The sequence below is a fragment of the Magnolia sinica genome, chromosome 14, assembly GCF_029962835.1.
Source record: "Magnolia sinica isolate HGM2019 chromosome 14, MsV1, whole genome shotgun sequence".
NCBI lineage: Eukaryota > Viridiplantae > Streptophyta > Magnoliopsida > Magnoliales > Magnoliaceae > Magnolia > Magnolia sinica.
This window is the reverse complement of record NC_080586.1, coordinates 56,114,711-56,175,658: the sequence shown is the minus strand read 5'-3', so window position 1 is coordinate 56,175,658 and position 60,948 is coordinate 56,114,711. Positions and strand designations below refer to the sequence as shown.

At 41.5% G+C, this 60,948-nt stretch overlaps 1 protein-coding gene and 1 long non-coding RNA gene across 2 annotated transcripts; both read left to right on the top strand.

Moving 5' to 3' along the window:
• Positions 1-14,429: 14,429 nt before the first annotated feature.
• LOC131224980 (monocopper oxidase-like protein SKU5) lies at positions 14,430-35,873 on the top strand. The gene is made up of 10 exons (XM_058220415.1): positions 14,430-14,576; positions 14,691-14,800; positions 15,084-15,354; positions 16,554-16,680; positions 33,225-33,585; positions 34,503-34,871; positions 35,160-35,238; positions 35,354-35,535; positions 35,619-35,674; positions 35,803-35,873. Exons 1-10 carry the CDS (start codon positions 14,430-14,432, stop codon positions 35,871-35,873), a joined length of 1,773 nt encoding a protein of 590 aa, XP_058076398.1.
• Positions 35,874-50,423: 14,550 nt separating this feature from the next.
• Positions 50,424-51,564, top strand: LOC131225809 (uncharacterized). Its single transcript, XR_009161560.1, has 2 exons — positions 50,424-51,110; positions 51,229-51,564. It is a non-coding gene; the product is annotated as an uncharacterized LOC131225809 (long non-coding RNA).
• Positions 51,565-60,948: the final 9,384 nt, after the last annotated feature.

Below are 60,948 nucleotides of genomic sequence, written 5' to 3'. Positions count from 1 at the left end.
GAGTTTTGTTCATCATCATTGTATTTCCCTTTATGCTCATTGTACTTGTAAAGTTTTTGATCATAGTGAAAATGTGATGGAGTTTTTGGTTGTTGTTTGTCGGTTATGCCTTTAGTTATGCTTATTATGAATCAAATTGATGTTGAAAATCCTCCTTGTAGCATCCTAGGATCAGAACCTAGCGAATGGGCGCTGGGAGCCGAGAATGGGGTTCTACGGAGGCTGTCGGCGCAGGATTCAGAAATTAAAAATTTTGTGAGCCCGGTTTTCGAGTTTGGGGCGTGACACTAGGCCTGCACTGATAAGGTGACGAACCCTTTGCAATGACCTAGAACTGTATCATCGTATGAGATTTACTAGGACTGACGACCCTAGAATGGATCATTGTTTGGGAATGATATAAGGGAGGTACCTTAGCTTCCCAATCCTGCTGTATGAAAAGGACTAGTAATAACTCGATAATCACGCTCATGTCACGCACTGCATGTGCCCCGGGTTGAAGAGCACAGAGGGAAGAAAGCATGCCGTGACCGTAAGATGGTGTCGCACGAGGGAGTATAGGCGAGGGCATGCATCATGCTTACATTTCATCCTTGCATTAATCAGAGTACTTAGGGATGTTTGATTGTATTGCTTTATCATTACTGCTTGACTGAATTGAGAACATGTTAACCTTTGATTTATTGTTCCACTGAGTTGATCACTCACTCCCACGTTCTGGGACGGTGTTCTGAATACCCACCAGACTCTGTCTTAGTTGCAGATGATGATGCGACTCAGGAGGCGGAGCCCGATTACTATAATGATCAGGATGAGTTCTCATATATGCAGTTCTCTGGGGGTTTCGCTTAGGCCATCCGGATCGACGGGGCTATAGGGTTTATTTTTGTAATTAAACTATTTTGAACTATTACATGTATATGATGACTCAGTGACGTATTCATACTCTGGAGATCGATCGTGATCTTTTTGGTTCATACACGTTTATATACATTTTCCAGTCTTCCGCTTGCATTATATGAATTGATTTAGAGTATGAATTACTGTTTTGGTATAATCTCACCCATGATTAATGCACTAACACAGACAACATTTAATCATCATTATTTATGTTGCATACGTGATGCGTTGGAACTCGTGGATTGAGTTTATGCTCGACCCCCGATTTTCAGGGCGTTACATTTCTAGTTCTAACATAGGGTTTTGCTTTTAGATTTTAATCATATGAAGTTTAATTCTAGTTAGGGTTGTTATAGATTTTTTATTTTTATTTTTTTGAAACTAACATCATTTGTTTAGTTTTTGTTTTGTAGCTTCATTAATCATTTGTTTAGTTTTTCTAAATTGGTAACTTTGTTCCTTCATCTTTTTACTTTTTAGTTGATTCTAATTGTTGTAAGATTTTATTTTCTAGGTTTAGATTTAGAACTCAGTTCCGGTGCTTAGTTCATGCCCAAGTGGGTAGGGGACCATACACAGTGACTTCTAAGTGAAGGAGGTCTAGTCGATGGGCTTTCCATCCATCGACGAGTTAGAAAATATCTAAGTACACCTGAATCATCTCAAACCATGGCTATAAATGCTCCAAATATGCATGAGTACGAGCCATATTTTGAGGAGAATATGATAGAAATTGGACAAATTTTCAATGAGATTCTTGTGCAAAATGCGACATCGGCTCAGGCGGTGCATGACGAGAATGAAGCACATTACATTACCCCAGTTAGAACTTTAAGAGATTACCTACGATCGGCAAGAACTGTAAGACCCGTATCCTAATTCGTATTGCTCCGTCGACTGCCGCGGTCCTTCCCGTCAAATTTCGGCAACCTGCGACGTATAATCGATGTTTGCGCACGACCCTAAGTCGTATCCTGTAGATTTGAGTCGGCTTAATCCGAGACTTGTACCATTACGACCACATCATCGCCGCGTCTTCCATACCGATCCAATACCTATGTCCGAAGATGTGGGCCCACGTTTATTTTAAAGAAAACGCCACGCGTTTGCAATCTCAAGAGAATCTCTACATCATGTCCCATCAATCAATCAATCAATTAATCACCTCATGTCAAGTACACCCACCCATGCTTTCTTTCTCCACAAGTCAAGCAACCACCAGGTCAACTCTCAAGTCAAGTACACCATCACCTCACCCATCACTCACCTCACATCCATCACTCTCTCTCCTTACAACCCTCTCTCTCTCTCTCATTTCTTATCACATTTCCCAAGCAAGCAAAAACATCACATGTCCAAGCTCTTCCATGAGAGAAAAGTGCATATGTGTGGCCCACTTTCCATCCCAAAAATCCATCATACTAGCCCTTCATTTCTCATCCTCTCCATCAAAGTGAAGCACAAGGAGACCGACGTTCCAACGGACCGAGAAGATCGAACGGTGGGTGCTTATTAGGTTAGATTTTTCATGTTTTAATGATGGGCCAATTGAGGCCTACCGATTGATGGTATGGATCTCACTTTGGACCCTTGATGTGGCCGGTGGACCACCTTGATCCTCTTGATCATTCCATGATGGGGCCATTCTCCATGGCCCCCATCATGATGTTTATTTTCCTTGTATGGATATGGTCATCTAGACCTTACATTTGGTAGAGAAAGGATTTCCACCATTGATTTTTGGTTTGATGGGCCCACGTGTAATGGGACCCACTAAATGTATGATTGCTTGCAAGGGAGGGCTCATAGTGGCGGAGCCCTCCATCACACGTGTCCCACTCTCTTTTTCTCTCTCTCTCTCCCTCTCTTTTTCGTTTGTTTTGGTGTGTGAAGATGTTATTGTGTGGCCCACTTAATAAGCTATGAGATGTCCAAAGCATTCATCAAATGGACCTCACCTTGATGTGTGACTTATGCACACCATCCAACCATTTGGTAGCCCACCCTAGTAGCATGTCTATGGGTGGGGCCCACCTTAAATGTGTTATATGCAACCGTCCAGCATCCCTGGATGCTGGACGGGCTACACAGTGAAGAGTGAGCCGACAGTGGGTGTGCTAACGACAGCAGAGGAAAAAAAAAGGGTTTTTAGGATGGGTTGTCCATGTAGGCCCCACCTCGATGTATAAATTCAATCCACGCCATCCATCTTTTTCCCCATACCAGTTTAGGCGTTGAGCCGAAAAATGGGGCCAAACCGACTCTCAGGCGGGCCCTAGCATAGCAAACAGTGTGTTTACCATTGAAATCCACCATGTTCTTTTGATGCGCCAAAATATAGCGAATATTGGGCTCATTTGGTCTGTCTTGAGCAGTAACGACCAATGGGTGGGGTGGATTTTGTTGATGTGGGCCCTACAACAGAAAAACCTCAAAAATAATAGATTTCAAAAAAAAAAAACACGCAGCTGCGTGTGTTGGAGGCAGGGACCCACCGTGGTGTGTGTTCTGTCCACACCGTCCACACCTGGACGATGGGACCTACCGTGATGTACGTGTTCTAACCATGCCATCCAACCATTGATCAGGTGGCCCACGTCACAGGAAGCAGTGGTGATTGAACCGTCTGCCATTGAACCCTTTTGGGTATCACAGTAGTTTTGGGTCAATATAAATTTGTTTTTCCTTTCATCCAGGTCAACATAACCTTGTCAATAGGTTGGACGGCACATAAACATTGTGGTGGGCCCCACGTGGGATCCTAAGATGTATGTGTTCTATCCACACTGTCCACAACAGTGGATGGTGGAACCCACTATGATGTATGTGGTTTAGTCACACCTTCCACAGCAGTGGACGGTGGGAACCACCATGATTTATGTGTTTTATCCACACCGTCCACACTTGGACGGTGGGACCCACCATGATGCATGTGTTGCATCCAAGCCGTTCAACCATTTTGAAAGCTCGTCTTAAGGTTTGAGAATAAAATAAGTTAGGTCTAAAGTTCAAGTGAACCCCACCATTTAAAGTAGTGGACAATGACGTCCACCGTTCAAAATTTCTAGGGGCCACAATAGTTCCCTATTAAACTGATATTTGTTTCCACTTAATTTATCACTATGTTAACCTATGAACAGGTTGGATGGGAAATAATACATTATGATGGGCCTTAGGAATTTAATGGTGGAAATCATTACCACCACTGATATTTGGGTGTGGCCCATTTGATATACAAGAGGCCCATGTGATTAGGCCCATTTTGATGTATTTTAAGGGCTCATGGGTCGAGACCCATTGTGATGTATAAGGGCCCGTGGGTTGAGGCCCATTGTGTTGTATTTGGAGCCCATGGGTTAAGGCCCATTGTGATGTATTAGGGCCCATGGGTTAAGGCCCATTGTGATATATTAGGGCCCATGGGTTGAGGCCCATTTGAGGTATTTGAGGTCCATGGGTCGAGGCCCAATGGGATATACATAAGGCCCATTGAATGTGATTCCACCGTGTTTTAAGTATTTACCTTTATGGCGGGCTATGCCTTGGGAGCAATGATGGTTTGACGCTCACATTGTAAGTACAATGTTGGTTAAATGTCCGCATTGTAACTCTCCTTAGGGCCCATTGGTAGGCCCATACTTATTGATAGTTCATCACTGTATAACATGCTTAGTATAATTTCATGACTCATGCCATACGCATCATATATATGTTTGACATGAGGAATGTTTGATCATAGCATAAGCTGTTGGGCCGAGACATTTACCGGACTCCTTATGAGACGGAGTGCCCCACATGATCGCGTGGTACACGCGAGATTGCTGCATGACTGACGGTGTGACTCATGCATTTCGCATTGTGTGACTTGATCATTATACGCACTAACGACATCAGGGCTGTGGCCTCCATAGGTACATCATGAAGGGCTAAATGGGACACCGAAAATACTTAGTTCTAGCACTGTGGGCACTTAGGATGTCCTTGGGTGAAAATCTCAGAATCTCCGAGGCCAAGAGGTGCCCCAACGTCTAGACCGAGTGGAACATAAGCGCCCGAGTGCCAAATACTAGTAGGCCGCGTCTCCCACTATGTCATGGTCGGTTGGGAGGGGGTGTAGCCTTATCCGCCCGAGTGAAGGAGCTTAAGCTAGGCTGAGTATGACCAGCTCGTAAATGAGTCCGCTATCGACAAGCCGGGTAGGTATTGATAGACTACTGGTCAGGCGGATAGTGAGGTCTATTCCGCTCACTAGGCTATGCAGCTAGGGAGGAGGCAGTCGGTATCGAGTGTAATAGACCCCGGTGATTTTCCCAGAGAACAACCGTACTGATATGTGGACTTATTGAGCAGGAATTGCATATCCATTCATTCATTCATTCACTATCCACTTGGGCTGGTGGTGCGTAACTATTTGTTACGTGTACCATCACATGGCCAGGATTTCGGTTGGGCGCGCGACTAACCTAAGATCAGGAGTTTACCACATTGTGTCTGACTATCCAAATTTAGGTATGAGACTGGTTTGGATAGAAGTCCCTTGTGATGGACCCCATAGCCTGTGATACTTCGTACTATCATCCCGACTTCACATTCCAGCATAGTCATTTCATTCACACCGCATATTACATTGCATCTGCAGTACTTAGCATTTTGAGTTATTATGTTTTTGCACTTATATGGCCTAGACGGACTTAGTAGGATTTTCATATTGCATTGTATCATCGGCATATGATATTTGGCTTCTACATTTGCATAATCGATCCGCATTGCGTATTCTGTTATTAAATGATTCATGGACTTAACAGTATATTTCCGCTTACTTTGATATCATATGATTCCTGATTTTGTTAGTATTTCTGCTTATCCCAATGATGTATGACTTATGGGCTTTATTGTATACTTAGCACTTACCTTACACACACTTTCACCACTCTCTAAGCTTTCTATAAGCTTATATACAATAGATGCGCGTAGGTGGCGTTAGGTTGCAGCAGCGTTGAGCTTGGAGCGTGCAGCTATCTTCTGGAGCTTTGATATATGTATTTTCCTTTCAGCATTGTATTCAATTGATTATATTAGTGGATATGTGATGATGATATTGCCTTTGTGAATTGGGTATACTTGTGGTTATGCTCTATGACAAAAAAAAAATTCATTCTGAAAATCCTCCTTGTAGGATCCCAGGATCGGAATCTGGTGTGTGCTGTGCTTAGAGCCAAGAATGGGGTACTACGGAGGTTGTCGACACCGGATTCGGTAATCGAAAATTTTGTGAGCTTGGTTTCTGAGTTTGGGGCGTGACAAGAACAACCACACCATCTTGTATAATTTTTTCAGTCAGTGTAGGCAACCTATATTTCAAACTGGGAGTGATCCAACTTCTTCCTAAATTTTACGGACTTAACTCAGAAAGATTGTATCAACATTTCAAGGAATTCAATGAAATTGTAGCAACTTTGCATTATAACAATGTCTCTCAAGACATCATTAGACTTAAGTTATTTCCATTCTCTCTAAAGGAGAGGGACAAGTCGTGACTCCATTAATTGAGACCGTCTTTAATATGCAAGTGGGCTGAGATGACCCAGGAATTCCTTAAAAAGTTCTTCCCGGTTCACAAAACCAACACCTTAAGGCGCGCCATCATGAATTTCTCCCAAAAGGAAGATGAAACATTCTTCCAATATTAGGAGATCTTCATGTACCTGTTACTTGCATGCCAATATCATGGTTATGAAATTTGGCGAGTAATCAGTTTCTTCTATGCTGGATTAAATTCAAATATGCACCAATTTGTTGAAATGATGTGCAATGGCAAGTTCATGACAAACGACTTAGAGGAGGCATGGGACTACCTTGATAGGGTGGCTGAAAATGCATAATCATGTGACACCACCAATAAATCAAGTAATCCAAAGCCAAAAGCTAAGAAAAAAGAGGAAATATACATCCTCAAGGAGGATGATGATGTGAATGCAAAAATTGCGGGCCTCACTTGAAAAGTTGAGGCCATGGAACTAAGGAAGGTGAAAGTGATCTAACCCACTAATATGGTTGTGGAAAGCTTATGTGGCATGTGTGAGAGTGATGCACACCTTACAAAGGATTGTCCTATAATCCCAGCTTTTCAGGATGTGTTACAAGCTCAAGTGAACACCATGAATACTTACCAACGCCCATTCAGTGCGCTGAATTCTAACACGTAGAGTCCTAACTGGCAGAATCATCCTAACTTCAATTAGAGAAATGGGTCAACTACTAATGCAAGCACTCGACAAGGACCTCCACCTGTACCTCAAAGTGCACCACAAGTGCAACCACTATAACTGATCTTAACACGTCGGTTTCGAGAATTGAATCACACTTGACTGTTAGGGAGAAATGGACCTTTTTGGCCCAACATCAGCATAATCTAAAAGGACAATAAGAAGCAAATGATTCAAATCTTCCTAACCCACATGTGGAATAAGCCAAGTCCATCACCACTCTTATAAATGGTAAGGAAATAGACAACACGATATCAATGAAGGCTAACATACCTAAGGATTCAGATAAATTTGATGGTGATGATGGACCAAGCCATACTCCACATGACAATGAGTTGATGCATGCACACATGCCCATGGCTCCGTTTCCCCAGCGACTAGTCTCATCAAAATGCCTATTAGAGAGTTAGGACATCTTGGAGATCTTCCAATAAGTCAACATCAACATTTTCTTGTTGGATGCGATTAAGCAAATTCTCTTTTATGCTAAGTTTTATAAGGACATTTTCATGGTCAAACACAATTTAAATATACAAAAGAAGATTTTTTTTTTTTAATGAAATAAGTGAGCATTATTATCAAGCAAAATGCTTCCCCAAAATATAAAGACCCGAGTAGTCCTATGATTTCATGTATCATAGGGAGATTCTACATTGAACAAGCCTTACTAGACTTGGAGACAAGCGTTAACCTCATACCCTACTTATTGTATGAATAATTGAAGCTTAGTGAATTAAAACCCACCAAGACCACCCTACAACTTGCTGATCGATCTATTCATATACCGAGAGGGGTAGTTGAGGATATGTTAGTCCAAACTAATAAGTTTTACTACCCAGTAGACTTTATCATATTAGACACACAACTGGTTATAAACATTAGCATTCAGATTACAATCATCCTAGGATGCCCATTCTTGTCCACTTCAAATGTAATCATCAATTGCCAGAATAGAGTGATGAAACTTTCCTTTAGGAGCATGACATTAGAGGTGAATGTGTTCACTCTCTGGAAACAACCTGAGGATGTAGATGAGGTCCATGAGGTAAACATGATTGACACATTCGTGGAGGAGGAACTCATATTGACTACAATCTCCGACCACTTAAAAGCCTATATAGATTATGACAATCACATGATATTAGAGATAGTGAGCACTTTATTATATTTTGAGCTTGTGCTTAAAACTAGTTGGTGGTGGCCAAGCTTTGAAAAATTGCCCCTTATAGACTTAAAGCCTCTCTACCATGTACCATCAAGCCACCGAAGGTTGACATAAAAACATTGTCATTTGAGCTCAAGTATATTTACTTAGGTCAAGGAGACACATATCTAGTGATGATTTCTTTCCACTAGGAAAATGAGCAAGAGAGCAAACTGATTGTCTTAAAAGCCACGAGAGTGCCTGTAACACCCCGAACTTTTCAATACCCGAGTATTGAAAGTTCTAGAGTGTTACCATGAAATTTAACTTATTATGTACATGTGTACGATACCAATCTAGCTATCCTAACCTTACATCCATTCTCTAACACGAATCTGACCGTTGGGAATAATCTCCATTCATAGATCAAGTCATATGACCGTTTATTTTGAGATAGGATCATCATATACCCAAGTATTCTCACTTGTCCATCATAATCAACCGTTTAGTCAACTATTTACCTCTAGGTAAAGATATTTGACCGTCCACTTTGAGTTTGGACCACTTGATCATAGTAAACTAGCTACTTAATCTCAGCATCTACTCATACACATATCAAATTGAGATTCTGATCCATTCATCTTGTTCACCACCTATGAATATGCTTAATCCATTATCAAAACTATAATCTGAGAAACTTAAATATGTGAACAAGTCACTTGAATCTAACGATATACATGTTCTACCTCTTGATCACTCCAAAAACTCACTTGTAATCATCCGTTTATAAAACTTACCATACACCCACTTACATACATGATAAGATTACTAACCATCAAGTTTTTCTATTTTTAACATGTCATCTGACCATCCATTATGTTAGTTGATATACGTACATTCCCTTAATTAGTTTGGTGAATAATTCCTTATTCATAATAATTTAGATATAAGTTCTTTTGTAAGAATTACTTAGAAACGTTCCTTCAACCATATAGAACCATTAAAATTTTCAAAACTCTCATATCAATAATAATTACGAAAATGCCATTAACCTAGATCACTAAATTCTAGATCACATGGTTCCCACAATCCGTTTGATGTGAAATTTTATACCATGCCTGTTTATTATAAATTAAATATACATGTCAAATTTCGGCCCTTAGATCATTGGAAAAGTGATCTAATTGACAAAATAACCCCTTAACTGTTAATTTTGGTGTCCATCGAGGGAAAAAACCTCATGGGTAGTCATAGTAAGATATTTCCCTTCATATGAATGACTTGTATTGTCCATCATATAAATCAACTATGAAATATGAAGACCCCACTTTGGTAAGCTTTTCCTTATGCGTTAAGTTATTTTGTCAAGGCTTACCAACTCCTTATAAATCTGGATCTTTCGATTTAACCACTTCATTCCATCTATCGTAACTCAAATTTGGACCACACTCTAGTCTCATATGACTATGATGTTATATAAAATTTAGGCTCTGATTTATGATCTTACACCGCTGAAGGTCGAAGCCAGTTCCTTTTTTTTATATACAAAAGGTGAAATTTTAGATTTAGGCTTTTTCACCATCGATCAACCACCAAATTTTGTCCAACCGTTTGCTTATCCTGACTACACATTTTTTCCCAAAATTGGGCTGGGATCATTAAGTGTGGATCGTTAATTGAGATCAAGTTCGTTTTAGCATCCGTTGGGAGAATTTTCAAGATAGGCCAATCTAAATTTCGGATCACTAAGAAAATTATACACCCCATCTCTATACGACAACCATGACACAATGAACGAATTAGATTTAAAGAAAGATCGTTAGAAAAGGAAAAATTGGAGAAACTTAATCCAAGTGGGATGTGAAACACACCCTTCTCACACGCCCACTCCTTTTAAAAAGGGGTGTACGTTTTCCTATCCGCTCACATGCCCAATCTCCCAATGCCCAAGGAGAGAGAGAGAAGCCTAAACACCCTCTTCCTTCTCCATATATATGGTGTCTCCCTCTTGCTCAAGTGATGTCGTGATTCATATGAAAATTTTTCATATAGAAGATTTCCTACATAGATATCTACATAGGATTTAGATCTAAGGCTAAAGTAAGGGATTCCTTTAAACTTACACTAATTTGAGTTGATATGATTTATCTTGTTTTTGCATATTTTCATATTACTGTGATCTTCCATACAATTGATTGATTTACCACTATCAATTATTTATCTTTTTGAAAATTATGGTTAATGTATGATTTTAATTATGCGTGATTTTTATGAATTTATGTGGGGTGATGGATACAAGCCTTACCCTTTGCCAATTTTGAGAGCGATGTGTGCTTCCACTCTATATTGAGTTGATGTTTTGCTCATCTTCCCTTATTTTTGTTGAGTTAGCTTATTGCTACTCTTCTCCTTTCTTAGGTCAGCCTTATGCTACCTCCCTTTATGGCTTTGGCATTTGTATTGGAATTTCAAAACCCTCAAGGTTCGACTTATTTCTCTATTGATGCAAGTGATGTGTTATAGGCTTCATATATAGTGGTTCATATATATTATCGTAGACGTAATGCATTTCGGGTAGCGGACCTCTTAGTCGACACGTAATCCCGTGGGTTGGTGAGTGGTGCACAATCGATGTAAGTAAATCATCAGGCATGTTACATCACTTTTCGGAATTGGATGTTGCAAATAGTCGCTCCATAAGCACATCGTGTCACATAAATCTCTCAATCACATTATTGTGTCGTCTTGAGATGTTCACATAAATCCATGTTAACGTCACGTCGATGAATCTCCGTAGTATGAGATGTGGGGCGAGTCAGGTTTTCTATGAACTATATTCCACATTGTGATGATCACTATGTATGATGGACTATACACACTATGCTAGGCATGCATTCATATAGATTGGTTGTGCATACTGATACTACTCGTAGTGGTGTAGTACGAGACGTATCAGAACCCTTACATTATTCTTATGAATCTCTTGAATTATTGTTAATATTAAAGGATAACCATCACTATGAGTAGAGCATTGACTCTCTCCAACCATACAAATATTGCAGGTGAATTACATATTGATGATATGACCGATAATCATTCTACGGAAGATTCTTTCGAAAAGAAAAGAAGAAGGATAACTTCACGAATTATTTTATTTATTTTCTACTGTAAACTTTGATAATGTAATAAACTTCCATTGAGAGGGCATTAAAGAATTATTTATAAACTTTTTTACTCTAATAGAAAATAAATACAGTCGATTTTATTTTTGCGAATGGTTACCTTCGTAAATGTAACTGGATGTGATTTATCTATAATTTAAAAAAAAAAAAAAAAAACAAGGTGCGATTTTGAAGCATCCGATTTTTACATTATTAACAGCCAAAAATGTCGGGCATGAGTATGTACTTGGGCCATGAAAATTCGGGATGTTACAGTGTCATAGGATGGACTATTGTAGATTTCAACAAAATTGACCCATTGATTTGCACTCACCAAATATAACTAGAGGAGAATGCTAAATTATCAGGGCAACCACAACGCCAATTAAATCCTAACACGAGGGATGTAGTTAAGATAGGGGTGTTGAAACTATTAGATGTAGGTATCATCTACCCTATATTTAATAGTCAATGGGTGAGTCTAACTCAAGTGGTACCTAAGAAGTCCAGAATTACCATCGTAGCCAATGCCAACAATGAGCTCGTGCCTACTAAAGTTACCACTAGTTGGAGAATGTACATTGACTACAGAAAGTTGAATACCATCACGAGGAAATATCACTTTCCCTTACCTTTTGTTGATCAAATTTTAGAAAGGTTGGCCAGTCATTCATATTATTGCTTCCTAGATGGGTATTTGGGCTACAATCAGATTGAGATAGCCCCTGAAGATAAGGAGAAGACCACCTTTACGTGCTCCTCCAATACATTTGCATATTGAAGGATACCATTCGAGCTATATAATGCTCCTATGACATTCCAAAAATGTATGCTTAGCATCTTTTCAAACATGGTTGGGCATTTTCTGGAATTGTTCATGGACAAGTTCTCTATTTTCAGAAGTACATTTGATGAGTGCAATGTTCGCCATATAGTGCCACTATAACCACACTGCCCACGCCCATGCCCGTGCTTGAACCCGAGTGTGCACATGCAAACTGAGTGTCTCATCCTCCATTTCTCCAAGTAAGAATACTACCCACTCAATCACTTATAAATAACAACTTTTCTCTCACTCTATCCAATGTGGGACTAAAAAACACACTTTTTTCAATTTTTCAAAAATTATTTTGGAGGGAAAAATGAAATTTTCAATTTTGTATTTATTTTTAAACCAAAATTTCAACAGATTGGGTGGTGACCCGAACACCTTTGATATCTCTTAATGTTGGATTCTGTAGGGCCACCATAATGTATGTATTTTATCCACTCTGTCCATTTGTTTTGTCAACTCATTTTAATGCATAGACCTAAAACTGAAGCATATCCAAACCTCAACTGGACCACACCCCAGGAAACAATGGGATAATGACTTCCCTTGTTAAAAGCTTCCAAGGGCTACACGTTTATTTGTCGTCTACATCAAGTAGACATGGATTAAAAGGAAAAAGACAAAAACAAAAACATAGCTTGATCCACCCGTTCTTGGCCCTTAATAAGTTTTCAATGATAGGAATTCTCTATAGTGTTACAGAATATATTACCTAAGCATTATTTGTTGCCGCTCTAATACCAAATCAAATCACCTATTGCTCTAAAAGCCCCGGCTGTTAGATGATGGCATATTAATGTATATCAAGGGACATTAACACTCAAACAATTGGACCACTCATTATTTAACTTTTAACCATCCAATTTAGTTGCCATTAATTGAATGTTTAAGATTGCTTGCTTGTTAAGTGTGATTTTAGAGATATGCTCCAATCACAATGGGACCACAATTTGGACAGTCTAGGTAGCTGACAGCAGCGCCAAATGTGAGGAGGACGAGGCACCACCACTTTTTTAATGGGTCCAAAGTGTGAGAGGAGTCTATCCGCCCATACTCGTCTTATCCCTCTCATTTGTCAACTTTCAACAACACATTAGCAGAGAAACTATTCTTAGGCCGGATCGGAGTCAACGAGGCCCTGAAACGAAAACAAGAATTACAAACAAAGGCAGGTTTTCTTTTATCAATCGCCGGCATGCTTTACCAAAAACGGGTTGGCATGAGAAATGACAAATTCCTGGTGCATCAGACATGAATAGTGTCCTTATACGCCATTATGTACAAATGGGGCAGATGGTTGTCATCCAGACCGTTGATATCATCACCCATATTGCTAATGAGGGATTTCGATAAATAAATAAATAAATTCCAGATTTGAGGTTTGTAAACCTGCTGTCTGTATGTAACCAACAGACAGTTAAGAAAAATGTACATCAGGTGTCTGGGATTGAATGGTTAGGATCGTCCGATCTGGAAGATTTTTGTGTCATCCTCCATTGGCGCTGGATCCCATGAGATCAACGGCCTGGATCAATAGATCATGGGATGCATTGTGTGAAATGGACGATCTAGTTCCTAGCTAGTTTGGCATTCACTGTTTGGAGCTTGGCTAAGAGCACGCGTGTAGTAATGCTCATGTACACCCCACACATGTGCCATGGTGCGAGATCCAATCCATCCATCATGTTGTTCCGACCTTCTACATGTTTGCCCAAGAAATAAATCATGCCCACTCAGATTGTGGGCCCAATATTGGAAACAAGTGGATGGTTTAGAAAACTTAGCCAAGCTTTTCAGAGCCCCACAATTGTTTTGCAAACTGTTGCTCACATGACCAATGGATGAACCTGATTCTTGGAATCGGCCATCAATATATATAGTAGTGCCTTTCTAATGCATGGATTGGATCTAGGTCCAATCGTGCCATGCCAGAACGTGTGTGGCGTGTACATGAGCTTTATTACACACGTGTGGGCTTAGGAAAGGCTGTAAGAGTTGAAAAGAAGGAACGGAAGCTGTCTTTGCCTGGGATTTTCCACCACCTCTCTCCCTATAAATATACTCATTTCAATTCCCTTCCTTTGAGTAACACAGGCAAGAGGTCGAGACAACCGTTCATTTCTCCCATGGAATCCTCTGTGGGCCACAGATTTCTCATCTTACATGTCGCAACAATCGTGCTATTCGTTTCTGGGGCCAGTGCCATCGACATTTATCATGAATGGAACGTCTCTTTCGATTGGACCATCACACCTGTTAATGACCTGCAACCGGTATGGTCCCAAACCGATGCAACTGATATCCGCATTGCTGTTTGATTCTTCAATTATATTTGTTTGTATGTGTGTGTGTTTTCTTTCCAAGTTTTTAACATGAACGGTTATCAGGTGATCACGATCAATGGAATGTTCCCCGGACCACTCATCAATGCCACAACCAACGATGTCGTCCATGTTAACATCTTCAATAACCTCGACGAGCCCCTCCTCATGACATGGTATGCAATCTCAAGCAAGTAGTAAATTATGATAAATCATGTCCCGATGCATCATGACACGTACTGTCAGCATGCCATACAAGTGAGCCCAATGGAATACATCCAAAGATCCTAACTGATATTCTAGCCTGGGGTGTGGGCTTTTGGTCTCGTGTCAGTTTTTTTTCTTTTTTCTTTACTGATATAGGTTCAATACTATTAAGGAATAGAAAAAAGAAAAAGTATATCATTATTTTAAAATTAATAAAGGCTAACAACATATACAATATCCTGACGAGTACAGGAATGGGATACAACAGAGGCTAAACTCATGGCAAGATGGAGTGTCGGGGACCAACTGTCCGATAAAACCGGGGACGAATTGGACGTATGAATTCCAGACCAAGGACCAAATAGGCAGCTTCTTCTACTTCCCCACCACAGCATTCCACAAGGTTGCTGGAGGGTACGGCCCTCTCCGAGTCAATAACCGCAATGTCATCCTCATCCCTTTTCCAAAACCTGAAGCTGAGTTCGACGTCCTTGTTGGAGATTGGTATTTCTACCCTTTGGAGGTATTTCCTTTGTTTTATGATGATGATGATGATGATGAATGAGAGTGTCTTTCCCATCCTCCCTTCCCATCAGTGACATACAAGTCGTTCATCTAGTGGGCCTCATCATTATTGTACTGAGGCTCGAGGATCGGGCCATTTCCTGCAACAGTTAGGGCATACATGCACGTCTGAAATTTTCCACTAATGGGCCTAGGCCAATGCACATGAGCCCACCTGATGAACAGCATGCCAAAATGGCACATGTGGAGGGACGCCGACTGCATATTGACACTGTGGGCCCCACAGTAATGTATGTGTTTTATCCACGCGGTCCATCCAAATCTCAGGTGCACGGCACCACAGGAAACAGTGGTGATTAGACGCCCACCGTTAAAAACTTACTAGGGCCCACTGTAATGTTCATTTTCCATCCAACCTGTTGATTAGGTCAAAAAGATCTGGATGAGGGAAAAACAGGATGTGGGAAAAACATAAATATCAGCTTGATCTAAGAATTTTTTAATGGTGGGCATTAAATCACCAGTGTTTCCTGTGGTATGGTCCACCTGAGATTTTGATCTGCCTCATTTTTGGGCTCATGTGCCAAAATGAACTGGCAGAATGGATGGACGGTATGGATAAAACACACACATCATGGAGGGGCACAGAGAGCAGTGTCAGTAGGCCCTCTGCGTCCCATGTGGAGGAAGTAGAGCCCTTCTCTAGAGACAATATATAGGGCAGATGCACTAAGCAATGGAAAACATCAAAATATTTGTCTGCATGTGAGTGAAAAGAGTCCTAACCCATCGCTGCTACTGCTCTTCTCCTCCAGTCTCCCATCCAAGTGCAAGTTTCCACCAAGACTAAGATTCTACAAAAAAGAAAAAGAAGAAAGAAAAAAAAAAAAAAGGATCTTATATGTTGTAAACACCTTAATCATGTTATGCACTCACCATAAGTGGGGCCCATCAGCCAGCCCATACCCTTAATATCTAATGTGATCCTTTGATTGAAACCATTGATCCATAATGGTCCACTCAAAAAAAAAAAAAAAACCTCGATGGAAATTTCATAGAGATCTTTAGTGCATCCTCAGTGTGTGGGCAGTCAGATCTACCTTAAAGATATCCGTACGTTTAAAACAATGACAACGATGATAATGATAATGGCAATTATGATTATGATTATAATGATGATGATGATGCTTGTAACAGCTTACAAGGCGGATAATAGAGGCTGATTCGGGGGGCAATCAGTTTCCTCAATATATTCTCATTAATGGAAAGGCCGCGTACAACAACTCATGGGCACGAAGCTACGAATCCTTCACCGTTACACAAGGTACCCTACAAACCCATGAATGTTCATCTTTATTGACGGTGGAATTTTCCAATTTCATGGCATTTGAAAATTTTATTGCTGATATTAGGGCTTTAATTAAAGAGAAGTGCTCTTAGTTGTTTTCTTTTTTTCTTTTTTCCAATGCATTTTTCATGGGCTACCATGAAAACATCAAACTTGTAAAACAAATACTACCCATTTGATCAATGGCCATAAACAATTTTTTTTTTTAACAAAAGATTCCATTCATAGGGGAAATATACACGTATAACAGGTAGACCGCACAAAAAACTTATGGCCACACCTAACCTGAATCGGGGCTAAATACCCACAAAACATGCAGATTAACTGCCCAATCTGATTGAGCCTAAGCCCACCCTATCAAGGAAATACGAACCACGGGCAAGGGGAGGGAGGTCCGCAGCTGATTGGTAGGCGGCCCTACCTTGGGCCTCGCTCCCAATCTTGGCCAAAACATCGCCCACCCTGTTGGCCTCTCTGGGCTTGAAAGAGAATCTCAAAGTGGCCCTCTGCTTAAGGCGAGAAATAACAGCCCATATGTACCAAAGGGTCCAGCCGGAGTTGCCATCACTAATAAGAAGATCCACCAAACTCCTGGAATCGCTCTTCATGACGATGAAAGGGTAGCCATTGATGACCGTCAGCGCAAGCCCTTCAGCCAGGGCCATAGCTTCCGCCCTGAAATTAGATCCCATCCCATAGCCCGAAGAGAACGCAAAAAGAAAATCCTCATTACTACCCCTGCAAATACGCCAGCCACCCGATGGCCCCGGGTTTCACCTGGCGAAGCCGTCAATGTTAACTTTGACCCACCCAGGGTCGGGCATGGACCACTTCACAACTGAAGGACCCCTAGCAGTAGTTGACACAAATCTAATATTCATGACAGGAAGAGGAGGATCACGGAATGGATCACGCCAATTGGGACCAGGAAGAGAACTGTCGATCTGCTGCAACCAGATTATAATTTTTGAGATGACCCGTTAGCCGTTCATGAGGGTGCCTTCATACCTGGACTTGTTCCTATCCATCCAAATTTTCCATAATAAAAGACATGGGAGGAGGCCTTATAACATTAGCGTGGTTTTGGAAAGACTGGTGGAGCTCCACCAATGAAAGGCGCGAGATAACAACGGCTGGAAAGGCCAAATGGGCTTGTTGAATTGGATGCCAAAGAAGTACCAAACATGGGAGGCGAGGGGACCAGAGGCAAACAGGTGATCCAGGGATTCAGCGGCAGGCTAAAAGTTAGAAAAAGGTGGGCAACATTCACATTTGGAAGCCATGGAGATGCCTCTCTGCTTGATATGTTCGTCCACCGAGATCGCGCCATGCAAAACTCGCCAAGCGAAGAGGGAGATCTTCAGTGGGAGTTTAGAGTGCCAAACCCAAACGGCCCACTGTTTGCAGCTGGCAACAACCCTACTTAGCTTCCACACCATCCTAACTGCAAACCTGCCTGAGGGAGAAGTCGTCCGGGCACACTCGTCTGACCCTAACGGTGTGCAGAAACCGCCGCTTGAAATGTGATCCTATACATGCTGAGGCAGAAGGGAGAGAACGGGATTTTGGGCCAAGAGGCCCTCCGGTCCCAAGACACTCCTAACAGGGAGGAGACAAGCTGCCGAGGGGATTTCGTGGGTGGCCAGCTCTTGAAGAGGCCCCAGACCGGACCAGTTCGACGTCCAGAAGTTTAGGTCGCCCTGACCGATCAACCACCTCGAATGGTTGTCAACAAGCTGCAGGGCAACCCTGAGTTTCTTCCAGAACGGGGAGGAGTAGGGGGAAAGGGAGGGGGTAGCAGGCGGCTATGAGGAGAGGTGGGCTGAATACTTGGAACGAACGAGGGATCCCCATAAGCTCTCTGTGGCAGTGGAACGCACGGACCAGGCGAATTTCATGATAAAACTATGCATGATCTCTTTGAGCCTCTTGCAACCAATACACCCTCGGATTTGGGTAGGGTAAGACGCTTCCAGCTGCACCAATGGAGCTTCTTGTGGCCGTCAACCCAGCCCCAGAAAAAGTCCAAGAAAACTTCTCAAGAGTGACTAGAACCGTTGCAGAGACGTGGGTGGAAGCCAGTGTATGGATCGGAATGCTGGAAAGCAAATGGTTGGTAAGAGTAAGTCTGTCCGCCTGGGACAACACCTTGGTCGACCACCCTTAAAGACGTTGCTGAATCCTCGCCACGAGAGATTGGAAGAAGGCTGACTTGGAACGGACAGAGAAGATGGGCACCCCCAAATAAATCAACAGGCTACGGGAAGAGTGGATCCCAATGAGCCTTTCCATTCTCCTGATTCTGTGGCTAGGAAGGTTTGAAGGGACTATGAGCCTACTCTTAGCCTTGTTGAACTTTTGGCCTGAACACCTTTCAAACATTTTCATGAAATTGTTGGCTGCCTTGATAGAGCTCCGTTCAAAAATAACATCATGTCGTCGGCAAACAACAGGTGGGAGATAAGAGGACAACCCCTCTTAAGAATGAACGGTTTGTAGACGCCACATTGCATCTGACCCCTGAAACTCCGACCAAATGCTTCGGCTAGAAGGATGAAGAGACTAGGGGAGAGAGGGTCGCCCTGGCGAAGGGCCCTAGATGATTTGAAGAAACCGCAAATATCCCCATTAACCAGGACTGAGAACCAACAATTATTCCAGCATCTCTCAACTAGTTGGATCCACTGACGGTTAAAGCCGAACCATCTTAACACCTCCATTAAAAAGCTTCATTCAACTATATCATATGCTTTCTCTAGGTCCAGTTTAAGGAAGATGTTGGCCCCTCTAACCTTCCTATCCAAATCTCTAAAAACTTCTTGGAAGAGAACAATGTTCTCGAATATGGATTGGCCTTTGATGAACGCGCCCTGTTCAGGGGAGATCAACTTGGGCAGCATCGAGTTCAGTTTGTTTGCAATAATTTTGGAGACAATTTTTTGTACAACATTACACAAACTGATCGAGCGAAAATCAGAAAACTTAGCTGAACAACTGGCTTTTAGAATGAGGCAAATGAGGGAGCTAGTGAAGGCTCTTGCCATAATGTCTCCCTTGAAGAACGACGTTGCTACCAGATGGATATCCTCGACCACAATCTCCAAGCAACTGGAAAAAAAGGTTGCTGAGAAACCGTCATGACCGGGAGCGCTGTCAACAAGGATGGAGAAAACCGCAGACCGAACTTCATCTTTAGTCGGAGCAACCAGGAGACTGTTGTTATCCTCATCCAAAACGGCCTTAGAAATCGCGTCAAGTAGGCTGAAGATGCTCCGCAGAAAGGAGTTTGCTGAAGAAGTTTACGGCTTCAAGTTTTATGCTGTTTTGGTCAGTCGTCTTAACCCCCTGGCCCAAATCAATTTTTGTGATATACATTTTCCTAGCCTGAATTGTCACCGATTGGTGAAAGAACCTAGTATTGCGATCACCCTCCTTGAGCCAACTGTTCCTCGATTTCTACTTCTAATAAACTTCCTGTAAGAATTCCAACTAAGAGAGACGATCCCTAGCTTCCTTTTCTTTCAATGTGGCTTGGGGGGAACCATCTGTTTGGGCGTCAAACTCAGCTTGATGCAGATCGTCCTCCGCTGATTTGATGAACTGGAAGATGTTGGCGAAAGTTTCCTTATTCAAAGTCTTGAGCGCGGCCTTTACATTTCTCAATTTGCCTTACAGGATGAACATCGGCTGACCTGTTATCCTGGAAACCCATGAAGACTTGATCAAATCGTGGAAGGTTTCATGAAAGGTCCACATCCTTTGGAATCAAAAGGGTTTGGGACCACTCTCGGAGTCTAGAGGGAATTGCAGAGAAAGCGGAGCATGGTCTGAGCTGATCCTGGGCAGGTGAAGGACCCGAAAATGAGGAAAACGGAGCAACCAAGCAGAGTTGTAGAGAACCCTATTCAAGCCTCTCCCACAGGCGGGTCCTCCCGGGGTGATTGTTGCTCCACGTAAATCTACTACTGGAGTAACCTGCATTGATGAGCCGTGCCTGGCTAATTGCTGCAACAAACTCTGAAGATGCTCTTGGATCAGCTGGTTGGCCCCTATTTCGCTCGTTTGGGTCAGTGATAGCGTTGAAATCACCCCCCACCACCGAAGCAGTTTGAGTAGACCCAGCGATCTGCCCCAGGTCACGTCATAGCTGCCTATGTAAAACCTTGGAGCATTTGGCGTAAATAATTGATAACAGAATTTGCTCCGCCGACCCCTGAGTGCCCACTTGAACTGTTAGAATTTGGGACCCAGCCGAAATTTTCTCCATGTGCAACTGCGCATTGAAGAACAACTAGATTTTCTCGCCCTCCTCGATGTTGGAGAGGGACGAGCGAAAATCCAAACGCAGGCCTGTCTTGACTCTCTTACTCTCCCCCAGCATCGGCTTAAGTAAAGCAACTATTCCTGGTTTGTGCTGGGCAATATGCCGTTTAGCTGCCCGAATGGTCCCAGCATTACCCACACCACAGACATTCCAAATGAGGAAACTATCCACCAGTAACATAGCCTGAATCAACGGCCCGTCGCTTCATTTTTTTCTACTTAACACTTCCTTTGAGGATGGGGATAAGAGACTTGGTACGGAGTGGAGTTGCTACATGAGTTGAAGAACTGAAGGGGGGGAGGGCAGGTCCGTGGAGTCCCTGGATGAGGCCTGGTCCTGGTTCCTTATACTGAGCTGCTTCTGTATAACGGCAAGGAGTCACCCCAAAGTCTTTTCCTAACATTGCTGATACGATGGGAGCCAATTGATGTCAGAGAAGGAGCAACTATTGGCCTTGGCGAGGACAGGAAGAGGCCATTCCGACATCTACCAGTAGAAAGGAAGTCCACTAGGCTGATTCCGAGAAGATTGGTCGGGAAGAACGGGGAAAGGTAAACCGACAAGCGAAGAGGAGGGGAAGGCATTGATATATCCAGGACTCTTAGGCTATCACTGCTATGGGATGGACTCCATTGAACGCCCGAGGGGGCTGACCGTGCAACATTGGTCATTAAGGTGTCCCCTGCTGATAAGGAACTACCTGCTCTATCACACGGGAGAAGAGGTCCAGGTAAACAACCATGCTCGCTGTGCTCCTGGATGGGAAAAAGGGGGAATCGAATCAGTTGAGCAGGTAGAGAGGGAGCGTAAGGTTCTGACCATATCTCCGAGAAAACAATGTTGCTGTGAACAAGGGAACGTTGTGAAAGGGGGCCTAGAGGTGGGACGAGGGTGATGGGGTCAAGGAGAGGCAATTGCGGTGAAGGGTCGGATAGGGGAGGGGTGTGGGACACTCAAATCAAAGGCCTGGTTGGATGGGAAAGGCGTAGGGGTGAGAGATTGAGGGATGGGTGAAGGGGTGGGTAAGGTGGGGTCCAGGGGGATATCAGGCTGGGCCATGACGAGGTGTGTAACAGTGGGGACTGAGGCTGTATCGAGGGGGTGAGGACTGAGACCAGGTGGGTTGGTTAGACCGGGTTCGCTGGGGGGGGAGTTGGAGGTTGGGAAGTCTGTGAGGCCATTCTGTAAACATCAGACAAGCTAGACCCGAGTTCTACTACAGAGACTGAAGGAGGGGTGGTGGTCTTGGCATTTTGTCAAACGGGTGTTGTGCGGGGCGCATTTCCAGCTGCTGGAGAATGGAAGACCCTGTTGACCCAAGCTTTGGTGGGTTCCACCCCTGAATCTTGGGCAGGGAGTGGAAGGAAAGGGTAGGACCTGCTTCCAGCCAACCAGCTTTCTAACATCCCAAAGACTTGGTAGTGTTTCCCTGCAACAACTGGCTTCCGCACACTGTGAAAATTCGGATTTAAGGAGAGGCAGATTCACACACAAGCAAACATTTGAAAAATCCCCAATCTAGTTACATTGTCAACTTCAACCACTTCCCCAAAAGTGGCTGCGATTTCAGCAATTACTGATCAAATCTAGGCGTGAGGTGGGATGTCGAACAGACGGATCCAGAAGCCCTCTCAACCGACAACCACATCTGGAGCCCAGGTAGTAACTTCTGTCAATCCCATCTAGTCATGGAGGATCGAGTCCTTAGCAAAAGCACACATCTTTTCTCTAGATTGAAACTTAATCAGGAAGTCCGTCGGTCCTGTTCTCGTGAAGTCGATATGTGAAGCTGCGAAGTTCGATTGGCAAACGGAATCGATGAGATGAAGGATGAAGACTCTGTTGTTGACCGTCATTCCGGCTAGAGCATTGGCCAACTCCACCCTCTTGGTAGCAACTACCTTCTCATCTGCCACAATAGGGGAAAACCCTTGCTGAGAGTCCAGGGGAATGTTACTGGTATGGGGAGGGGCCTCTTTATCCAGAGTATTGGCATTACCGGACCTAGCTGCCTCCAGAAAATTATTAGGGCAGGCAGACGCTCCAAACACATTGCCTATAGAGGGGGTTTTGGCAGGGCCCTTCTCCAAGTGGGGTTTAGCAGCTGCAATGGTAATGATTCAGCCATCCACACACTTCTCGTTCAATGTTCCCTGGGCTGCATTAGCTCCGCAACATACATGAATCTAATGAAAGCAAATCCCTTCGATCTCTGTAGTTCTTTATCCCAAGGCATGTAAACATCGACTATTTTCCCGTATCTTCCGAAAATCCTCCGGAGGTCATCGGCATTGGTATCAAAAGTGAGGTTTGCGATGAACAGGGTGAAGGACTAGTGAAGAGGGGGAGATTCCGTGGACTTCGTCTTCCTCCTCGCACCCACCTGCGTCCAACCGCTAGTGACTCTCATTTCTCTAGCCACTCTAATGGCCTTAAACATGGACAGTCATCATTTACCTTTTAAAAAAAAGGTCCAATCAACAATTTTATCCATCTAAAGGAACACTTTTTTTAGGCATTGCATTGTAACCATTCCATCCATGGATTTTCAAAAGGAGGGTGGTAGAAAATAAGGCTAAGCTGAAGATGGGTTCTGAACTTAATGGACAGCTCAGATAGATCAACTGGACTATCCAAGTGAACTAATACAACTAAGCACTATTACTTATTGTGCTATAAGAGCATTGGAGCATTTCTCTTAAAAACAAAATTGCAAAATGGTAAATAATCCATTTCTTAATTTTTTTTGTTAAATGGACATCTTTTGGATCAATTTTGTTGAGGAAAAGATGAGTTGTTCTTGAAATAACAAGCCATACTCGTGGCCAATCAATTGGATCTTGTAAACTGTTACAAGGGCTATTGCAGGAGGTGATAGGCTTTGGACGATCCTCTTTAATTAAAACAATTCTCACCATTAGCAAAAGGATTTTTACAGCTGAAAATCTCAAAATTTCTTGTTCTTCTATGAACCGCCTTGACTATAAAAAGTACCGAAAGTCTTGAGAATTGATAGAGTCAAAGCCAGGCTTTGTTGGGTCTAAAACCCAACTTCCTGCTGACGTGTGGCTGCAGCCACCATGAAACAAAAACTGAAACTTTTGGAAGAAGAAGAATAGAGAACTGCAGCTGTATTGGAATGAATGAAAACATATTACCCTGCTGCCTTTTATAGGCTTTCTTATTCTATGAAATGACTAATTTATCCCTGTCTAGATTCATCGTAGGGGCAGTTAAAGAAAGAAAAGAATCCAAAAAATATCTACTGTATATCTTCACCAGCTAGCAAACTAAATTTAGAAGAAATCTCACAGCTAGCATGCACAGCTAGCTCAAAAGATACGTATACAGTTTTGGATTTGCAAAAAATCCTCCACCGTATCCAACACTCCCCTTCAAACCAAAACCGGCTTCATTCCAAGCATTGATCTAAGTCTCCTGAATGTGTCAGTTGGCAATATTTTGGTGAAGATATCTGCCACTTGCTCAGTGGTGTGACAGTATTCCAGTTTTACCAATTTTCGCTTTACTTGATCTCTAAGAAAGTGATATCTTGTGTCGATGTGCTTGCTCCTTCCATGCTGAACTAGATTTTTGGCAAGTTCGATTGCCGACTTGTTGTCCACATATATAACAGTGGATTCCTCCTTTAGATGCTTCAGCTCCTTTAGTAGATTCCTTAGCCAGATCGCCTCACATACAGTGGATGAAGCTGCTACGTACTCAGCTTCACATGTGGACAGGGCGACCACACTCTGCTTCTTTGAATTCCATGTGAATGCTGTCGTTCCGAGATAGAATACATATCCAGTGGTGCTCTTTCTCTCATCTTGGTCACCTCCCCAATCACTATCTGAATATCCATACAGCATTGCTTCATCATCGTATGGATAAAAGAGACCGAATTCAATAGTCGCTTTGATATACCTCAGTACTCGTTTTGCAGCTAGCCAGTGTGACTCTTTTGGGGCTTCCATATACTGGCTTAGAAGCCCAACACTGTAGACTATATCTGGCCTAGTGATTGTGAGGTACCTTAAGCTTCCGATTAGGCTCTTAAATAGGGTTGAGTCGACGTTTCTTCCTTCTCCATCTGTTATAAGCTTCAGGCCTATTGTTACAGGTGTATTTACGGCTTTACAGTCGACCATCTGAAACTTCTCAAGAAGTTTCTTTGTGTACTTCTTCTGGGATATGTAAATGTCGCCGACTTGTTGCTTCACTTCAATGCCCAAGAAGAAAGACATCAATCCACCATCAATCATCTCGAACTCTTTGAACATAGCCTGCTTGAATTCTTCAAACATCGCCTGGCTGTTCCCAGTGAATAGCAGATCATCAACATATAAACAAGCGATAAGCATATCACCATGGGCATTCTTCTTTGTGTAGAGGCATGCTCATACGGACATTTGACGAAACCATTCTCTTGAAGATAACCGTCGATCCGGGCATTCCAAGCACGGGGAGCTTGCTTCAACCCATACAGGGCTTTATTCAGCCGATACACCTTGTGTTCCTCCCCTTGCATGACAAAGCCTTCAGGCTAGTCAACGTATACTTCTTCTTCGAGTACCCCATTTAGGAATGCAGATTTCACATCCAGTTGGTAAATCATCCAATTGTGATGAGCTGCAAGGGAGATAATCATTCTTACAGTGTCAAGGCAAGCAACTTGGGCGAAAACTTCTTCATAGTCTACCCCATATTTCTATTTATAACCTTTAGCTACGAGCCTTACTTTATATCGTTCCATCTTACCATCGGCATTCCGCTTGATTTTGTACACCCATTTGAGACCAATTGTCTTCTGGCTTTTAGGAAGTGAGGTCAACTCCCATGTTCGATTCTTCTCAATGGCATGAATCTCTTCTTCCATAGCCTTTCTCCAACATTCTTCATTCACAGCTTCCTCGAATGTGAGAGGCTCGTGGTCCGCATACAGGAAGAGTAAATTCACTTCCTCAGTTTCTGCATAAATGTCGTTGAGGCTTTTCATTTTAATGGGAGCCAAGGGTAAAGGAGAATTGGATGAAGATGTGTTGGATGAATTCTGATTTGATGAAGTACTTCCAGGAGAGATGGAGCGTACTCTGGACTTCTGTAATCCGAAGGGGGTGATGTGGGTGTCTGCTCTTGCTTCTCATGTCTCTCTTCTTCGTATTCTTCGATCTCGACTTGCTTTTCTTTGGCCGAGTTTCCCTCGTTCCATTTTCATGCTTCTTCCTCACAAAATACCACATCTCTACTCACCACTAGCTTAATGGTTAGTGGGTTGTAGAACTTGTATGCCTTTAACTCTTCGCTGTAGCCAATGAAGATGCACTTCTCGCCACGATCATTAAGCTTTTTCCTTCTTGCTTTTGGAACTTGAGCGTAGGCGACACACCCATAGATCTTAAGGTGTGCCACGCTCGGCTTGTATCCACTCCATGCTTCTTGCGGTGTCTAGAATCTGACACTCTTAGTGGGACACCTATTGAGCAGATAGGCAGTACATGCAACTGCCTCTATCCAGAAATTTTTTGGCAGACTTTTCTCCTTTAGCATGGTCCTCGTCATATCAAGAATAGTGCGGTTCTTCCGTTCCGCAATTTCATTTTGTTGTGGCGTGTACGCTGCAGTATGTTGTTGCTTAATGCCATGTTCCCTGCAATATTCTCGAAAAAACATTTGAGGTATACTTCCCACCTCTGTCAGATCGAAGAGTTTTGATTTTAAGACCACTTTCTTTTTCAACAAGGACCTTAAAATTTTTAAAAATAATAAAAGCAGCAGACTTCTCTTTGATTACATACACCCATAATTTTCTACTGAAATCGTCAATGAAGGTAATAAAGTATTTATTACCTCCAAGAGAGATTGAATCTAATGGTCCACAGATGTCAGTGTGAACCAACTGCAACGGTTCTCTTACTCTTCGGGATACTCCACTCGGAAAGAAGTTCCTTTGTTGTTTTCCAAGTGTGCACGCATCACACACATGTTCTGGAGCTTCAATAGTAAGCAAACCATACACCATGCTTGATGAGGACAGAAGTTTCAAGCCACCGAAATTTAGATGACCAAAGCGAAGATGCCACATCCAGGAATCATTCTTTGCTTTTCCATAAAAGCACTTCTCAAGCATTGTGTTTATATGAAGAGGAAACATACGATTCTTCGCCATCTGAACTTTTATAATCAAACGTACATGCATATCTCTAATGGAAAGAGAAGACTTCTCCATGTGTATGACATACCCTTTTTCGAGGAGTTGTCCGAGACTCAGTATGTTACTTTTTATATTAGGCACGTAGTACACATTGGAGATATAGTTTGGAACACCATTCTCCTGAAAGATTTGGATTTTACCTTTACCTTTCACAGGCATTTTTGATGAGTCTCCAAACGTTACATCGCCATGAACTCCTTCTATGAGTTCCACAAAGAGTTTCTTGTCACCGCACATGTGATTACTTGCACCCGTGTCGAGATACCATACATCATGTTGATCACTACCTTTCTCTTATGCAAGGAGAAGTGTGGAGCTTTCTTGTTCATGGCTTGATGCTTCGGCATAGTTGGATAGCTCGTCTTGAGTCACCGGCTTGCTCTAGCAATCAGATGCATAGTGGCCAAGCTTGTTGCAATTGTAGCATTTGACGTTCTTTGTACTTCCTCGTCCACGCATAAATTTACCTCTACCATTTCCTCTTCCACGGAAATTATTATTTTTCTGCTGGTTTTGGCCATGGCTTTGTTGGTATCCACGCCCTCTGCCTCTTGCGCGATTGTTAGCAAAACTTCCACCATGTTGTGAACTTCCACGTCCACCATTGTTATTATTCAGAGTCAATCTTGACTCCAAAGCTTGTTCCATCGGCATGGAACTGTCATTGTTCTACATTCGTTGCTCATGAACTTGCAACGATCCCATCAACTCCTCAATGGAGAGTTTCTCAATATCTTTTGATTCTTCGATTGCCACAACCACATGCTCAAATTTGGTTGTGAGGGATCGAAGTATCTTTTCAATAACTCGAACATCTTCAATCTTTTCACCATTTCTTTTCAAATTATTGACAATTACAAGCAAACGTGACAAATAATCAGTAATATTCTCACCTTCCTTCATGTGAGTCGCTTCAAACTCGGCTCTTAATGTTTGAAGGCGAACGCGTCTCACTCGATCTATACCCTTGAAGATGGTGCTAAGGGTATCCCATGCTTGCTTGCTTGATATTGCTTCGACAATCTTTTCGAATGTGGATTCATCCAACCCTTGATAGAGGAGAAACAAAGCCTTATTGTCTCTCTTCCTTTGATTTTTTTGAGTGATCTTTTCTTCATTGGTGAAGGCAGCTTCTTCTTCCATAGTGGGTTCTTCATACCCATCAGTGACGATCTCCCATAGTTCTTGCGACCCGAACAATGCCTTCATTTGAATGCACCATTTTTCATAGTTGTTCTTTGACAACTTAGGAACCTGTGGCTGGATTATACTAGCCATCTTTTCTATTTTTTTTAAAGGAATGGCTTTTCTTTTTTGAAAAATGAAGGGAGATAGAAAAATAGATTTTTTTTTGCTAAAATCTGATTTTTTTAAAACAGATTTTTTTTTTTTTTTTGCAATCAGATTTTTTTTTTTTTGAAAAACAGATTTTTTTCAATCTATTTTTTTTTAAAACAGATTTTTTTTGCTCCAATCTGATTTTTTGAAAAAACAGATTTTTTTCAATCTGATTTTTTTTAAAACAGATTTTTTTGCTACAATCTGATTTTTTGAAAAAACAGATTTTTTTCAATCTGATTTAAAAAAAAAAAAAAAAAACAGATTTTTTTCAATCTGATTTTTTAAAAAAAAAAAACAGATTTTTTTCTCTACTGCAATCTGATTTTTTGAAAACAGATTTTCTGCAATCTGATTTTTGAAAACAAATTTTTTTTGAAAAAAAAATTCTGTTGTGGCCGAAAACTTGCTGGAAAACTTTTTGCTGGAAATTTTCTGCTAGTTTTGTTGTTGGGTATTTGCAGACACCCAAAACAGGTAGAGGTGCAGGACCTCCTTCTCACGGATCAGCAGCTCCTTCTCACGTCTGATGAGGCTCTCACGGCTGATGAGGCCCAAGGATTAGCAACTCCTTCTCACGGCTGATGAGGCCCATGGATCAAGGGCTCTGATACCACTTTGTTGGGTCTAAAACCCAGCTTCCTGCTGACGTGTGGCTGCAGCCACCATGAAACAAAAACTGAAACTTTTGGAAGAAGAAGAAGAGAGAACTGCAGCTGTATTGGAATGAATGAAAACGTATTACACTGTTGCCTTTTATAGGCTTTCTTATTCTATGAAATGACTAATTTATCCCTGTCTAGATTTATCCTAGGGGCAGCTAAAGAAAGAAAAGAATCCAGAAAATATCTACTGTATATCTTCACCAGCTAGCAAACTAAACTTAGAAGAAATCTCACAGCTAGCATGCACAGCTAGCTCAAAAGATACGTATACGGTTTTCGATTTGCTAAAAATCCTCTACCGTATCCAACAGGCTTTACCATAGGTTTTATCTTCCAACAACATGAAATGATTAAAATGTCTTTTGTGTTTTTTATTTTTATAAAATTGGGAAACAGTGTGGGGTCTATGTGATGTGTATATGGCATCCAACCCATCAAGAGAAAACTAGGCACACGGAAATGCAGGCCAATCCAATAATCAGGTAGTCCATACTATAGAAAACAATGCGGACCACTAAAAATTCATATATGACTCACCCCATGATTTGTAGCAACCCGGAAATTACCAATGCCTTTTTATGGCGTATGATAGTTACGATCACCTCCTCACAGGTGGCATCGTGTAGAGGAACCCAGGCCATCCAAATTGTGATCACAAACATATCTCTAATCAAGCAATCCTAACCATCCAATTGAATGATATCCAAACTGGTAGTTAGAATTAAATAATCAAATTGAAAGTTAGAGGTGAAGTAATTCATGCGTGGACCAAATTTCAAAGGCAAAATCAGGCGGTTACTGTCGGAAGCGGATTGGCTAGTGCACCAGGCTTGAGCGTCAAAAAATAAGACATACCCCATGTTGAGAATATATTCATTTGGGATTCAAATACTTGACCTTCCACCTTGATACCATATCAAACAACTACTTTCTCTAAAAGCACGAGCCAATAGACGACGGTGTATCAATGTCTACCAAGGGACTCTAACACTCCCCGCACCTATGAGGTTGAACTCGGAGTGGAACACCGCAGGGGAACATATTGGCAAAGGGTGGAGGGACACTCGCACCTTAAACACAGGCTTGATTTCCTGATCCCTAGGCCGGACTTAATTTACACAGGCTTGATTTCCTAGTCCTTGGGCTGGACTTGATTTTAGTTGCCCTCCGTTGGAGAATATATTACGGAAGTATAATTGCAGCTCTCAGGATTCAAACACAAGACCTTCCACTCTAATACCATATCTATAAACCCACCACTTGCTTTAAAAGCTCGAGCTGTCAGAGGATGGCGTATCAATGTTTATCAAGGAATCTTAACACTCTAATAATTAACACCAACACTAATTTTGTGTTAAAAGACTTCTCAACCTTAGGCTCAATATCAATTATTGTCGAAAAACATTCACATACAATTGATACAAGCAAATCAAACCTATAAAAAATTTGAGCCAAATCAAATCTATTAGATGAAAAAATAAATAAATTTTAATAGATAAGAGGTACGAAGATTTATATGATTTATATGGTTTATCAATATACCTAGGTACAAATGATATACCATGACACTTTTTATTTTCACTAAAACAAGAGAAACCAATAATACAAGGTTTATTTTCTTTTCACACCTTTTCATTATACAATCGTGACCACATAATCGTCTAACAGGAATATTCCCTATCTCGATCTACCCGTGATCCCCTTATATAGACAACAAATGCCTTGAAGATAGATTATTTAAAGCCAAAGAAATTAGGCTTTACCTTACAAGAAACAATGGGGGAGGAGGCGTTTACCAGTAGGAAATGTCACCACCACTCAACACTACATGCCACCACATCTGCCAGCATGCAAGATCTGTGCAATACCCAAGCGGAAACGGATTGGCTACTACCCCTGCCACCAGTGGTCGGTGCTCCGTGGGCTCATCATGATGTATTTTTTTCATCCATTCTGTCCATCTATTTTTACGGATCATTTTATACAATGAGACCAAAAATGAGCTATATAAAAACCTCAACTGGACCACATTACAGGAAATAGTGTTGAATGAGTGTCGACCATTAAAAACATTTCGGGGGCCATAAAAGTTTTGGATCAAGCTGATTTTTGTTTTTTCCCTTCATCTGGGCCTGTATGACCTAATCAAAAAATTGGATGTCAAATAAACAGTACAGTGGGCCTCAGGAGTATTTTAATGGTGGATATCCAATCACTATTATTTTCCCGTGGTGTGGTCCACCTAAGATTTATATCCTTATAATTTTTGGTTTCAAGCCCTAAAATGATCTTTAAGAATGGATGAAACACATATATCATGTTACGGCCCACAGAGCCAGGTGGATCTAACCTGAAAAATGTTCTCATCAGATAACCAAGCTGGTCCACTTATCATGTGGGTCTAGATGCTTAAAATAGTTGGATGGCTAAGAAATCTCCAGCAAGAGAACCAAGCTGGTCCACTTATCAGGTTGGTCTAGATGCTTAAAATAGTTGGGCGGCTAAGAAATCTCCATCCATGTTTGCTTCAGCTGTGGACCAATACGTTTTTGCAAAAAGGCATCCACATAGAGGGAACCCATGATGCATGGATTAGATCCCGGTGATACGGACCATGGGGGCACATATGGTGGCCCATACCTGAGCTGCCTTGTACATTATTCATACGGTTGTAAGCTGTTCGCAGAGCTCTCAGCATATAATATGGGATTTTCATGGTCTAGAATCCGGACACTGTTTAGCACCATCCAAAAAATGGCAGTGACTCTTTAAAGGTATATAACACTTGCATTGTTGTATGGCAATAAGTACGTCCACATCTCTCATCCAATTGTGGATTACACAGAGAAGATAGCAACTATACGTCCTAATTTCAACCAGAGAATATGGACCATTCATCATCATCTTCAAAGACTTACCCTAGATTATTTTTATTTTTTAAAAAAAAAGGGTCAGCTAAATATCGACTACTCACTATTGTACTTCTAGCGATCCACTTGATAGTAATTCATTCAATAGCTAAGATTGCTTGATCATGTGATTTTATACAGTCTCCATCTCCAGTATGCCCAACAATTTGGATGGTCTAAATTGTTGGGCATACTGACACCATTTCTTAAATGGATGCGGATTACATACTGACAATGCAGTAAGGCCGTCCCTACTTGAGGATGCCTTGTGATCCCCATCACCATGATGAATGTGTTTTATCCATGCTGCTCATTCATTTTAGATCATTGTTTTAGGGTACAAGACCAAAATTAAGTGAGGTAAATCTAAATATCAAGTAAACCACACAACAGGAAAACAGTGGTAATTGAATGCTTACCATTAAAAACTTCTTAGAGCCCATTGTAACTTTTATTTACCATCCAACCTGTTGATTAGGTCACACGAACCTGAATGAAGGGAAAAGAAAAACAGTTTGATCCAAAACTTTTGTGGCCCATAAGAAATTTTTAACTGTGGGCGTTCAATTACCATTATTTTTCGATAGTGTGGTCCACCTGAGATTTAGATCTGCCTGCCCTTAAATAATGATCCAAAATGAATGGGCACTGTGGATAATACAAATACATCATGGTGGGCCCTATATAGGACCATCCACTAGCAAGTTGCTACTAGCCATGTCCGTATGCAATACGCGTCCTTATAATTAGTGCTGCCTCCAAATAGATGACACACATGTCTAAGATCTCAGCCATTTATTAGATATTGCGCATTGTGAACATTCCATGTAATAAATCAAGATAGTACACATAATGTACGCCACGTGTCTTTGAATTCAGACCGTTTAACTTTTCTCCGATCATTAATTTTTCTCGTATAACTTTGATATTTTTTACTAACCGACAAACACTAATTTGTCCAAAATTTTAAAATAAAATCCCTTTACAACGGGAAATATTACTTTTTACTTCCTGGCTCTTTTCTATGGCTGAGCTTTTAATCGAACTTTTCAATGTGACCATGCACACAGGGAAGACTTATCGGTTGAGGATATCCAACGTGGGGAGTTCACAAAGTATCAATTTCAGGATTCAAAACCATCAGATGGTGTTGGTTGAAACTGAGGGATCATACACGAACCAGATCACGTTAGATTCGTTAGATGTACATGTGGGTCAGTCCTATTCGGTCCTCGTCACCGCCAACCAGAGCGACGCTGATTATTACATCGTAGCAAGTCCCACACAAGTGAATCCTTCAGTCTCTCCAACGGCAGGGGGTGTAGCAGTGCTACACTATGAAAACTCCAACACTCCAGCAAGTGGGCCTCTACCAGCGGGACCTGATGAGTCGGACCCTGAGTTCTCAGTAAATCAAGCCAGGTCCATCAGGTGCGTTGATTAGAGCTAGCCTCCTCTTAATCCAGGTTTTAACGACTAAATTTTAGAGATATGCTCATCTCAGAGCGCGTGCGATGAAAATCTGAGCGGTCATTCTGGTTGGATCATTGCACATGTAGACGTTCCGGCGCAAAAATCAGGCTAACCCATCCATCACAGACCACTGTAAAAAGGAAAATCATTGCACGCATTTGGACCAGCATTCAAGCTGTGTTGGGCCCCTTTCTGATGTGTATGTGGAATCCAAACCATGCATTTGGTGTGCCTCATCATGGGACCACAGTTACCAATCATTATTCCTATTTAAAAATAAAAACCCTCAGGTGGGACACACCATAGGGAGAAAAGTATTATCATGCCTAAAACCTATGTATCCAATTGCTTTGGCCCACCTAAATTTCAGAAAGGCTTGAGTTAGTCTGCTTCCCTTAACCTTATTGGGGTGCACCTAATGAATGGGTTGGATGACATATAAACAGCGAATCCAAATACCATCAGGAAGTTTATAGGGTGGAAGTCGCCCATTTCTTCCCTCTGGTGTGGCCCACCTGAGTTATGAATCAGAATTGATTTTGATATCTAGACCTAACATTAGGGGGTGCATCTAACGGACGGATTGGATGTCAGTTACACATCAAAGTGGGTCCCATCAGAAATGGAAAGATCACATGGGAACGGCCAAAAGAAACTTCCGCTGCCCACTTGCTTAATATTCTGCAGCGCCCAGCTGATGTTTGGGCAAGACCATCTACGACAGCAGCAATCACATGATGAACAGAAACATGTGATAGAATGTAAAGAGGAAATGGTAAAAATCACCATGATCGCCATTTCCACCAAAGGTGTTTGTTACATGGGCCGCTGATCTAGAAAACGTCTCCAGCTGTAATGAGAAATGAGCCATGCAGGTGGAACATGTCAGCCGGAGCAGCTAGACCTAATCGACAGGGAGCATTCAATGTAACCAACGTCACCATTTCTCAAACCTTCGTCCTACACGGTTCAACGGCGAAGATAAACTCCTTTCACCGCTACACAGTCAACAATGTGACTTACGTGACACCCGAAACCCCCTTGAAACTTGCCGATTACTACATGAACGGAACGAATGTGTACCAACTCGATGCATTCCCCACCAATTCCATCAACAAGGAAGCGGCCAACCTCACTTCCGTCGTCACCGGAATTCACAAGGGCTGGATTGAGATCGTCTTTAAGAACGATCTCCGTGTTATGGATGCTTGGCATCTTGACGGTTACAGCTTCTACACAGTCGGGTAATTATCGTCATTATCTATTATCTAATGCAATGCAATGCCATTCAGGATCATCAGCATGATTTTGCTTCATTGAGCCCACATGCAGAGATGGTTTGATGATTGGAATTGTCCATGTTCTTACCAGATATGGCTCAATGCTTATTGTGGTGGCCCACATGTAGAGTATGAATGGTTTGGGTTATCAGCCAATATGAGCATGTTGGCCCAGCAGGGCAACACATGCCGTTGATCATAAGTCGTAAAGTGGATGGCTGATGAAGTAGAAAATGGATGGCTGATGTTCAGGTATGGTAATGGTGAATGGACTCCGGCCTTGCGTGAAACTTACAATCTTTTGGATCCAGTGGTCCGCTCCACTGTTCAGGTTCTCTCTCTCTCTCTCTCTCTCCACAATCTTTTGCATGTGCATGGAAAATTAACAGATTCCATGCACATGCATGATTTGAAGTTAACGTGCATGGATTGCATGATATGATCAGGTGTACCCAGGCGGATGGAGTGCAGTGTACGCATTCCTTGATAATCCAGGGATGTGGAACCTACGGTCACAACGCCTCCAAAATTGGTATTTGGGCCAAGAGCTCTACGTGAGGGTCCACGACGACGATCCCAACCCTGCGAAAGAACGCCCTCCGCCCCGGAATCTTCTTTTATGCGGTTTGTGGCCCTCTCCCACGCTTTTCTCAATTTTATACGCACATAGACTTCGGTGCGTACATATCTCCTGCCATTTAAAGAGGGTAGGCAGAATGTAGCAAGCATTTCAAAATGCAATTCTTCAAAAATCCACTTTGAAATATGTGTTTAGATTCCCGGCCACCGTTATTACTGGAAGGTGAGAGATACATGCGCACCGAGTGGCTATGCAGACCGTGCGCAGACAAGTTTTTTCAGTTATGATAATGCAGGTTTTTCTCTATGTCCACAGGGATCGTTGGCATTCCATGGCCGTTCATTGGATCTCCGGCTGCTGCCCCGGCCCCACAAGTTTCATGGTGATGCAAAGTGTCATGGTGGTGGGCCCCACACGGCAAATATTGAAAGAAACAACCCATATTACTCTTATCTCTGTTTATTTTAGCCAATTAACTTCTTTCGGTTTCTTCTTGGAAGTGTGATTAATTATAAACTTTATCATTTATGTTTTTTTCGTTTGGCCCATTAATATAACGAGCTGCAATCTTCGAATAAAGATTTACTGATCTCAAATACATGCATAGCAAGCTATCTAATGCATCGGAACACGTGACAATACTGTGCATGCATGAGGTGTGACATCTGAGCCACTCATTAGTGGACCTCATCGTGTGTAAGTCTAATGGTCCAAAATCAGCCACTCCAGTGTGCGAAACAAAATGGATGGCTAAAAGGGTTTTTTTCTCAATGATCTTCCCATATGTTAGCCCACATGATGTGTGTGAACCGGAAACCTCTCGCCGGTAACCCAGGGTTTCATGGCTCCCCTAGCCCAAATCTCTGTAGGCCCGCCAAGATGTTTGTATTATATCCACTCCGTCCATCCCTTTTATTAGCTCATTTTAGGACATTAGCCCAAACATGAGAGGGATCCAAGTCTCAAGTGGGTCACACGAGTAAGAATTAAACGCCCACAGTTGAAACCTTAGAAGGATCACAGAAGTTTTGGATTAGTGTTATGTTTGTTTTCTCCATTCATTCCGGTGGAATCACCTTATGATCGGGTTGGGTGGGCCCCGGAAGGTTTTTGATGTACGACATGGATAAAGCATGTCTCTAACACACATGAACCGGGAAGAAGTTCGAGGAGAAATTGACAAAATTCAGTATAATTCAACCAGTCAACAGATGTGATCAATAAGTCAAAATTCTGCCAAAATTTTCAGATTGTTTGCTGGAAAATTTCTGCCAGTTTAGACAAGTCGACGGATCCTGTCAACATGTTGAAAGCCTATTTGACAAGTCGACCAATTGGGTCGACAGGTCGAAATTCATGGCCCCTATGGAAATGGAGAACTAACCCAATACTTCTAAAGTGGATGAGCAGCTCTAGTAAATGAACAGGATTTCGTCAAACACTTTGAGGAGATGGGAGTGATAGTGACATTAGTAGAAAATGAAGCTGATATGGAGTCCGTAAATATTTCAGAATATGTAAAGTCAATGTTGTAGGAGTTCAAGGTGATTGTGCTCTCCTTAACTTTTTTATGAATTATCCCCTATTCAGGAAATTGGTCTTTCTTAGGTTGATTTTGTCTTCAACAACATGAAAAGTTAATCTATTGATCTGGCCCAATTTGAGATTGTGTGTGCCCGAGTTCCTAAACATGCACTCGACTTGTTTTCGTTGCCTAAATTACTTAGAATGAGTGTTAAAGTAGAGAATATGGCAGTTCGGGTAGCAACTATTCATCCTGAGGTCCATGAGAAATCAAACAAGCCTACTACAAAATACAAGGAAGAGGCTAATAAATGTCAACACTCGAAGTTGAATATGTATTGTGAACCAAGTCGGTTGAAGAACTTGAGGAAGTTGAACACGTATCGTGAACCAAATATGTTAAAGAACTCGTGCATGTGTTTTTTACGTAGAGGGGTCTGATGTAGGACGTGGATCAGGCATGTTCCTAACAAACATGAACCGGAAGAAGCCCAAGGAGAAATCGACAAAATTCAACATATTTTGATCGATCAACAGATCTGGTCGATGGATCGAAATTTTGCCAGAAATTCTAAATTGGTTGCTAAACAATTTTTGCCAGTTTAGACAGGTCGACAAATCCTATCGACTGGTCAAAGGCCTGTTCGACAGGTCGACCAATCAGGTTAACATGTCGAAATTCACAGAATTTTTAGTTTTAGTACGGATGGCCGAAATTTGCACGTTTTTCATAATTTATTTTCTTATTCAATTATGACTCTTTTGATTATGTTTTACGATTTTTTTAGGATTATTTAAGCATGCTAAACTCATTTTTTTCATGATCAATCAATTAAAATTTCTTAGAAACTTTTATTACCTCTCATGGATTCTATAATTCTCTCTCGTGGATTCTATAATTCTCTCTTATAGATTCAATAGTGCCTTGTGGATTGAAGGTGTTTATTGATTGAGGAAGACGGTGATCGACCTCATCATGTCCTTCCCCATGTCAGTTTCAATGGTAAGTGTCTCCATCCCACCATTTCAATGTCATGGCCCACTTGAGTTTTGGATCTCCCTCGTGGTAGGTCACATGTCTTAAAATCAGCTGATGAAACGAATGGATGGAGTGGGCATGACACAAACATCTTGGTGGGCCCTAAAGAGCTTTAGGTATAGGGGAGTCGTGTAACCCCGAGTTACTGGTGTTCATCCCCACTATGGTCGTACCTTGCCACAACCAATCAGAGAGACTACGTGTGATCTGTACGGATGCACATGGTGCGCTCAGAGATCTGTGGATCTGTATGGAGGAGATTTCTCGATAAGTGGAGCCAGGACGTAATAGGCGGTGTCATGCATCACTAGAGCGGTTGAGAGAGAAGCGATGGAGCTCAATCGGTCACAGGAAAGGTGGCGAAAGAAGAAGCAAAGGAAGCAGAACATAGGAAATATCTAGAAGCCAAGTAGTGGAGAGCGGCTACAGTAACTGTCAGAACGTGGGAAGGATCTAGAACAGCTGGATCAAAGCAATAAATAAAAGAGAAATGCAACAAAGAAAGTCGTCTCACACCAACCCAAACAAACTAAATCTATCTTTCAAATTATCTCGTCAATTTACATTCCTTAGTGCAATTGTTTAGTTTCCATTTAAAGCAAATTACATTCCTTAGCATAATCTTTACTTTCTAAGCTTACTGATTTACGTTCCTTAGTGTAATCTGTAGCATTAACCAAGTAGCCGATAATTCTATCTGTAATCCAAGTCTACGCTCGCACGTTGGACTCAAATCATCCATCGGAGAGCCATTCTTCAACTGTTATTCGTGATCGACTATAAGTATTTCTTTCTCATTTCATTTCATTTATATTGAATAGTACTTCTGAATATCATCTGATCTAATTTACACATTGAGCAAGTGGCTAAATAGGCAACCGATCTCTCCAGATCTCAGTCATCCACAACGTGTCTGCCTACCTCAGCACTTAGGGTCATTGTTGTTCGGTTTGAATTGGAGCGGTAATTCCAATTCTGGCACGCCTACATACCTAGTGCAGAAAATAACGGCGAACAATTTTTTGGCACGCCCGGTGGGACCTTATTTCTAGATTACCTGTGTGATATTGCCAAAAATGCGTAGAAGAGTGCTCATATTGCTGGGGTTGAGTCATCAACACTGACCACACCACCTCCAGGTGAGGACATGCCAGTTCCTGCACCCCTTGAGGCATTAAATCTAAAAAATAACCCGACCGGAGACCCAGCAGGGCCATCCACATCCCGAACCGTGCTCTCGGACAAGGTGTCGTTGTACTCCATGATGTTTAGATGAGCATTTAGATGGTGCAAGAATACGGAAGGGCCCAAGGAGAACAATTCTGTATTCAGCCAAGAGCACTAATTGCTACAACGCTAGCTAGACTGAAGCCATGCAACGATTGGTGGCTTTAATAATGGAACAAACACCATCGACAACACAACATAATGTCGATGGAAGTTCGGTTAGCAACGCGGTTCCATTACCACCAATGTCGCCTTTACAACGTAACCCACCCCCGGTTCCTACCCCAGAAGTAAAGAATGTGCCACCTCCTATGGAAGTTAGGTGACCTGAGCGAGAAGTGAGGAATTTTGTACCTGAAAATAGGAATCACCACCAGGTGGGTTCAATCCACAGCAGGGCCTTAGATTCCAGGACAATCTTAACCGGTTCGGTCCAAATCATCCACCAGCCTTGGAACCTCAATGGTTGGATCATGACCATATAGTAAAAATGGTCCAAGAGATCGATGGTCATGTGCTTGGCCGCAACTCGTGTATCACAAACCATACCCCGCGTGAGTAGATCGGCAACATCCATTGTCGAGAAATTATTGATCGAATTTTGCCTTATTATTAGACAAGCCTGGTTAGTCAACTATTGAGCACGTGTAATGCCCCGTGTTTTCAGGACCCGACTATATGACTCATTTTTCAAAAACTTGAGTATTAACCTTAAAGGATGGTCAAATTCGAGTATATATTTTCTTTTCAACTATCAGAGTAATGAAAATTTTTATTTACGTTTAGAATGTACAAGAGGTTGCCCATAATGACTTATACAAACCAAGTCTCGATATAACAAATACAAGAATGCACATAATTTAATACATGAAAAATAATAGGAGAATGTAAACATAAGCCGCAAGACCGCACAGCTCCTCTTAATAATACGGCCGTACATCCCTGACACTTGTACCCAGCTCCTTATCAGTCTGAACCTGAAAATCACTTAAGCCACCTGTGCTACCTATACGGTTATATATTTGATGGATGAGTGGCCAACTCAGTGTGAATTTCCCTCAAGATTACACACCACCGCATTAGATAAGTATAGTTATGAAGACATACAAGGCATACAAAATAATATATGATGCAGTCTTATTAAATGCATGGATGTATGAGTGCACATCAACTGGGGATGCTCATCCAGTTGGCTTTTGGGCAAAACCCATGCAATGTGGCTGGTCACCAGTGAAAGTACATAGTATATGCGTAGTGCCTAACTCACCAAAAGTGAGTCGATAGTCGATGGTTTAGGAGTAAGCGAAACGATACCCCAACTAAATCCTATAAGGCACGTACTAAAGCATCCAGAATTAACCATCCGTCATCGCCTGAATGCTATGAATGCATGATTATCCTAACCATTATTAATCCGTTACAACTAGCAGGTTTAATAAGCTCAAAGGTCACTACAGGGAGCTCAGAACCCAGCGTAGGCCGACATCTCAAGCATAGTGTCCCATTCCACCATCCCTGGCTCATGAGGCTACCACCTTAAGATGTTTAATAGAACCCAATCGACTAGTGGCTAATCATATTCAGTATATAGGGCTTACCATCGCATGGTTGCATAAAATAAAAAATTGAACTCATCTAGGGCAAATACTAAAACAAAGCCACGTAGGGCGACTATCAAAACTAAGTCACATAGGGCAATTATCAAAACTAAACCACGTAGGGCCAATATCAAAACCATGCGATAAGAAATCGTCTTTAAAAAAAATCATTGGACACAACAACCTTGGATGGTAGGCCCACATCAATGATCAATTTAAACCACTACTCAATAACCACTAAGTCGAAAGCCCATTACGATCACAACCAGTTAAGTTGCATCCTAAGTGTGGTTGTACATTCATGGGTGGGGGTTTTCCACTGATGTACCAGTTTAAGTCCCATAAGCAATCCACAAATAATCCACAAACATGAGATAAATATGCAGGATAAATATTAAGCATGTAATATAACAATTCAATTCCAACAATTAACACTTGTGATTATAAAATGGAGATATCAATTATAAATTAAAATAAAAACTATAACTTAAGCTAATAGGAAAAATGAAAAGCTTAGGGGGAAGAATCATCACCTCATATATCGAATCGCCAACTGGCATTGCTAGGAAGCGCGTGCACCCTCAGAATTGAATCCTATCATGGATTGTGAAGTTGTACGTGAGATCAGGTTTCTATAAAGTATTTATGGTCAAGGTTAATATGACTTAGGGTCTATATTACTTGTTTTTAGGGTTTTAATGTAGGACTTAGGGTTTTATTCTAGAGTTTATTCCTAGACTTAGATTTTTAGGATTTGAACCCTAGTCGGTGTGCAATTAATCTTAATGTTAGTTTAGTAATTATAAAGTATTTATTAATATTAATGTTATATCTTATATTAGCTAACATTTTAATAATGATGGTGCACAAGTCCATAAATATACCGATATTATCTATTATTCTTATAATGACTAATAATCTCCTAAATAATGTAAGTAATAATAATCAGATAATATAACAAGGATTAACACTAATAATCATATTAACAAGGATTAGTCCATAAGGAGGACGATGGTGTTTCCTAAGTCATAACTACCCATAATGAACCTAGTCTTGATGATGGATACAATGATCCACCATAAATCATGAATTTCTACAATTAGGTCCAAACCTAACGTACTATCTACGTTTAGGGTATTGGCTTAGAGTTTAAAATCAAATTCCTATAATTAATTTAAAATAATATTAGAAGTGGAGTAATGATAAACAATGATTATCAGTTAATACTATCAATACTAATCTTATAATAAATAATCTACTAATGATCGCATAAGGAAAATATTATTATTAATAATGTGAATATCTAACACTAACAATTGAGTAGTAGGATTAGTAACGTCCATTAATTATTCTTGACAATAATGATTATTTAATTCTGACAATTCAAATGTACAAAGATGGGAGGTGGGCATAACTAAGTTGAACGGATCAAGAGGCTCTGTCCCAACTGAGTTAACTCGGCTCAATCACAACCACCCATCAATTCTCTCTTCTTCTTTCCATCTGTTTCTTCTTTTCTTTTCCTCCTTCTTCCTGTTTAAACGGGTCCAACAATACCTGGACTCAGCCTCGTACATCAGGCCCTAACTCACAATCCAGCGAGTTGAGTCGAGGGGGTGCAACGGCCCACCTGTGATCATCTATCACCAGTCCAACGATTGGACTAGGCTCGACCCAAGCCCATGGCCCCAAAAGTGGGTTGTTTCACAACCTTAGGGCCCCTAGACCTTCAACTGAGTGCAGCCCACTGAGGTGGGTGGCTGAAAGGCGAGGCCCATCGTGCATGCGTGTGGTGCGGAAATGACGGCAGCAGCAACCCCTGCCTCCCTCTCTCAATTTCTCCTGACTTCCTTTCTATTTTCCTTCCTCCTTCTGTCCAGACGGAGTGGCTGGATTCAGTCCAATAACTCAGTCAAGTTGGAACTCAGACACCGAGTCAGGGATTCAGTTTACTGGAGGTGCAGCTGAACCTCTCTCTCTCATTTTTCCTTCCTCTGTCATCCCCTCCTTCTCCTGTTCTCTTTCTTTTCCTTCTTATCCTTCCTTTCTTCCCTTATATTCTTTCTCCTTGGAAGCCCTAGGATTCTGAGCTCGGATGGAGGTCCGAACAACCGGACCGAGTTGCACAGCGAGCTGCTGCAACCTGGTGAAGCTGGATGGACGCACAGCCGTTCCTTCCTCCCTACTCTCTCTTTCCCATGCTGGACATCTAGTAGCAGACAACAGAAAGGGAGAGGGACAGTGTCCACTCTCACTCTCTCGTTTTCTTTTCTTTCATTCACCTTCCTTCTTCTCCCTCCTTTCTCTCTTTCATCTCTCTGCTTCTCTCTCCTCTCCCTGTTTTTCTCAAGTGCGGCTACTGTGTGAAATGGAAGGTGTAAGCCCCGTATCCTAGACCGTACCGTTCCTTAGGCTTCCCCGGTCTTTCCGGTCGAATTTCGGCAACCTTCGACCTTAATCCAACGTTTGCGCACAATCCTGAGTTACACGTCGTCAACCTGAGTCGACTTGACCCGAGACTTGTATCATTGTGACCGCACTATCGCCATGGTTCCAACGCCGCATCTCACGCGCCAAGGCGATTCCCGGGCCAGGAGACGTGAACCTGCATTCAATTCGAGGAAAACGCCGCGCGCTACAATCTTGAGAAAATCCATCACATCAATCCCATCAATTAAAGTACACATCACACTCCATCACTCACCCATCCCCAAGTACAACCACCCCTCCCCTAAAGTCAACTCTCTCTTAAACAAGTACACATCACACCCATCACACCCATCTCTCTCTCTATTACACCTCTCTCTCTCTCTCTCTCATCTCTCTCATTCTCTAAGCAAGCATCTCACGTCCAAGCAAGCTTCCATGGGAGAGCTTGTGTAGCCCACCTTCTTACCACCCAATCCAACCCTTGGATCATCATCTCAACCGTCGAAATTGTCCCCTGGAATTCTAAATTTGCATAGGCAGAAGGGGTTAATCTAAAGGTGGGTGCTTCTCTCTCTCTCTCTCTCTCTCTCTCTCTCTCTCTCTCTCTCTCTCTCTTCTTTTAATGTCGTGTGGCCCACCTGATGCGTGTGATATATCCACGCCATCCATCACATTGGGCCCACTTTGATGTGTGTGGCTTGTCCACACCGTCCAGCAACTTGGACGGTGAGACCCACCGTGGCGTATGTGAATCATCCACACCGTCCATCCACGGTGGAGCCCATTGGTGTATGTGTTGTATCCATAGCTACCCAGCCCGTGGGGCCCATGTGATATATGTATTATATCCTGGCTGTCCACCATCCAGACAGTGCTGGACGTGGACCTCAGCGTGATGTAGGTGTGATTTATGCACACCATAAACGGTGGAAATCCCACCTTGATATACGATCCATGCCATCCAGCGATCAGGCCTGGATGGAGGAAAATACAAATATCATCTTGATCTAACACGTGTGGCCCACTGGATGTGGGACCACAACGATGGAAGTGTTTTATCCACCGTCCAGTCCCTAGATGGTGGAAATGCATATCTCTGATGATCCAGGCCACCCGTTCAGGGCTGGACGCTGGTCCGTGTAAAAAAAAAAAGGGAGAGGGGGGGGCGCAAGAAAGAAAGAGGAGAAGATGATATATGTTATAATATAATATAATATTATATGTATTGTGATGGCCCCATGTGGGACCCACCACAGTGTACTTATTCCATATCCACGTCGTCTGATTGCACAGGACGTGGGACCCTGCGATGTATGTGGTATATCAAAACTGTCCATCCATTCTAGCCGTGTGGGGCCCACCCCACACGTGTTGCACATGTGGGATGGGACTTACCTTGATATATGTATGTAATGCCCTAAAAATCGGGGGTCGAGCAGAAGTTCAGCTCCTGAGTTCCAACGCATCACTTATGCAACATAGATAATGATGATTGAATGTTGTTCATATTGGTGCATTAAACATGAGTGGGATTATACCAAAACAGCATATCATACTCCAGAGAGTTAACTTTCGCAAGCGGAAGACTGTGATGAATATATAAAATATATAAACTGTTATAAGTCTCCAGAGTATGAACATGATTCCAGGTTAAATATATACACGTATACTCCAAAAATGAACAAAATAAAGATACATGGGTGTTCCAAAGGTGCACAATAACAAGTGTAATGGCATCTATTCAGCATCCCTGTAACCCCGTCCATCAGAACATGGTCTACATAGACCCGCCTAATAGCTACATATAGGAGAAACCCTCCTCATCATCATAAAAGTCCGGCTCTGCCTCATACGCATCGCCATCATCTGAAACTAAAATAGGGTCTGGTGAGTGTTTAAAACACTGTCCCGTAATGTGGGAGTGAGTGATCAACTCAGTGGAACAATAAAGCAAAGGATAACATATTGTCAATTCAGTCAAGCAGTAATGATAACGCAATACGACAATCAGGTCTTAAGTACTCTGATTAATGCAAGAATGATATGAAATAATGATGTATGCCCTCGCCTGCGCTTCCTCAACGACTTCATCTCACGATCGTGCATGAAACACTTCCTCAGTGCTTGACCTGTTACGCCAAACGCACACGTAATGCGGTGCATGAGTGTGATTACCAAGTTCTTATTAGTCCTTTTCATACAGTAGGATTGGGAAGCTAAGGTACCTCCCTTATATCAATTCCCAAACAATGATCCATTTTAGGGTCGTCAGTCCTAGCAAATCTCATACGATGATGTAGTTCTAGGTCACTACAAAGGACTCGTCACCTGATCGGTGTAGGCTTAGTTTGTACTCTGGTTGCTACGAAAAGACTCGTCGCCTCAACACAGTTTCATAGTACACTCGAGGTCACTACCACCCACACCCTATCAACTGGCAGTCTATTTTTGAAGGCTCGTCACCAACTCGATTAGGGACCACAGCCAGGCCACGCAAGGGTAGGGCGATAGCTCGAATACAGTGTCTCATACCACCGTATTCGGCTCACGAGTTTGGGTTACTCACTGGTCACTACAGGGAGGCTCGTCACCCCAGCGTAGGCCAACAGCTCGACCACAGTGTCCCATACCACCATGCCCGGCTCATGAGTCTTAGCGGATCGAGGTACCAAGGTTAAAGGGGTTTTCAGTGATGAGTTTGGTATCTTAGATTCAAGCAGTAGCATCTATACATAGTAAACATACATTAAGCAAATCGTGTTACTTAGCAAGTTTGATTGGTACAAGCGTACGCTGAATTAATCGACATGGAGTGCTAACCACTGTCGACAATTATCGTATGACTTCGATTCACCGAACGTATCACTCGTAGCGAGACTAGCTCAGCTACTCCAACAGAAATTATTACCGATTGTCTGGACTACGTCGTAGTCCCACTCACATTCCAAACAATAACATTCACATATAGTAAGCCAAAACAGCATGTGGCAACTGAAATCAAATACAAATCTCATATGAGCATTTCAACAAACACATAGGATACATGTTAGCATACATAGGCATTTCAATAATACAGCACGTTGTAGCGATATAGGTTACATAAAGGAAACTATAGTCATAGTTAAAGGAATTGAGAATCCTATCTCAACACCCTCATTACATGCATTTCAACAAGTATTTCCTCATTGAGGCATTTTATCAAACACTTAGACTACACATATTACATACAGGTAATAACTTAGTTAAAACACATATTATAGCAAATCCTTTCACAAAGGAAATGCCACGTATACAACAGTCATGTATTTGCAATCGATAGTCATGGCATGCACACATCATAATTCCACATTCATTCAAACATTTCAACAAATACTTGGAATGCATTAAAAACAACATAGTTTTACATATATATGAAATATACAGAAGATATCGTACCTAAGCAATCAATTCAGTCATAAATCATTAACTGACATTGAAAGCCTTGAAAACCATAACCTAAACATTTATAGTTTGCACCTTTCGCCGGTAGACTCGTAACGAACTTAATTTAAACACTAAGCCTTTGTCTACGGCACAATGGCAACCTATAGCATAAAATCGGTTAGCTATTTCATCACTTACACTATTGAAAACCCTTAAACAGATTAGGGTTAGCTTTTCTTACCCAAGTACGGAGTTGGAATCGCTGGAAAAGCGGTACAGGTGCGGTGGTTAAGCACGTGGAGTGATGGAATTGAATCCCATGAAGAAATGCCAACTCTCTCTCTCACTTTCTCTCTCTTTCCTTCTCTTTTCTCTCTTCTCTCTCTTAGGGTTTTCCAAATTCGTATGGAATGAGAGAGAGAGGGTTTAAGGCCCATATATAGGCCCAGAAGTGATGGGAATGGCCCCATGGCCTTTGTATACTTGGGTTATAGCCAAAGATAGACTGTTTCGGTCCAACGGAGCACTTCTGGAGGCCCCTTTTCTACGTGCGGTCGGACTTAAGCTCCCAGACATTGGATCTAGGTTGAGTTAAGTTTTCGATCCGATCGAATTAACAGATCAACAGCGGAGGACCAGTTTCAGTTCAACGGTCACTGGTATCTGATCAGGGCCATAAGTACACTGACATATGTTGGAAATTTTTCCTGATCCGAGGGTGTAATTGGGTCAGATTCCGACAGTCTGAATCCTTAGATTTGGCCTACAAGTGAAACGACTCAATTCACTTAAGTCCCAGTTCATTTCCTAAAGAGATTCGCGTTTCTCACACACTTCGCTCCGAGCTAAAGTTGTGCATTTCTGGATATAATTAGGACTTGATTTTCAAGGTGGTTGTCAAGTCCAGCAAGGCGGTCATAAGCGTATGGTTTCACGTTAATCGAACTTTCGACGTGCGGTGCAGGTCCGATACGGAGTTTCGGCGTGCTCCCGAGAGCAACCGGATTTAGAGATTGATCCTAGGTTTCAGGGTAACGTAGCGTCAGCGATCCTACTGATTTTGGATCTGCAGTTTGTATTGAAAGTTATCCAAGCTAATTCCACAGGTGATTTAGTTAAGCACTTAATTAATCTTCGTCTAATTTCTAAAGGATTTGGTCCTTAGTGATTTCTGCCTGAGGTGGTACTCGGGTCTTTGTACGGATTTTTTTGGAACGTTACAGGGTGGGCCACTAATCTAACTACGAGACAGTCCATAACTTAAGTGGGCCATACCCATTCAATTCGAGCTATTTTGTCTATTCAAGTTAATCCGATGGTTGGATTGACTCATCTTAGTTATTAATAGTCCTAGGAGCCCTAAGAATTATTTCGATGTGATCTGGTAGTCAATATGGGGATAGATGATCCGGTTTGTGTTTCCAAAGGGTGGATAATCCAATGAGACGCTGTAACCTGATGAATGGTGGATCGGGTGTAAGACCCGTATTCTCACCCGTACTGTTCCGTAAATTTTCGCGGTCCTCCCAGTCGAATTTCATCGACCTGCAGGTAGCATTTGCGCACGCTCTTGGGTCATATCCTGTAAATCCGAGCCGACTCAAGCCGAGACCTATATCATTGCGACCGCACCATCGTCGCGGTTCCAACGATGTGTCTCGTGCGTCAATGCGACGCTCAGATTATGAGATCCGGCCTATGCATTATCACGGCCATTGATTGCTTGATCGCGGGACCCACCTATCCCTATTGTTGTACTTTCCTACAAACATAATTACTATGATGTCACCCTAGGGGTGACATCACCCTACCCTACCACCTTACCTTCCCTTTTCCCCATAAGTCAAACTCATTAATTCCCATCACCTTACCATCCCTCTCTCCCATCACTCCCTTACATCATTTCTCTCTTTCACTTCTCTCCATTCCAAGCAACCATGAGAGCCAACGTCCACCTCCATGAGAGAATGCCATGTGTGGCCCACCTTCTTACTTTCCATCTCCACCATCCAAAGTCCATCTCAATCGTCGGAATCGTTTTCTTGGAGCTTTAGATCGTGTTGGCGGAAGAAGTCTAAGAGGATCATGAGGTGGGTGTTCTAGAGTAGATCTTGACCTTTGATGTTTGGTAGAAGTGAGACCCATCTCATGTATGTGATGTGATCATATGAGGGGCCCATAATGGCGGGGTCCCTCCACCATCTGACCTCTCTCTTTATCTCTCTCTCTCTCTATTTTTTTTTATGGCCCACCTGGATGATGTAGCTGTTGAGTCACATGTATGTATGTGGACCCCACCTAGATGGGCATATGGAATCCACCATCCAGATGGATGATTCCTTTAGATGCTCCGTGTCGGGGGAGTTCCTGGTGTCCGCTGTGAGAGACGGGGATCTTCAAGAAGCTAAGGCTCTCTTTGAATATAATCCTCGCCTTGCAAGGTACTCAACTCTCGGCATTCGTAATTCTCCTCTCCATTATTCTACAGCGCAGGGCCACTACGAGGTGATTCATTTAGTTTTTGTTTCCCATTTGATCCTGACTAGTTATTAAATTCATGGGCCTTTGTAGATTTTCTAAACTGATTGTATTGGCCTTTTCCTTTAGATTGTTTCTCAATTGGTTGAGGCTGGCGTTGATGTTAATCTTAGGAATTATCATGGGAAGGTAATATCAATCTTTTCTATTTATGCAAATTAGACGATTTTCTTCTGTTTTTTCAACTTGTTCTTTTTTAGCATTTACTACTTAGAACCCTTCAACAACAACCAAAAAGAAAAACGTAGAAGTTGGAAGTAAAAATATTTTGGTATCAATTTATACTTCATTTTGAATTGCCCATCACCTACATTTTCCATTCATCAATCTGTAATAAGAGGATTGCTACTGTGACAAAAAATTCATGTCAAGTCTGTGCTAATTGTCAGAAAATAAAACCTGATGCTAATTCTGTGCAAGTCTAGCAAAGCAAGATTTGATTGGCAAAACAGAATTCATACTGAATCAGTGGAAACGTTATAATTTAGGGACCAGCAAGATAGATTCTAACAAGCAAACAGAGGATCCATCTTTCATTTTTATGTGGGCTAAGGTTTTTAGAGATATCAACTCACCTGAGGAGTGGCATGGACTGCAAATCCATTAACGATGTGATTTTGAAAGAAAGATAAATTAGTAGATCCAATTCCACTTTTATTTCTGATGTATTCATGGCTTTTCAAATGACATTCTCCATTTATTTATTTTCTACTTTGAAATGGTGTTTGTATTTTGATTATTATTGTCATTATTTTCTTAAAGCAATTTCTTCATGGGTGTTGAGTTTTTGTGAAGTGTAGAATGCTTTTATTGTGAAATTAGATGCATAAACTGGATCTCAAAGAGAAGAAGCTGTATTGGATTTTCTTTAATTTTGCAGTTGAGGTAAGCCTTACTGTTTCTTAGATTTTTAAACAGGGAGATTTCTAACCTGGTACAGGACATGAATTTACTTCCTGTGCGTAGCTCAAGAATGGGATACCTTGCACAATGATCTGGTGATCCTTGAAGTTCACTATGTTATAAAGATGCAACGGTCATAATACTGAGGTCATGGTTTTTTCCTCATTGCACTATGTTATAATATCTGTACTTTTTCGTTCTTTGAGAGAATTTTGAGTGGAAATGGAATCACTATGGGCCCCCTGGAACTCCATTACTTCTGCACTAGTCTTAAGTGATAATGGCCATACATCCATGTGTTCTTTTAGCTGTGGTTTGAGCATGGTAGGCCAGCAGTTGTATCTTGGAACATAAGGCTCCAATTTATCTAGCTCCAGATAATGGTGACATGCTGGTGAGGTAAAATAGATCATTTTAAATTCTATAAAACATGGCTATATGGTGACTGCGAGTTGATAAGGCTTGGACTCTGATTTCTCCTTTCTTTTCCATAGTAATGATTTTTTTTTAAATTTTTTTTGTGGAGTTCTTCTTCTTTGTTTCTGCAATGGTATGCTGATTTCTCTTAAGTCGACATCCTGATGGTTTAAGTGTTTGGAACTGAGGTTGGTGTTTTCTCTCGGGTTCTCATCATGTTTAGGAATTGGGCTCCTTAAGCTGGTCGTGTTGGGGGTCTTACTATACAGGGGACGGTTTTTGTAGAGCTGTTGTTTCTTTTAGTTCCTTTTCGTTCTCTCTTTTGTTGTATTTTCTTTTCTTTTGGTAGTCTATTCTCTCTCTCTCTCTCTCTCTCTCTCTCTCTCTCTCTCTCTCTCTCTCTCTCTCTCTCTTGTTTTGTTCAGGCTGGTGCTAAACATGTTTATGCGGTGGAGGCATCTGAAATGGCAGAATATGCATGCAGGCTTATTGCTGGGAATCCATCATTGAGAGAATGGATTACGGTGTGATTTTATTTTGCAGTTTAAACTTAATACCTGAATTTTTTGAGTTCTTTGCCGAACTCACCTGGTTGCTACATTGTTCTAATTTTCGTGAGGGTTTTTGTTCTTTATATTACAGGTGATCAAAGGTAAAGTTGAGGATGTTGAATTGCCTGAGAAAGCAGGCATTCTGATTTCTGGGGCTATATGATTCAGAAGGGTGTTGCAGGGAGCACAGATCCATTGCCAAAATATTAGATCTGAGGCAACATGATTGTGTTGAGATTTCCATCTTATTTCCATGGTTTCTCTGTTTGTGTTGAGATTTCAAGTGTCTTGGACTAAGGGAAAAAACCCATCTCTATTTTTCTTCTTTCCTTTTCTTTTCTTTATGTTTTTTCATGTTTTATGGATTGGGATTCCAAGTCTATTTGACTGAGAATTGAAGACTCTTTCTGGGTTTTCTTGGGTTTTATTTTAGAGGAAAAACCCATTACAATATTGTAGCTAATGTTGTGGATCTGACTGACTATGCACAGGTTTATGAATGGGTTAAAATAAATGATTTAGCCTTAGTTGTTGACAATTGAAGTTAAAAGTGAATTTAGCTTCAGTTGATGCCAACAAAGGCTAAATCTATCTTTAGTCTCAGTTTTGCCTCAATTACCTAAATTGAGACTATAACTCCCGTGGCTAAAGGCTTTAGCCTCGGTTGTTGAAAACCGGGTTTAAAAATAGATTTAGCTTCAATTGGAGGCAACTGAGGCTAAAATTTGGATTTAGCTTCAGTTGGAAACAATGGAGGCTAAAATTTTGATTTAGCCTCATTTCGAGAAAACTGAAGCTAAAAAGGTTCTTTAGCCTCACTTGAAGAACCGAGGCTATAAAAGTTACTTTAGCCTCGGTTGCTAAAACTGAGGCTAAAGCCTTTAGCCACGGGGGTTTCAACTTCGGTTTGAACAACTGAGGCAAAACTGAGGCTAAAGGCTTTAGTCTCAGTTTTTAACCTTTTTAGCCACAGTTTTGAACTGAGGCTAAAGCCCCCTTTTCTTGTAGTGATTCTAGAGTTTATTCCTAGACTTAGATTTTTAGGATTTGAACCCTAGTCGGTGTGCAATTAATCTTAATGTTAGTTTAATAATTATAAAGTACTTATTAATATTAGTGTTATATCTTATATTAGCTAACATTTTAATAATGATGGTGCACAAGTTCATACATATATCAATATTATCTATTATTCTTATAATGACTAATAATCTCCTAAATAATGCAAGTAATAATAATCAGATAATATAACAAGGATTAACACTAATAATCATATTAACAAGGATTAGTCCATAAGGAGGACGATTGGTGTTTCCTAAGTCATAACTACCCATAATGAACCTAGTCTTGATGATGGATACAATGATCCACCATGAATCATGAATTTCTACAATTAGGTCCAAACCTAACGTACTATCTATATTTAGGGTATTGGCTTAGAGTTTAAAATCAAATTCCTATAATTAATTTAAAATGATATTAGAAGTGGAGTAATGATAAACAATGATTATCAGTTAATACTATCAATACTGATCTTATAATAAATAATCTACTAATGATCACATAAGGAAAATATTATTAATAATAATGTGAATATCTAACACTAGCAATCGAGTAGTAGGATTAGTAACGTCCATTAATAATTCTTGACAATAATGATAATTTAATTCTACAATTCAAATGTACAAAGATGGGAGGTGGGCATACCTGAGTTGAACGGATCAAGAGGCTCTGTCCCAACCGAGTTAACTCGACTCAATCACAACCACCCATCAATTCTCTCTTCTTCTTTCCATCTGTTTCTTCTTTTCTTTTCCTCCTCCTTCCTGTTTGAACGGGTCCAACAATACCTGGACTCAACCTCGTACATCAGGCCCCAACTCGCAATCCAGCGAGTTGAGTCGTGGGGGTGCAACGGCCCACCTGTGATCATCTATCACCAGTCCAACGATTGGACTGGGCTCGGCCCAAGCCCATGGCCCCAAAAGTGGGTTGTTTCACAACCTTGGGGCCCACAGACCTTCAGCTGAGTGCGGCCCACTGAGGTGGGTGGCTGAAAGGTGAGGCCCATCGTGCATGCGTGTGGTGCGGAAATGACGGCAGCAGCAGCCCCTGCCTCCCTCTCTCGATTTCTCATTACTTCCTTTCTGTTTTCCTTCCTCCTTCTGTCCAGACGGAGTGGCTGGACTCAGTCCAATAACTCAGTCAAGTTGGAACTCAGACACCGAGTCAGGGATTCAGTTTGCTGGAGGTGCAGCTGAACCTCTCTCTCTCGTTTTTCCTTCCTCTGCCATCCCCTCCTTCTCCTGTTCTCTTTCTTTTCCTTCTTATCCTTCCTTTCTTCCCTTATATTCTTTCTCCCTGGAAGCCCCGGGATTCTGGGCTCGAATGGAGGTCCGAACAACTGGACCGAGTCGCACAGTGAGCTGCTGCAACCCGGTGGAGCTGGATGGACGCACAGCCGTTCCTTTCTCCCTACTCTCTCTTTCCCATGCTGGACATCCAGCAGCAGACAACAGAAAGGGAGAGGGACAGCGTCCACTCTCACTCTCTCGTTTTCTTTTCTTCCATTCACCTTCCTTCTCCCTCCTCTCTCTCTTTCATCTCTCTGCTTCTCTCTCCTCTCCCTGTTTTTCTCAAGTGCGGCTACTGCGTGAAATGGAAGGAATAGGGCATTTTCTCCCTCTTTTTGTAGGGATTCCAGCACCCTCAGGTCCGTTGGATGCCAACGGAAGGATGGGATTTAATCCCGAAGCCAGGTTTCCTTGAAACAGGTAGTATGTTGCTGGTTTTGGGCGTCAGTTTTTCACAGACAACCCTATCACGTGAGTAGCATGTGGATGGTCTGGATTTGTCTGAAATAGAGGGCTCTGATTGGAGGAGAAATCCTCCCACGGATCGCCAGCCTGGCGAACAGAAGGCACTGCGAATATTTCCATTTTCGGAAATGAAGTGGTCGCACATCACTCTGTTGTGCTGGGAAGTGTGCTGACGTGTATGAGTTTCCACGTGTGGAGCCACCATGGGTATGGTCAGATTCGTCGTCCCATCCCGATGGACGGTTTGGATCAACCAACTACGATGAGATGGTAGGCCACATCTCGATCAATCAAGAAAGGAGAAACACAAAACGAACAAGCCGTTTGAATGGCTGCAGGCGGGAACGTCCTCTATTTTTGGAAAGTTCGGATCAGCGCGATTTGACCAAACGAGCTGATCTCATGCGCTGTTTGTGGGAGCATTCTCGGTGCACACGCACCATGAGTGTGGGGTCCACCGTGATGTTCGTGGGAAATCCACTCCGACCAGTCAATTCCTTGACCCATCTAAGGCTACTAGCTCGAGAATGAGGCTGATCTAAAGCTAAGGTGAGCCATAATCTTAACTATGAAGCTCTAATTGAGGATTTCTGTTGAGTCGATGGTCGAACCGTTCTGAAATTGAACATCAGCGGCTAAAATGGTCCTAGGAATTTATCAGACAACTGGGTCCACCTATATTTTAATTTTAGGATATTAGTTGTTATTATTAGAATAAGTTTAATATTTTCCATTATTATTCTTATTTTTTTATTATTTTTATTTTTATTTCCATATGTGTGCACTGTTAATCATGTTGTGGGTCCTGCTCCATAGATTATTAGGACTACATATCTCATGATTTTACATTATTATTATTATAGTAACAATTATTATTATTATTATACTATCATTATTATTATTATTATCATCATCATTATTATAGTCCTTGTAGATTTTATTCTGCTCTTCCTTAAGTTATTTATGTGAAATCTACCATGTCTATCAGCCCAGCGGCTTAGGGTGGGCCACTAATCTAACTACGAGACAGTCCATAACTTAGGTGGGCCATACCCATTCAATTCGAGCTATTTTGTCTATTCAAGTTAATCCGATGGTTGAATTGACTCATCTTAGTTATTAATAGTCCTAGGAGCCCTAAGAATTATTTCGATGTGATTTGGTAGTCAATATGGGGACAGATGATCCGGTTTGTGTTTCCAAAGGGTGAATAATCCAATGAGACGCTGTAACCTGATGAATGGTGGATCGCGTGACCTTGATCCCTCATTTACTTTACGTGATTTGGTTGTATTAAATAGATGTATTTGACACATCATCCTTTTCTGAATTATAATGGTGGGTTATTTATTTATTTATTTAAACTCAAGGCCCATTAATCTAGGTCTTACATTAGATGATGTACGGTTAGGTTTGTCTATTAGGAAATTTGGAAACCTAAAAATAAGTATCTTTGGTGGTATGGTGATCTATTTTAGAGGTCGACGGATGGGGATTGTTTTCAAGGGTTGGATTTAGGCTAGAATGAACGTGACGGTTCATTTAAGCTAGGCTTGTATTTATACTAAATTAGATTACCTAGTAACACTCGAGTATTGGAAAGTACAGGGTGTTACAGCACGTCAACCAGTTCACAATGCAGTGTGGCAAGTTGGCCAACAACGATTACTATAAGTTACAACTATTTAGCCACTCATTGACCGTAGCAGCCTTCACCTGGTACTCAAACTTGTTGCCAAACTCAGTACATACTTGGTAGGAGCTGGAAGAGAAATTTCACACTTAGTTCTTTTTCAGAAACAGAGATATCACCATGGCCGATCTCGCGTGATTCTGACAGTTACCTGGGGAATCATGCGAAAGCTATATTATGTGATTCAAGCGGGCGAAAAGTCACTGCAAAGTGGTCATGACCAAGGCTGAGTTTGTGCAAATGGCACAAGAAAGACTAGAGTATAAGCTCCGTAAGAAATTCATAAGTACAGAGTTTGTTAATTTATATGATCTGACTAAAAAGATCTCTCATTACGAAAAGCTTTTGCAGGAAGAGGCTAAGCAGAAGAAATCGTCATTAGGGACGTACTAACTATGAGATCACAATTTGTAAGTGCTAGGATGTTGAGCACTCAGAAGTTGTCAAATTTAGTAAAGACAAAACCACTTCAAAGTAGATCTTTAAAGATCGGTCTATGTTCAGGAGAAGATCAAGCTCAAGATCAACCTATGTTCAAGAGAAGATCAAGCTCAAGATCAGTCTATGTTCAAGAAAAGATCAAGCTTATGATCAGATAATGTTCAAGAAAAGATTGAGCTCAAATACAAGATGAAGTCTGAGACAAAGATGGAACCAATTTATATCAGATATTTGACATATCTCATCTGGTATAAAACCTTAGAAAGACCTTAGGATTAGGTGCTTTCAAAATTGTTTAATCATGGGTTTTTCACTTATTTTTGCCTAGAATTCGGCCAGCCTAACTTTTGGTTCAGCCAACCTAAGCTTCCTCGGCCAACCAACTTTAAGCCTGAAGTGAATAACAACTTTTGTTGTAAATTTGGCTAGCTCGAGTTTAGGTTCGGCTAGCTTGAGCTTGAAATTCGGCCAGCTCGAGAAAGTTGGGGTAAAATTCCAGCATCTTCAACTTTTGGAATTTAGGGGAATTCGGCTAGCCGAATTGTGCTATTCGGCCAGCCGAAGTTGACCTCAGGCCAACCGAATTTTGGATAATCCTTATCCTGTGCAATCTGAAATCTATTGAACAGAATCTAGTGAACTCAGGCTAGTTGAAACCTATCTCGGGCTAGCCGAAATTCTAACTTATTTGCATATAAATTGAGTTCTTCTCTTATTCTGAATTACACAAGTTATTTATGAGAATTCTTCTGCAAGAAAGAGAGAGAAGCTCAAGTTATTAGCAAGCTATTGGACAGTATCTAAAATAAATTTAAATAGCCTTTTCAATTCCCTTTAGTCTTAGATCTTTCAAGCTTAAAATTAAGAGAGTAAACTATACTCCTCTTTGAGATCTAAGAGAATCGAATTAAGTAGCTTTTAGGTTTAACATAATTAAAATCAATAGAACCCTAGACCCTTTCTATCTGACTGAACACGGAACAATCTACATTCAAGAAAGAGGTCCTTCTGATACATCTTTTACGGTGAAAATAAGTATACCTTTTATAACTTTTTTTTTAGGTTTTTCTAAGATCTCCTTTAAAAATATCAGTTAAGGTTTTGTCTGAGATAGCCTGGTAAAATCTCAGTTTGAGTTTTTATTGTGATAGCCCGTGAAAATCACAACGAATTGTATAAGGTTATTAAGGTGACCCTGAGAAAACCTTTTTATAGTGAAAGCCAAAATTACGAGGGAAGTAATTTTGGGAGTGGAGTAGGTGTGTTTGTTTTTGAAAGCACCGAATCACTATAATTCTTTGTGCCATGTGGTGAATGCTTTATTTTTATTTGTGATGGATTGAATGTATTTAATTTCAGTTGTGTGGTGAATGTTGTAATTCTTTAATTTACTCTTGCTAGTTTGATGTTTTGATTTTAAAGAAATTCGTGAAATAAGATTGACCTGTCTAAAATTTTAGGAGAAGGTTGTCCTATTAATTATTTAGAATCAAGGTTTCAATACTTGTAACGTCTCGGAAAAATCCGTACAAAGACCCAAGTACCACCTCAGGCAAAAATCGCTAAGGATCAAATTATGTAGAAATTAGACGAAAATTAATTGAGTGCTAAACTGAATTAATTGGCAAATTAGTTCGAATCGCTTTCTATACTAACTGCAAGACCCAAAACTAATAGAATCGCTAACTCTACATTGCCTAAAAACCTAGGATCAATGTCAAAACCCAGTTACTCTTGGGAGCATCTTGAAACTCCGTATCAGACTTGGACCGTCCGTCAAAAGTCCAATTACCACGAGACTATACGGTTATGACTGCCTTACTGGGCTTGACTACCATCTCAGGAATCAAGTCCAAATAGTATTCAGAAACCCACAACTTGAGCCTAGAGCGAAGTGTGTGAGAAACGCGAATATCTTTAGAAAATAGACTTAAACTTAAGTGAATTGGGCCGTTCGCTTGCAAGCCAAATTTAAAGTTTCAGACCATCAGATTCTGACCTAACTACACCCTTGGATCAGAAAAATTTTCCAACACATGTCAGTGTGCTTGTGGCCCTGATCTAGTGACGATGGCCGTTAAACTGAAACTAGTCCTCCACAGTCGATCCACAAATCCGATCGGACCGAAATCTTAACCTAAAATAGATCTATAGGAAACTTTCTCCGGACCGTATGCAAGAAATGGACCTCCAGATGAGCTCAATTGGCCAGGAACAAACGACTTTTGGCTATAACCTAAGTATACCATGGCCCTGGGGCCATTGACATCAGTTTTGGGCCTATACAAGAGCCTTAACCCACCCCTCTCTCATTCCATACGAATTTCCTAACCCTAGGAGAGAGAAGAGAGAAAAAAGGAGCAAAGTGAGGAGAAGTGAGAGAGAGTTGTGGTTTGTTACTGGGATTCATTCCCGCCACTCCACGTGCTGAATCCCCTCTTCCGTGTCGCTATACCGGTGATTTTGACTTCATTTTTGGGTAAGAAAATCCTAACCCTAATACGTTTTAGGAATCCGAATAGGGGAAACGATGAAATAGCTAACCTATTTCATGATATAGGTACCCGTTATTCCGTATTCAGGAACATAGGATTCAAACTAAGTTCAATACGAGTGTACCGACGAAAGATGTAGACTATAAATATTTAGGTTATGGTTTTCAAGGCTTTTAATGTCAGCAATGATTTATGTCTGACTTAATTGCCGTCATATGAGCTTAGTTATGATGTATTCGATAAACTATGCATGTGTGTGAACTATGTGAACATATAATGCATTCCATGTGTTTGTTGAAATGTTTGAATGAAAGTGGAATCATGATTTGTGCTTGCCATGACTATTAATCTAGAATACATATTTTTTGTATGTGTGACAACTCCCTCACGAAAGGATTTGCCATAATATATACTATAGCTAGTTTATGTCATGTATGTAAGTAATGTGTAGCCTAAGTGTTTGCTAAAATGTCTGAATGAGATTTTTTTTAATAGATTGTACTTATCAGGTGTATCAAGACAGGATTCTTAGTTTCCTTAGTCATATAAATAGTTTTTTTCGTATATTGTCAATTGTCACTATATGATTTATAGATGAAATGCATATGCAGGTCAACTTGTCTAAGGTGTTTGATAAAATGCTCAAATGAGAGTTATGCTTGTATCGCTTGTTAAATGTTGTTATGGATAACATATGAGATTTCCTATTTCATTTGAATATGTTTGGGACTACCACCTAGTCCAGGCAATCGTAACGGTGCCCGAACGAGTGGCCGAACTAGTTTCGTCACATTAGATACATTCGATGAATCTGAGTTATACGCTGATTATCGACAGTGGTTAGGCCACGAGGAGTGCATATGCGATCCATGTCGACTAATTCAACGTGCACTTGTACCAGTCAAACTTGTCAAGTAACCCGATTGGCCTAATGTATGTTCACCATGTGTAGACGTTACTGCTTGAATTAAGGTACCACTTACCATTGAAAGACCCGTTTAACCTTGGTACCACAATCCGCTAAGGCTCATGATCCGGGCATGGTGGTATGAGACACCGTGGTCCAGCTGTCAGCCTACGCTATGGTGACAAGTCTCCCCGTAGTGACCAGTGAGTAACCCAAACTTGTGAGCTGAATATGGTGGTATGGGATACTGTATTCGAGCTGTCGGCCTATGCTAAGGTGACGAGCTTTTTCCGTAATGACCTCGAGTATAAACTAGGCCTACGCCGAAGTGACGAGCCTCCCGTAGTAACATGAACTTGCCTATCCACTGTTTTCTTAAATCAACGTTGCCCTATAACTTGCCTATCGTATTTGATTAACTAGGATTGACGACCCTATATAGATCATCGTTTGGGTACATAATCAAAAGGGAGGTACCTTAGCTTTCCGAACTTGTTGTATGAATAAACTTAAGTATTGGCTAACACGATCATGCACTGCATTGCATGTGCTTTGGCGAGGATGTGCACGTGTCCGGAGTAGTGCATATCACGATCGTGAGATGATGTCACTGAGGGAGTGCAGGAGAAAGCATGCATCATTACAACATATCATTTCTTCATTAATAAGAGTATTTAGATATGAGTGTTGTACTACTTTATCATTACTGCTTAATTGAATTGATAACATGTTAACCTTTGCCTTATAGTACCATTGAATTAATCACTCACTCCCACTCTGAGACAATGTTTTAAAACACCAACTAGACTCTGTTGTAGCTTCAGGTGATGACGATGCTTATGAGGCAGAGCCTGACTTTTATGATGATGAGGAGGAGTTCTCCTACATACAACTCTCTGGCGGGTCTATGTAGACCTGGAGTTGCGTCGACGGGGTTACATGGATATGGACTAGATGCCATTACATTATATCATTTTGAAATTTTGAAATTATACATGTAATTATTTAACCTGGTGACGTTCATACCCTGCGGACTTACAATCACTTATATGCTTTATATATTTATCACAGTCTTCCGCTTGCGTAATCTAATTGTCTATAGAGTATGATATGCTGATTTACTGTAATCTCATTCATGTTTAATGTGCTAATACGGACAACATTTAATCATCATCATCTATGTTGCATGAGTGATGCGTTAGAACTCGAGAGTTGAGCATTCACTCGACCTCCGGTTTTCGGGGCATTACAAGTTGGTATTAAAGTATGGTTTGGATTAAACTGGACCTGATTTATGGTAACACGACACACACTGACGTATTTTGACTTAGGAGGGAGCAATAAAAATGTAGAAATGAACGTAGGGTTCCAAGTTTCGCCGACAGGTGAAACTGACCATAGAAACAGGACTCGTATGCATCTGTGATCATGTGAGGTGACCCCAGTTCTTTTTTAA

Excerpts from the sequence above, each read along its gene's own strand:
- LOC131224980 (XM_058220415.1), top strand. The coding sequence starts at position 14,430 with ATGGAATCCTCTGTGGGCCACAGATTTCTCATCTTACATGTCGCAACA. Across the intron at positions 16,681-33,224 it reads ATCCTTCACCGTTACACAAG|GGAAGACTTATCGGTTGAGG; the intron begins GTACCCTACAAA and ends CCATGCACACAG. Across the intron at positions 35,675-35,802 it reads AAAAATCCACTTTGAAATAT|GGATCGTTGGCATTCCATGG; the intron begins GTGTTTAGATTC and ends CTATGTCCACAG.